Raw genomic sequence first — 72,089 nt, 5'->3', positions numbered from 1 at the left:
AGTGGTATTTCCGAAAATTAAAAATACACGTTTCTTTAGGTTTAATAGAGATAAAAATACCATTTTTCACTTCTGTAACATGTTAAGTTTTTTTAGATATACTGTAAAAATTCTCATTTTAAAATTTCACCCTTTTTGGGTTCCCCTTAAATGGAGTTTCCAAAAACAAATCACCTATGTTTCTTTACATTTACAGGAGATTCCAAACACCCACTTTTTACGTCTGTAACATTTTACGTTTCCATGATAATCTTTCAAAAAATTCACCCCAATTTGTCACTTATGTTTAACCGCCATTAATAGGATATTCCAAAAAAAAAAAAAATACGTGTTTCTTTATTTTTAAAGGAGATCCCATATACAAATTTTCAGTTCTGTAATATCTTCCGTTTCTGAGATATATGTATCCTCATTAAAGGCATTCAACCCATTTTTCACCCTTTTACACCCCTCCTATTGGGATTTGCAGGAAACAAAAAAATACGTGTTCCTTTATTTTTAGAGGAGATTCTAACTACCAATTTTTACATCTGTAAATTTTAAAGTTTTAAGATGTAGACACATTCATTTTAAAAAATTCACCCCCCTTTTCACCCCTCAATATTTGGATTTTCCAAAAACAAAAAAATACGTGTTTCTTTATATTTAAAGTAGATCCCAAATACTAATTTTTAGGTCTGTAATATCTTCAGGTTCTGAAATATAAGTAGCCTCATTAAAGGCATTCAACCCATTATTCACCCTTTTAAACCCTTCCTATTGGGATTTTCCGAAAACAAAAGAATACGTGTTTCTTTATTTTTAAAGGAGATTCTAAATACCAATTTTTACATCTATAAATTGTAACAGTTTTGAGATATAGATACACTCATTTTAAAAAGTCACCCCCTTTTCACCCCCCATTAACAGGATTTTCCAAAAACAAAAAAAAAACGTGTTTATTTTTAAAGGAGATCCTAAACACCAATTTTCAGGTTTGTAATATCTTCAGTTTCTGAAATATAAGTAGCCTCATCAAAGGCATACAACCCCTTCTTCACCCCTTTTCACCCCTCCTATTGCGATTTTCCGAAAACAAAAAAATACTTGTTCCTTTATGTTTAATGAAGATTCTAAATACCAATTTTTACATCTGCAAACTTTAAAATTTTGGAGATATAGATTCACTAATTTTAAAAATTCACCCCCTTTTCACCCTCCCATTAATTGAATTTTGCAAAAACAAAAAAATACGTGTTTCCTTATTTTTAAAAGAGATCAAAAGTACCAATGTTCAGGTCTGTAATATCTTCAGTTTCTGAGATATAAGTACTGGTATCCTGATTAAAGGCATACAACCCATTTTCCCCATTTTCACCCCTTTTCACCCCTCCTATTGGGATTTTCTGAAAACACAAAAATACGTGTTTCCTTATTTTTAAAGAAGATTCTAAATACCAGTTTTTACATCTGTAAACTTTTAAACTTTTGAGATATAGACACACTCATTTTAAAATTTCACCCCTCTTTTCACCCCCTTAGCGAAGGAATATCCAAAAATCCTCTCCTAGCGAGCACCTACATCTTAATATGAATATATCCCCAAAATTTCATTTCTTTACGTCCAGTAGTTTTGGCTCTGCGATGATGAATCAGTCAGTCAGTCAGTCAGTCAGTCAGGACAAGTTATTTTATATATATAGATAAACTAGCAAGATACCCGTGCTTCGCTACGGTATTATACTGAAATTTAGAATTGAATGCTTATTTTTTTTATATATAATCCGCCGAAATTTGCGATCTGATTTGTTTTCTAATAGATTACGGCAAGTTTCCTCCCATGTTTCAATCTTTCTTTCCAGCAATCGATTTCGTACTTCCCGGGCTAGGTCCAAGTATTCCACCCGGTCAGTTGGGTCCCTAAATCTTTGCCATCTTTTCCTATAACCATTTTTAATATGGAACAAATCCTGAAGGAGATCCAGCGTGGTGTAGTCTTGGCGATACTGAACCCGCGGCCGGACTGCATTCTTAGTCATTACCCGTCCAGGAACCGTTTCCAGCGCGGTCCGCACATTTGACGACGGTCCAGGACATTATTATTATTATTATTATTATTATTATTATTATTATTATTATTATTATTATTATTATTATTATTATTATTATTATTATTATATTATTATTATTATTATTATTATTATTATTATTATTATTATTATTATTATTATTATTATTATTATTATTATATATATGTTCTGGCCCCCACAGCAAGATGCAAGACCGCTACTTGGCGGTAAATAACATCTGCTGCCATTGTCATTGTTGAGAATGTGACCAGCACCATTGTGGCGCGTAGGGAAGTGTGCGGGATTTCTGGCGATACGAATGACATGCTTCCGTGTATTATTGACCTTATTATAGAGGTGAACAATTGGACGGTCAATCTCATTCCTATCGTTTATTTCAAATGTGTTTAAATTTTTATTTATATGCCAGGAGAATCTACTGTAATCTAAGAACTTTCTCCGAAGGTAAAGATGGCTCTTGAAAACGAACCCAGGAAAGATTAAAAATGATCGGTTTATGATTAGAATAAGTACATCGAAGATCTACAGGCTGTTTCCAGTCATTCGACAGGGCCAGGAATCGAATGAATAAAGCCCCCATCTAGCGGCGACAATAGGAGTTGTGCCGGCTGCCGAAACCTGTCGCACTCCTCTGGGGCAATGATTAATGAATGACAAATGAAATGAAATTATACTGGACAGTGTTGCTGGAATGAATGATGACAGGGAAAACCGGAGTTTCCGGAGAAAAACCTGTCCCGCCTCCGTTTTGTTAAGCACGAATGTCACATGGAGAGACCGGGATTTGAACCACGGAACCCAGCTGTGAGAGGCCGGCACGCTGCCGCCTGAGCAACGGAGGCTCCTTATAAATACATTATGAAGAGTTAAATCAATTGGTCTCACTTACACCCCACCGCCGTTAAGTTCATTTACCCCACCCCCCCCCTCCAAAAAAAACTAAAAGAAGGCGTGTTTCTTTATGTTTAAAGGAGATTCCAAACACCAATGTTCACGTCTATTACCTTCAGTTTTGAAAGAAAGATAATTCACTTTTTTTCACTTTCACACTCCCCCCCCCCCAAGTGAATTTTCCGGCAAAAAATACTTGTTTCTTTAATAGTAAAGGATCTTCTAAATACCAATTATCACGACTCTAACTTCTTCAGTTTTTGATTTATATGTCCTCATGAAAGTAATTCAATTCCTTTTTCACTCCCGCCCCCCAAGATGATCCCCTCAAAACGGGTTTTTCTTTGTTTTTAAAGGAGAACCAAATATCAACTTTCACGTCTGTAGGCCCTAACAACTTTAGTTTTTATTAGATGTAAGTATTCTCATACAATTAAGTCAATTAATTTCAAATTATTTCACCTCCTCCCCTCCCATTCATTGAATTTTCCGAGAACAGGTGTTTCATAAATTTTAAAGCAGATTCCAAATATCAAATTTCATGTCTGTAACATCTTCATTTTTGAGGTAACAGTAGCCTAATTAAAAGAATTACACAACATTTTCAGTCAATTCCCCCCCTTCCCCCACGTCCACCCAAGTGGTATTTCCGAAAACTAAAAATACACGTTTCTTTATTTCTAATAGAGATAAAAATACCATTTTTCACTTCTGTCACATATTAAGTTTCTTGAGATATACTATATAAATTCTCATTGTAAAATTTCACTCCTTTTTATTTCCCCTTAAGTGGAGTTTCCAAAAACAAATCACCTATGTTTCTTTACATTTACAGGACATTCCACCTACCCACATTTTACGTCTGTAACATTTTACGTTTCTCAGATATTCTGTAGATATAGTCTTTCAACAAATTCACCCCATTTGTCACTCCTGTTTAACCGCCATTAATTGGATTTTCCAACAACAACAAAATACGTGTTTCTTAATATTTAAAGGAGATCCCATATACAAATTTTCAGTTCCGTAATATCTTCAGTTTCTGGGATATAAAGGCATTCAACCCATTATTCACTCTTTTACACCCCTCCTGTTGGAATTTAGAGAATACAAAAAAATACGTGTTCCTTTATTTTCAAAGGAGATTCTAAATACCAATTTTTACATCTGTAACTTATAAAGTTTTAAGATGTAGACACACATTTTAAAAATTCACCTCATTTTCACCCCCCCCCCATTATTTGGATTTTCCACAAATGGAAAAACACCTGTTTCTTTACTTTTAAAGTAGATCCCAAATACCAATTTTCAGGTCTGTAATATCTTCAGGTTCTGAAATATAAGTAGCCTCATTAAAGGCATTCAACCTCTTTTTCACCCTTTTCCACCCTTCCTATCGGGATTTTCCGAAAACCAAAAAAATACGTGTTTCTTTATATTTAAAGGAGATTCTAAATACCAATTTTTACATCTATCAACTTTAAAAGTTTTGAAATATAGATACACTCATTTTAAAAATTCGCCCCCTTTTCACCCCCCCCCATTAATTGGATTTTCCAAAAACAAAAAATACGTGTTTCTTTATTTTGAAAGGAGATCCCAAACACCAACTTTTAGGTCTGCAATATATTCAGTTTCTGAGATATAAGTCTCCTCATTAAATGCATTCAACCCATTTTTCACTCCTTTCCACCTTTCCTATTGGGATTTTCCGAAAACAAAAAAATACGTGTTTCTTTATTTTTAATGAAGATTCTAAATACCAATTTTTACATCTGTAAACTTTGAAAGTTTTGAGATATTGATACACTGATTTCAAAAATTCACCCCCCTTTTCAAACTCCCATTAATTGGATTTTCCAAAAACAAAAAAAATACGTGTTTCTTTATTTTTAAGAGAGATCAAAAGTACCAATTTTCAGGTCTGTAAACCTTCAGTTTCTGAGATATAAGTACCGGTATCCTGATTAAAGGCATTCAACCCGGTTTTCACCCTTTTTCACCCCTCCTATTGGGATTTTCTGAAAACAAAAAAATACGTATTTCCTTATTTTTAAAGAAGATTCTAAATACCAATTTTTACATTTGTTACCTTTTAATGTTTTGAGATAGAGATTCACTCATTTTAAAATTCCACCCCCCTTTTCACCCCCTTAGCGACGGAATATCCAAAAATCCTCTCTTAGCGAGCACCTACATCTTAATATGAATGTATCCCCAAAATTTCATTTCATTATGTCCAGTAGTTTTTGCTCGGCGATGATGAATCAGTCAGTCAGTCAGTCAGTCAGTCAGGACAAGCTATTTTATATATATAGATGACTAGCAAGATACCCGTGCTTCGCTACGGTATTATACTGAAATTTATAATTGAATGCTTATTGTTTTAGATATATAATCAGCCGAAATTCGCGGTCTGACTCGTTTTCTGCGAGAACCCACCAAAATTCCCGATCTGACTCGTTTTCTATTAGATTACGGCATGTTTCCTCCCATTTTTCAATCTTCTTTTCCAGCATTCGATTTCGTTCTTCCCGGGCTAGGCTCAGGTATTCCTCCCGGTCAGTTGGGTCCGTAAATCTTTGCCATCTTTCCCTATAATCATTTTTAATATGGATAAAATCCTTCAGGAGATCCGGCGTGGTGTCATATTGGGTGCCTACAAGGCACTTAACCCGCGGCCGGACTGCATTCTTAGTCATTACCCGTCCAGGAGCCGTTTCCAGCGCGGTCCGCACATTTGACGACGGCCCGGAACATCATCATCATTATTATTATTATTATTATTATTATTATTATTATTATTATTATTATTATTATTATTATTATTATTATTATTATTATTATTATTAATATGTGTTGCTGGAATGGATGATGACAGGAAAACCGGAGTATCCGGAGAAAAACCTGTCCCGCCTCCGTTTTGTCCAGCACGAATGTCACATGGAGTGAACGGGATTTGAACCACGGAACCCAGCTGTGAGAGGCCGGCGCGCTGCCGAGGATCCTCATAAGTACATTAAGAACAGTAAAATCAATTGGTCTCACCTCCTTCTACACCCCACCGCCGTTAAGTTTATTTACCGGCACCCCCCCCCCCCCCAAAAGAAATTAAAAGAAGGCTTGTTTCTTATGTTTAAAGAAGATTTCAAACACCAATGTTCACGTCTATTACCTTCAGTTTTGAGATATAAGTATCCCCATAAAAATAATTTACTTTTTTCACTTCATTTCACACTACTCCCCTCCCCCCTAAGTGAATTTTCCCGCAAAAAATACTTGTTTCTTTAAGAGTAAAGGATCTTCTAAATACCAATTATCACGACTCTAACTTCTTCAGTTTTTGATTTATGTGTCCTCATGAAAGGAATTCAACTCCTTTGCACTCCCGCCCTCCAAGATGGTTTCCCCCCAAAACGCGTTTTTCTTTGTTTATAAAGGAGATCCAAATACGAATTTTCACGTCTGTAACAACTTTAGTTTTTATTAGATGTATGTATTCTCATTCAATTAATTTAATTAATTTTTCAATTCTTTAACCCCCCCCCTCATTGGATTTTCCGAGAATACGTGTTTCTTTATTTTTAAAGCAGATTGCAAATATCAAATTTCACGTCTGTAACATCTTCATTTTTGAGATATCAGTAGCCTAATTAAAAGAATTCAACACCATTTTCAGTCACTTTTACCCCTCCCCTCCACCCAAGTGGTATTTCCGAAAACTAAAAGTACACGTTTCTTTATGTTTAATAGAGATAAAGAATACCATTTTTCACTTCTGTAACATATTAGGTTTTTTTAGATATACTGTAAACATTCTCATTTTAAAATTTCACCCCTTTTGAGTTCCCCTTAAGTGGAGTTTCCAAAAACAAATCACCTATATTTCTTTACATTTACAGGAGATTTACACCCACTCTTTACGTCTGTAACATTTTACGTTTCCAAGATATTCTGTAGATATAGTCTTTCAAAAAATTCACCCCAATTTGTCACTCCTGTTTAACCGCCATTAATTGGCTTTTCCAAAAACTAAAAAATACGTGTTTCTTTATTTTTAAAGGAGATCCCATATGCAAATTATCAGTTCGGTATTATCTTTCGTTCCTGAGATATGTGTATCCTCAATTAAGGCATTCAACCCATTTTTCACCCTTTTACACCTCTCCTATTAGGATTTACAGAAAACCAAAAAATACGTGTTCCTTTATTTTTAGATGAGATTCTAACTACCAATTTTTACATCTGTAAATTTTAAAGTTTTAAGATGTAGACACACTCATTTTAAAAAATTCACCCCCCCTTTTCACCCCCCAATATTTGGATTTTCCAAAAACGAAAAAATACGTGTTTCTTTACTTTTAAAGTAGATCCAAAATACCAATTTTCAGGTCTGTAATATCTTCAGGTTCTGAAATATAAGTAGCCTCATGAAAGGCATTCAACCCATTATTCACCCTTTTACACCCTTCCTATTGGGATTTTCCGAAAACAAAAGAATACGTGTTTCTTTATTTTTAAAGGAGAATCTAAATACCAATTTTACATCTATAAACTTTAAAAGTTTTGAGATATAGATACACTCATTTTAAAAAGTCACCCCCTTTTCACCCCCCCCCATTAATTGGATTTTCCACAAAAAGAAAAATACGTGTTTCTTTATTTTTAAAGGAGATCCCAAACACCAATTTTCAGGTCTGTAATATCTTCAGGTTCTGAAATATACGTAGACTCATGAAATGCATTAGACCCCTTTTTCAACCTTTACCACCCTTCCTATTATGATTTTCCGATTCAAAATATACGTGTTTCTTTATTTTTAATGGAGATTCTAAATACCAATTTTTACATCTATAACCTTTAAAAGTTTTGAGATATAGATACAGTCATTTTAAAATATTACCCCCTTTTCACCCCCCTTAATTGGGTTTTCCAGAAAAACAAAAAATACGTGTTTCTTTATTTTTAAAAGAGATCCCAAACACCAATTTTCAGGTCTATAATATCTTCAGTTTCTGAGATATAAGTAGTCTCATTAAAGGCATTCAACCCATTTTTAACCCCTTTTCACTCCTCCTATTGCGATTTTCCGAAAACAAAGGAATACATTTTTCTTTATTTTTAATGAAGATTCTAAATACCAATTTTTACATCTGCAAACTTAAAAATTTTGGTGATATAGATTCACTCATTTTAAAAATTCACCCCCTATTCACCCTCGTATTAATTAGATTTTCCAAAAACAAAAAAATACGTGTTTATTTATTTTTAAAAAAGATCAAAAGCACCAATTTTCAGGTCTGTAATATCTTCAGTTTCTGAGATATAAGTACTGGTGTCCTGATTAAAGGCATTCAACCCATTTCCCCCCATTTTTCACCCTTTTTCACCCCTCCTATTGGTATATTCTGAAAACAAAAAAATACGTGTTTCCTTATTTTTAAAGAAGATTCTAAATACCAATTTTTGCATCTGTAAACTTTTAAAGTTTTGAGATATAGATACACTCATTTTAAAATTTCACCCCCTTTTTCACCCCCTTAGCGAAGGAATATCCAAAAATCCTCTCTTAGCGAGCACCTACATCATAAAATGAATATATACCCAAAATTTCATTTCTTTATGTCAAGTAGTTTTGGCTCGGCGATGATGAATCAGTCAGTCAGTCAGGACAAGTTACTTTATATATATATAGATAAGAGCAAAGGATTGGAATCGGAGGTAAGGCTTTTTGCGGATGATGTTATTCTCCATAGAGTGATAAATAAGTTACAAGATTGTGAGCATTGCAGCGTGACCTCGAAAATGTTGTGAGATGGACAGCAGGCAATGGTATGTTGATAAACGGGGTTAAAAGTCAGGTTGTGAGTTTCACAAATAAGAAAAGTCCTCTCAGTTTTAATTACTGCGTTGTTGGGGAGAAAGTTCCTTTTGGGGATCATTGTAAGTATCTAGGTGTTAATATAAGGATAGATATTCATTGGGGTAATCACATAAATGGGATTGTAAATAGGGTACAGATCTCTGCACATGGTTATGAGGGTGTTTGTGGTTGGTAGTAAGGATGTATATGAGAGGGCACATAAGGCTCTTGTAAGACCCCAACTAGTGTATGGTTCCAGTGTATGGGACCCTCACCAGGATTGTCTGATTCACGAACTGAAAAAAAAAAAACAAATAAAAGCAGCTCGATTTGTTCTGGGTGATTTCCGACAAAAGAGTATCGTTACAAAAATGTTGCAAAGTTTGGGTTGGAAAGAATTGAGGGAAAGAAGAAGAGCTGCTCGACTAAGTGGTATGTTCCGAGCTGTCAGCGGAGAGATGGCGTGGAATGACATTAGTAGACGAATACTTTTGAGTGGCATCCTTAAATGTAGGAAAGATCACAATACGAATATAAAGTTGGAATTCAAGAGGACAAACTGGGGCAAATATTCATTTATAGGAAGGGGAGTTAGGGATTGGGATAACTTACCAAGGGAGACGTTCAATATATTTCCAATTTCTTTGAAATCCTTTAAGAAAATGCTAGTAAAACAACAGATAGGGAATCTGCCACCTGGGCGACTGCCCTAAATGCAGATCAGGGTTGATTGATTGATTGATTGATTGATTGATTGATTGATTGATTGATTGATTGATTGATTGATTGATTGATTGATTGATTGATTGATTGATTGATTGATTGATTGATTGATTGATTGATTGATTGATTGATTGATTGATTGATTGATTGATTGACATTCTTCCACGCTGTCTTTAGTTGAGACATGCCCTTTCTCTGAGTGATCTAATTTCATTACAAATATTCTCGCAGAAACATCAATTCTATTATGTTGTATAATTTACTGGTATTCTCCTGAGGAATTCTTGCGATCTCTTGATGATAATCTCCTAAATACCCCTCATAACAGAGATCTGTACCCTTTATTTACAATCCCTTTTAAGTGATTACCCCAATGAAGACCTCTCCTTATATTAACACCTAGGAACTTATAATGATCCCCAAGATTAAATATATTTTCAAGAAAGCATCTCAAGCTATGACGATTTTCTGTATAATATGAAATTCTTTTTATTCTGTACTTTTTAGATACGCGCGTTTCAAATCATTCACAAAATCTCGACCTAACTATTTTCTGAATACTAGGAGTGCTTCCAATGTTACTTTTCACAAGAGTTACTTTACGACCAAACACTGATCTGCAAACTACCTACACATAACTGTCAATGTATGAAAGGTACATTTTACACAGTATGTCTTGTTTGTGTCAGAATTTCTCATTTTTTGGTTATATACCTGGAGTAATAAAAGATGGTGACCAATTGAGCTGGCGAATCGATCAACTCTTCACTTACAGACAGGCAGAGAATTTTGGTCGTCATCATTATCATCATCCTCACCTTCATTATTAATAAATAAAAAAGTGAATAAGAATTCGAAGGGATTGAATGTAATAATGTCAGAATGACAGCGGTACATCAAGTATACATGTATGAATGAAAACAAAGTTCTTATTGTCAGCCATTCCTTACTTGACTCGAGCAAATATATTGCTACAACAATGTTTCTCTTCTCAATGCAACGTGTGCTTGAGCTTCATTTTCTTCCAATGCCCCATCTGAGGGCAATTTTTGCACTGGGAATGAAAATTAATTGCATTTAGCATACCTACTGTAAAGTGAAACCTTGCTAACGCAGAAGTAATCAATGTTATTCTGTAAGAATGAAGTGAGCTCACAGAGTGAAGGCTGCATGACCTCAGGATATATTTTTCAAATGCAGTAAATCACACGTGTGTAAGTGAAAAGAATCAATCTCTATTATTCTGCATTACCATGCTTACACTGCAATGTGAAGAATGATTTTCTTCTGAATTCAGCCGTCTTCCCATATTCGGTACACATAAACATGACTACATTTTCATAACTGATTTTCCACTCTTGTATTGTACATAGCATTGAATGAGGTATCGAACAAAAACATCTACCAGGTCACACTGCTTCCTCTCACTATTTCTTTTACAATTCGCTTTAGGCCTTATGGTGACGATGGGATAGGAGTGGAAAGGCAGCAACCCTGACCTTAATTAAGGTTCAGTTCCAGCATTTGCCTCGTGTGAAAACGGGTAACAATGGAGAACCATCTTCAGGGCTGCCGACAGTAGACTTCGAACACACTATTTCCTGAATGCAAGCTCACAGCTGCGCGACCCTAACCGCACGGTCAACTCACTCGGTACCTCTTCTCGTACCATATAAGCAGAACCCATTATTGTCCTAAGGGGCCTACACCGTTAACTTTACTCCACTATCACGACCGACTCATATGCACGTGCACTCCGAAATATTCATTGGACAACAATATTTTATCAATTCATAAAAAAGCACCCTTCGGCCTTTTGACGTCACCTCTTTGAACAAGCAATCACCCTTTCTACATTGATATTTGAAACTTGCAGTAATTTGGGAACATCTACGATGCATTCTACAGCTTTATAAAAGATAAAAATGTAACCTAAGATATTCGTGACATGCACCCACTTTTACTCAGAGAGAACTCGTGCCTTCCCATCAACTATCAGAATTTCATGCTGAGCTCTACAAAGGCATGAGTGCGCATGCTCAGATATTCATTTTGCATTTATGTTCCTAGAAAAGGAACTCAAATGTTATAAAGATTCATTTTTTGCTGTTCGTTTCACATAACTACGACTCAGAGAGCTCTTACGGCGACTATAGAATAGAATAGGGCTAGGATTGGAGAGGAAGCGATCGTGTCCTTAATTAAGGTACAGCCCCAGCGTTCGACTGGTGTGAAAATGGAAAACCATGGAAAAACATATTCAGGGATGCCGACAGTGGGGTTCGATTCTCCTGTTTCCCGAATATAAACTAACAGATACACGCCTGGAACCGAACAGCCAATTTCCTTGGTGTTATAGAAATTGAAAGATACCGTTCATTATTTATCTCAATAAATTGCCATGTATCATATTTTAATAATAAGTGACCAAATATCTCAGTTTAACTATCTTCTTCCTCTTCTGTAGGAATGATATCAAATACGATAAAAAGTATTTGATTTACTGTTAAAATATATGGAACACAATCGCTTACAAATATGCTTCTCTTTGACGATCGGTAAATTGCCTAGAAGTGCGACACGGCGGGAGCTCACAGGAAATAATTTATTATTATTATTATTATTATTATTATTATTATTATTATTATTATTATTAGTATTAGTATTATCTTTCATTAGGGAGCGGATTTATAAGCAATGATAAATTAGATTTGAACGAGCAGAAAGCACCTTCGAGGCCGCACAAACCGAATCTGATTAACGATCACATGTCCTTCTTGATACTACAACAGCTTCTTTTATCCCCTGATATCTCGAGGAAAGTAACTGTTGTGGACGTACTGTGTTAGTGCCACGTTAATGGCATGCAAGACTAAATTACAAATTCTGACGTAACAAAAATTTTCAGATTAGTATTTACTCACATCCGTTAAATTAACTGCTCCTTAGGATGTCTGAGGCCATATTAATCAAAAACGTTGATTATTAGTCCTCGCTCGAGTACTGATGGTCACTTTAATATCGTGTGGCTATTTCTAGCCGAGTGCAGCCCTTGTAAGGCAGACCCTCCGATGAGGGTGAGCAGCATCTGCCACGTGTAGGTAACTGCGTGTTATTGTGGTGGAGGATAGTGTTATGTGTGGTGTGTGAGTTGCAGGGATGTTGGGGACAGCACAAACACCCAGCCCCCGAGCCATTGGAATTAACCAATGAAGGTTAAAATCCCCGACCCGGCCGGGAATTGAACCCGGAACCCTCTGAACCATTCAGCCTATGAGCCGGACTAATGGTCACTACAGGGTAGTAACTGCCTAATAAAAGACATGTGAAAGATAACTTGCTACAGTGTATTTGTTTTTCAAGAAATGTGCTTCTTGCTTGACGAGAGCTTCTTTCTCGACTGTAATCCTCCTCCAATAATCCTATCTTTATATAATCCTGCGAAAGTTATTTATACCACTCTACAAACTTCTCCATTATTTCAATCTCTCCGTCTTTTCTTCAAGTATTTATTCAATCTCCCCTTTTCAGTTCAAATCATCAATATTTGCTCTCGCTTCCTTAACAACGATCTAATTCCGACTGTTCTTAAGGGATTCTGCAATATTTATCCGTACAAACCGGCTTTAGTTGATCCTCTCAGTTCGTAGTTACAAGGATTCTCTTTTTATCAATTTGAAATGGAGTGAACTGCGATATTGCTCCAATATGTGTCTGACAGAAGAAAGTTAACGAAGTTCCGAGAATATCTAAATAAATTGTAGTTCATACCTATCCTTCACTAAAGCCCGTCTGGCGGTAGTGATCATTGAGGCTTGAAGTCTATATGGTCTGATACCGCGGTTAGAGTCCTGTCAGTCGAAATATTTTCACCATCAGAATGATGGCTGGCAGGGTAGGAGAGGTCGTAGTGTCAAATTTATAATCGCTAGGTAGCGTACCGATAGTCTGGATTCGATTCCAGACCTCTGTGCAGTGTTCAGATGGTGTGAGGTGAGGAACGTAGTGCTGTTGATGGTGATTCGTCCGTCGGATGGGTCCGTTAAGCCTTGAACAGACCCCTTGGTGCTATTCGACAGGAGTAGCCACCATATGCTGGGACCGGGTTTCACTCTCTCCCTTCCTACTATCGTATGTTATGCCATTATTCCATCTCATTAACTCCTCTGATGAGGATATCAGGAAGGGTACCCCGACGTACAATATCACTTCAAAGGTTCATCTCACTTCATAGCCGACTCGGTAGAAAAACGGGACATGGGTTGAAAACACACTTAGGTTGCACTAAATACTGTAAGTCCCTACCATTCCTTTCATTACTGAGATTACACGGTTTCTCTTCTATTACATCTTCGTACCTTCCTTAGGTGCCGATATCACCAGTTGGATTTATAGGTATTTTAAATGTCATCGAATTACTTCCTTGATCCTATCACACTTGACCATCTTTGTACTTGAGCGGTTAAGTCAGCTCTATGACTACGCTAGGACACCGAGTGAGTTGACAAGTTGTGAGTTTGCTTTCAAAAATAGTGAGAACGAACCCCACACCTAGTAGCTGTCGAAAGTTTTCTCCATGGTCTCTGGTATGGACCCGAGGAAAATTGCGGAAGTGTGTCTAAATAAAGTCCACGGCTGCTACCTTCCCAGTCGTAGCCTATCCTCATCCCACAGTTTCTGGAAACATGTAGGTCTATGTGTTAGTGCCACGTAAACCACATGCAAGACGAAACTAAAAAATCTGACGTAACAAAAACTTTCAGATTAGTACCGTAAAATTAACTGTTCCTTAGGATCGCTGAGGCCATATTAGTTAAAACAATTCAGTGTACAGTTCATTTCAATTTTACGTGGATTTGGATACAAATGCAATCACAGACGAAAAGTCTAAATAAATTTATTTTAAAGCAAAATAAATTCTGGTAGTCAAGATGGAACATATCAATGTCGAGTGAATTACACATGAGCATGAAATAATTTGTTTCAGGAATTAACGTAAAATCTGCACGATTGATTGATTGATTGATTGATTGATTGATTGATTGATTGATTGATTAATTGATTAATTGATTGATTGATTGATTGATTGATTGATTGAAAATCAGCCCTAATATTGAACACTGAAGAAAGAAACGTTACTTTGGGATTTTACAATTACGCTCTCCATTCTGTTGTGTGTAGATTAGTGGTTCATCATCACACAGACTAGGTCATCTGTTGGACCTCCTTCCAGCGACCTTCTGCGTGAAGCTTATATCCGGAATTTTATCAACGTCTAATCGCTGCACATGTCGAAACCACTTTAGTTCTTTTTCGTGCATTTTCTCCTCGGTCGGTGCAATGCCAGCTTGTTTTCTTATCCTTACTTTGGAAATACAATCCCGTCCTGTGACGGTAACTGACTAGCTGCCTTTGTCTCCGCGATGTGTAGTGGACGTTCATCCTCTTTCGTAGTAAGTCAATATTCGGTACCATGCAGTTTAACATTACGGATGACGATGCGATGGGTAGTGATTGAGCTTGTCATTCATCTGGAGATAGCAGGTGTCGCTTGCAGTTGTTCATCTGTTCCTCCAGGATACTTTAGTCATTACGATCCATTAATCGAAAGCTTGCCCACTGTCAGCAATCACAGACCAAAAATATTTTAACTTTATCACTCGCGGCAGGTCCTCCCCGATTGCTTTGAGAGCATATATTCACACATTCGGATTCTTTATGGTGAGTAGCAGCCCATATTTCATCAAACGGTTTGATTTTGAAGACTAAGCTTGTGTTAGGCAGCTAGCATCAGAAAGGCTCCACGGGATCGGCAGTCACAGCGTCACAAATGTAATCCCCAACAGTAATCTCCAGCTCCTGTAACGTCTTGGCACCGTATATGGTAGGTGCACCCAGCTGATACGGCACTCAAAGACACCGTGCTGTCAAAATGTAAGCCAAATCAGGCCAAGTGATTCGCAAATGAAGAGTTTCTCAAAGGCCTAGGAAGTGAAACTGTGTGGCTTATTCTGTTCGCTGTATTCTTCAACTAGAAGATGTGTGGCATGGATTGTATGGCTCAGTTGTGGTGTAGTTGTTCACTAATCTAGCTTAATTCTCAGCTATTTTTACGTAATTAGAATCCGCGTATCCGGACTGCGCTCGAAGATCGTCTCGTTTGACTGAGAAGCCATTTCGTGTTGATAATACGTACATTCGATTGGCCATATAATTCCTTTGAAGATAAATACATTGATGCTCCGTATTCACTAATTCCCTCTTTAATAATTTGGTTGAACAGTTATGTTAACTAACCTGCTGAATTCCATCCACGAGAGCACTCCAGCTTTTCCGCAAAGTTGTCTGTGCCAGTAGTACCTAAATGGCCTGGGATTCGTTGTTCGCAACGTACGTCTTTTGGTGGTAACTGTCAGATTCTTTGCAGTTACTGCAAGAAACTCTGTATTAAGGCCTACTATATGGGCTGTAACACAAGCTATGAATAATTACAGTATATATACGTATATGGGACGATTTATCGGACATCGAAGAACGTAACGAAAAAGTTACCTCGACAAACATTACTGTATGGTTGTGAACACAGGATTTCGTCTCTAGAAGCTCAATCCAGAATTCTTCCAGCTATAACGGGATTCTAATAAAAAGTTAGAAGTTGCTGTAAAATAAGCAAGTGATGAAAGGAAGTGAAGAAGAAGAAGAAGAAGAAGATTTCAAAAGTTAGTACCAGCTTTCATGTCCCATACTCTGGAAAAACACTATAACATCTAAGGGTATCAAATTTACACCAATTTATGTTATTATACAGCATTCACAACCCGCTCTTCCTCATATTAAACCTATTTTGACATAACTGTGTCGGTGCGACGTAAAGCAAATAGCAAAAAAAGAAGCATATTTTAATATGAAGTGTGTGGTATTCGTGCTTATAGGGTTTAGGCTGGGAAGAAGAAATCAAACACGCCCTTTAAATTTCTTTGGAGCTATGAGGAGTAACAGTCGATCTTAATACTCGCTGTAAAACAGAAGTTGCTCTCATTTTAGCACAAAGCATTCAAACAGTATGTTGTCGCTCTCCTGAATGCAACTGGAAATTTCGAGAGGAGTATTTACATCATATTAACACATTTATGGCCTACTTATCACCTAATTTGTCATCAGTTTAGCACTGTTCGGACCATAGAAAACGCCCGCTAAAAATGACCTTACTTCGTACCGTAGATGGTGAGAACATTAACCAGATTCAAATATATAATAATGACTCGCTTTCGCTCGTTGGGGGCTGCGCCCCCAAACCCCCCATTCCTCTACATTACAAGTGGTCACATGGAAAATTACTGTGACGAACCGGTCCTATCAAAGTACGGATTGCGCCATCAGACGACCCCTTTAGTCGTCTACATTAGTGTCTTAGACATTTTCTGGTATCTTGCCGACGTATACCAAAGAAAGAGGTGAACATTTCGATTCATGTCAAATTTCGTACGCTTTAAACAAGTTGTAAAATGATTTTGCCAACTTAGCAGACAGCTATAGCTTTGAAACTTGGCACGTTGGACGACAATGCAAAGACTTACAATTTTGGTTATTTGAGGTTTTGCCGTATCTCCACCGTCTTCACAATAAATTGATTAAGTAACATACATTATGCTGAAATTAGGTTAGTGTTTCTACATATTCCTTCAGTTTCCCATGCATTCAAGGCAGTAGAATAATGAAAGTCGGTCTGCATATGGCCACTGGTCGTGCCAGGGAGCGTGCAGAACTTAGTGCATCTATCTGTCTTATGAGTGTGTTAATCAGTAAAATAATATATGGAAATTTAACAAAATTGACCAAAACCGGGGAAATGAAGCTCAATCTAAGGTAGAAAGGATCGAGATACGATAAAACGTCATAGGCCAAAGTTGAAGGACTCATCATTTTAAGCAAGAAAGTTCAATCCCTTTATTGATAGCAATTGCCCTTCACACACAAGATTGCTCGAAACGAAAGTCTGCAACGTCATTAAATTTGGCTTCATATTTCGATTTGTCAGTGGGTTAAATATTCAAAAATGAACTTGTTGCAATTTCTTCGTCGGTTACAGGCTTGGATCTAGAGCATTGCCAAATATTAATTTCGTAGGGCACTGCATCATGGCGTCCGCCATTTTGTTTGGGAGGGAAGGGGCAAAAATTAAAATTTGAATTTTAAGGAATTTTTCTGTAGGTTGCAGGCTAATAGCCATAATATTTCCAAATTTCAAGTGATTCGTTGGGGGGGGGCTAAATATGAAAAATGTGAACTTTTTGGAATTTTTCCTTGGGTTGCAGCCTAATAGCTGTCCGATTGCCGAATTTCAAGTTCCTAGCTCATCTGGAATGGTCTAACCTGAAATTTGAGTGATTCGTTGGGGGGGGGGCTAAATATGAAAAATTTGAACTTTTTGGAATTGTTCCTTTTGTTACAGCCAAATAGCTATCACATTGCCGAATCTCAAGTTCCTACATCATCTGGAAGGGTCTAAGACGAAATTTAAGTGTTTCGTGCGGGGGGGGGGGGCAAATGTGAAAAATTTGAACTTTTTGGAATTTCTCCTTGGGTTCCAGTGTAATAGGTATCAGTTTGCAGAATTTCAAGTTCGTATATCATCTGAAAGGTTCTAAAACGAATTTTGAGCCCGATATATTGATTGGGCGGGGGAGGGGGCTAAATATGAAAAATTTGAACTTTTTGGAATTTTTTCTTGGGTTGCAGCCTAATAGCTGTCCGATTGCCGAATTTCAAGTTCATAGCTCATCTGGAAGGGTCTAACCTGAAATTTGAGCGATTCGTGGGGGGGGGGCTAAATATGAAAAATTTGAACTTTTTGGAATTTTTCCTTGAGTTGCAGCCAAATAGCTATCACATTGCCGAATCTCAAGTTCCTAGATCATCTGGAAGGTTCTAACACCAAATTTGAGCCCGATATATTGAATGGGACGGGGGGGGGAGGGCTAAATATGAAAAAATTGAACTTTTTGGTATTTCTCCTTCGGTTGCAGCCTAATAGCCATCAGACTGCCGAATTTCAAGTTCCTAGCTCATCTGGAAGGGTCTAAAACGAAATTTAAGTATTTCGTGGGGGGGGGGCTAAATATTAAAAATTTGAACTTTTGGGAATTTTTCCTTTGGTTGCAGCCTAATAGCTATCAGACTGCCGAATTTCAAGTTCCTACCTCACTTGGAAGTGGGCAAACATTAATGTCAGTCAGTGAGTGAGTGAGTCAGTCAGTTAGCCTTGTGGCTTTATATATATAGGATATCTTTCATTTTTTTCTGTGCACCACAAAAAATATTTTAAATGTGGGTGTGGTATTAAGCTCACAGTAATGGTGTACATCTACTGGACATAAGTGTTAGTATGTAATTTTCTGTCCTTTAAGTCATCAGCCCGAAGATTGGTTTGATTCTCAAATAGCACCACCAAAAGTTATGCACGTATAGGGATACCTCAAAAGCCAATGGGGACACTAAAATGAGGCTTACTAGGCAGGATGGGGAGTTAGATAATTGTTTATTGGTCTCCTCATTCGCCTAGGCAGTTCTCCTCCAGCACGACTGGCCGTATGACTAGCACCTTTCATAACATCTAGATGCACAGGTCATCCTCCAAATGTCATTACTCAACACAACTCATACCTCAGCAGCTTCGAACTGTCACAGCCATAAATGTGACTGTGACTTCATTGGAAGTTGCATTTTGCTCTGACCTATGCCACAAGTGACGGGCAAAAAAATATTCTAGAGAGGAAATATCTGTAGAGAGTAGAGGGTGGTAAAGCTTCAGAATAACGAAATTAAACTTGAGTGCAAGGATATCATCAGTGACATATTACAACATGTGGACAATACGGAAAACCAAGCCAGTGAAAGGAACTCAATAGCATGCAGGGAGTGCTGAAATAGATACGTCAAAGGTACGTCTTGAAATAACAAAGTGTAAATATGTAAACACATGCAAACAGTCATGGGGGCTTTCGAATTTAGAATGAAAACCTACAACCATGTTTTCCAGCCAGTGACCGGGTGTGGATGTAATGAATGAATCTCATATAGAGGTTATTAGTGTAATGGGGTCGCCACTGCCAAAGTGTTGTATTAATGACTGATAGATGCTGTTATGGAATGATAATGTAGAATGTTGCAGGAATGAAAGGTGACAGGGAAAACCGGAGTACCCGGAGAAAAGCCTCTCCCGCCTCCGCTTTGTCTTCCACAAGTCGCACATGGAGGGACCGGGATTTGAACCCTGGTAACCAGTGGTGAGAGGCCGACGCGCTGCCATCTGAGCCACAGAGGCTCCTCAGATTTAGATTAAACGAGTATATTAATCGCAACGAAAGTATCCTATAAGACTGCAAACATACAGTAGAACATAACAGAAAAAATAGTGTCAAAGAAGTGAGTTCAGAATCCAAAGAAAAATCGTGTGAGAACTTGTAATAACCTGGAAAGGTCAGTTTACTGGGAAGCCTTTCTGGAATAAAGTAAATAATTTTAGAATCAGAAGAAAAGATGAAAAGAATAGTGTATTGGGCAACCAGATTATTACCCATTAAATACTTGGGAATAGCTAGGCGGGTGGAGTAATTTAGAAATGTGTGAGATAATAGGATATGAGCATGACGCCTCTTGTCATACGTAACGGCCAGGCTCACTCAGTTTTGTACCCAAAGTAGACTAGATCGTAAACAACTTGGTGAATGTTCTAGTACCCTCAAGTTGCTCACTTTAAGTGCTCTTATTAAAGTTATGTTTCCTTTCACTTTGGGAACTGTGTCACACTGTAATGGCAAGCGGCCAAGGTTGGAACGGAAAGCTAAATAAATAACAAGAAACAAAAAGTGCGTTGCAAAGTGGTAACCAGAATTGAAATGCATTGCGGTATTCAAAGCCAGCTTCACAATAACTAATAATTGTGTGTTTACTAGTAAGTAAATAGAAGTTCATTGCGTTCTTGGTAGTTCTAACCTCGTTAAATTACGAATTTGGAATTTCCAGCTAACAATATCTCTTGCATTAAAATAACAATTTCTACAACATTCTCACCTGAATTACTGTTTACGCTTCATATATGTTTCATATAAAACTGAGAAACCGACATATTCTCACATGTAAATATCTAGAATTGTATTATATAAATCCAGCCGTACGCCATCACAGGTGAAAGGCTGCATTGTCCCTAATATACCGGAGCGTGTCGTCTAACAGGGATATAATGGGATCAGTTACAGGATACATTACTTAACATTATTAATTTTCACTAACGAATCTCTCTGTTATTGATTCACAACAGAACTAGAGGCAGAAGAGTTGGTGTGTTGGAGTGAAATTTGTCTTGGGAACGAAGTATTGCACGTATCTACCAAACGAATTGAGAAATATGCTCTGAGACTTGTTCCACACATAAATATTCTACTACAATAAATGAGATGACAATCTCGTTCTTGCACTGGGTCACAAAGGTTAGATTAAACAGGTCCAGTACCAACTCATGAACGTGGATTAAATGGGTAAATTAGGGCTATGAACCTAAATTACGACTAAATATTTGGAAATAGCCGTTAATATTATCAAAATTTCCAAATGTGACTAATTTCGAAATGTTTCAAGCTGCCCGTTGCCAAGTACTGAGAATATTTAAAGTTCTAGATTTCGAGATATGAATGTTACAACGTTCAGCAATGACGGAAAAAGGAGTTCTACTACCCTTTACCTTTGTCAGTACATTGAGGCTTCACTTCTCTGGTACTCTAGAGAGCTACAATATTTAATAACACTTTCAGAAAACTTCCCGGGAGAAAGTGACACAGGCAAAGGAAATCGACATGATACTACCGCAAAGCAACAGTAGAAACTAATTAAGAAACGATGCTTGTCGTTTTAAGGGGCCTAACACCGAAGGTCATCGGCCCAATTAAGAAATAAAGAGAAACAAATAGTACAATGTAATGTCATACATTTGTCAAAACTCAGAAGATGAAGGCAGTGGAGTATTCAAAACTGATGAATACGACAGTGACAGCGTCAACACCGAGGTTGGCGAGACCTCCTTATCGTTCCACTGGAGTAAATTAGCACGTACAATAGCAAACTTGCCATTGTATACAAATGTTCTTGTATTCCCTCAAGAGCGACAATGATCTGCTGCTTGACACAACGGCAACGCAGAAGTGAGTATGTGGCTTTGTGAACCAATAGAGCAATTTGCTATTGGCTTTTACGTCGCACTGACACAGATAGGTCTTATGGTGACGATGGGACAGGAAAGGGCTAGGTCTGGGAAGGAAGCGGCCGTAGCCTTAAATAAGGTACAACCCCAGCATTTGCCTGGTGTGAAAATGGGAAACCACGGAAAACCATCTTCAGGGTTGCCGACAGTGGGGTTCAAACCACCTATCTCCCGAATACTGGATACTGGCCGCACTTAAGCGACTGCAGCTATCGAGCTCGGTAGAGCTATTTGCAGCTTATTGGTTGTGACCCAAATATGTTCTCGTTTGGAAAGTATGGAATATAACGTAATTGCTTGTGTAGCAGTATCTCTTAACACATTTGATTAATAACTTCGTAATTCTCAGTTTTAGTAACAAGGACTTTAATGTTGGTTTACTATGGGTGCTGAATATACACTAACAACTTAGGCATGTAACATGCTCGCAGTAAGTAGTGAACCTGTGGTATTGTGAAGGAAACCGTGAATTTAACGACTATCATGCTGTCCCAGCCACCGGTGACTCCACCTGTAAGTGGTAAATGAATTACAGAACCTCCCCTTAATGTTGTAATTTCAAACCCGCCTTGCATGATGCCTCGCGTCAATAATGCCTGATATTTACTGTACTTTATAACCTATCAGATGGAATGAAGGACAGGAAGACTCATAAATTCCAAATTGAGGATTCTAAGTTCATTATATGTTTGGCAGAAATAAAATATTTTCCTGTCCTAAAATGATTTGGTTTGTAGCACTAACATCACGGTTAACACTGCGGTTAACTACGAAGGTCGTCAGTGAGGAATAATTTGGTTTTAAGCAGTGATTATAATTCGGTCTGTTGTTGACAGTGTTAAGGGATGACACTAGAAATATTAGTGTCACCCTCATTAACATTTATTCTGAAAGTTCCTTCAAAACTAGGAATAATGAATTCTAAATTTCGAAATATTATGAAAATTAACGAACTGGTGTGTTACAAAAAGATAAAATGACTAAAAGTATTTCACAAAAATTATGACATACGGAAAGATGAACCAATGATTGAAACTGTATATATTTACAGTTGTAACATATGATTAAATATTTTGTTTTCTTTGAACTAGGTACGTTACACCTAGGGGGATGTCTTCAAGGAATACTTTCCACGGTGTTGAATTAACGTAACATAAAAGTGTGTTTGATATGGTTCACAAAGTTACTAAAATGAGAAGCTAAGGAGGATCACCATTTCAAAATAAGCAAAGAGGAGAACATTGTGTTCGGTAGTATAAGAAATGCAACTCTCCGCTGTTCAATAAGGTTACTTAATAAACAAGAAATGCTATGAATACAAATTGGCTAGAATTAATCCACTGTTTTTTAAACTTCTCCTAATATTTATCGGTGAATTAAGAAAAAACATTTTTCGAACAGTCCATGGAGGAGGCCATCTTCGGCACTAAGTGGTTAATTCCTACGGCCCACCTTATAATTATCGTGAAATTCATATCAGGTGTTGGCTGGGCGAACTTCAGGTCCATGTACTCCTCCAGAATTGACGAACTCCCGGCGAAAATTTTCGCTGTCTGTGACACTATAAGAATGGCACCATAGCTGTTCGACCGGACATGACAGGAGTTAGAAAACCATTTTGAAAAGCTGTTGTAAATATCTTCCCCAAGTGTTCATAGAGTGCAGCAGATAGTCAATGGAGTTGAAAAAGGACCGAAAAAGTGGTTGAAATCTTTTTATGAGGATACTTATATCTCATAAACTGAAGATGTTACATGCATGAACATTTTTATTTCGAATTCTCTTTAAAAATAAAGAAACACGTATTATTTTGTTTTCGGGAATTCCACTTAAGGGGTCGGGTGGGTGAAAAGAAATGAAGAAAGTGTTGAATTCTTTTTATGAGGATATTTAAGTTATGTATCAAATACTGAAGATGTTACAGACGTGAAAATTGGTATTTGGAATTTCCTGTAAAAGTAATGGAGCACGCATAATTTGTTCTCTGAAATTCCACTTAACGAGAGGTGTTAAAGAGGGTGGATTTTTAAAATGAGCATATCTACAGTATATATATATAAAAAATTACCGTATGTTATAGACGTGAAAATTGGTATTTTTAATCTTTTTTTCAAAAAATAAAGTAACACATACTTTTTGTTTCGAAGAAAGCACTTAATGGATGGGAGTTGTAAAAAGGACTGTAAAGGGGGTTGGATTCTTTTTATGAAGATACTTATATCTCAAAAACTGAAGATATTACAGACATGAACTCCCGTATTTGAAATTTCCTTTAAAATAAAGAAAGATATATTATTTGTTTTCGGAAAATTCTGTTAGGGGGGCGGGTAAATGAATTAAAAATGAGTTGAATTCTTTGTTTGACGATACTTATACATCGAAAGCGAAGGATGTTACGGTCGAGAAAATTGGTATTTAGAATCTCCTTAAAAAGGACACACGTAATTTGTGGCGGGGTAAGGGGGATGGAATCAACTTAAGGGGGTGTAAAAGAAGTTGAATTATTTTTATGAGGATACACGTTAGAAGTGGACTTAAAACAATACACATCTAAGGGGGTTTTGACTGGCGGGGGGGGGGGGGGAGGAATGATGACAAAAATGTGCATTTATATGAAACCGTTTGAATTATGAAGAATTTCAAATGATATCCTAGGTGTTAAACAGCAGAAAGTTTTAAACAAATGTAACCGCACAGAGAGTTCGTTGGGGGATTAAGATCCTAAAACAAATATGTTCATTCCTTCGTCCTAAAAGGTTTAATGTCCGAAGACAAAATTTCAATTCCAAATCCTAGGTGTGAAATTGGAAATATTTTTAACGTTCCTACCCTAAAGTGTTAAATGAAGTTAGCTCCTTAAACGAAATTGTTCATCCCTCCAAAACCCTTTGAGGTACAAAGTTGTAATTTTATGTGAAGGGTGTTATTTTATGTCCTAGGTGTATAATATCGCCTAAGGGGTTAAGATGGTGGTTAACTCCGAAAAGCATAATATCTATTCTTCCGAAACAATTTCAGGCGCTGATTTTTTTTATGAAGGTTGGTTTTCTATATCCTAGATGTTAATAGATATTTAGAAACGTTCACCCCTTAAGAAAGTGTCCATTCGTCCATTACTGTTCGACGTACAAAATCAAAATATCACATGTTGGTGCATTTACATCCCAGATTTTAAGTAAATAAATAATAAATGGCGTATGACCTCCGGAGAGGCCTGGTGCAGGTCTTTTCCTAGTAGGCGGCCTATTAGGTGACCTGCATGTCTGTGAAGATGAGGGCCCTACCTAGGATGATTTCTAATGTTGAATACGCCACACAAAGCCAGCCCCGAGCCATTGGAATTAACCAATTAAGGTTCAAATCCCCGACCAGGCCGGGAATCGAACCCGGGACCCTCTGAACCGAAGGCCAGTTCGCAGACCATTCAGCCAAAGAGTCGGTCAGATTTTAAGTAAGATTGGGTTTTAAACTTTCAAATTCTCCCGTATGGGGGTCAAATGAGTGTTAGATCAGAACATAAATAATCAATCCCCCCAACTGAAGGCATATTTCATAGGCTTAGCTGACAGTGGACTCTCCAAAAATATAAAACTTTGAATAATAACATTCAGTTTAAAACCGTAGCGAAGCACGGGTGTCTTGCTGGTGTAAATATAATTCTACTCACATTAGTTCTGTTCCCCACTGCTCTTGTCAAGTATGATGTGTGGTTTTATAATATCTGCTATCAACAGTGTAATCAATTATCTGACTAAATGTTTTATGTGCAGTTTATACAGTTGAGCATGAAATATACCAGGCCAGTAATACACTTCGTGAATGGACTGCATTTAGCGAAACTATTGCCAGAATTTTGAGGAATGCATTTGTTCACAAATGATCATTAATTGCACTTGGTAATTCCAATACTTTCCAGATATGCAGTTGCATTCATTTGAAACACAATCATAAAGTCACAGTTAACTGCAAATTTCCGCATAAATTCAGTGTGTTAATTTATCAAATGAAATACCGATTGTATCCACTTGTATGCATTCAATGAAATGAAGAAGGAACAGGCATCACGGTTCTTGTGTCTCTGTGAAAAGAATGTGTCCTGCATTTAGTCCTAGACGGATTAAAAGGCCTGGGAAATGTAATAATTAACCATAGGTATCTGCAGAGTGAGAAAAGTTTTAAGTGTTATTTGTCATGTTTCTAATAATACATGCAACTGTCTTTATCACCTACACAAGACTGAGAAAAACGACTAGGTGTATGCATTTTTTTCAAAAATTATCATTCGGTGATATACATAAGCAAGGAGAACAAAACAGTGAGTAGGATAGCTATGCCAAATTTGGACAAAGCGCTGATTGGGCATGTGAATGCACTGCATGGGAGGTGGGAGGTGCGAGGTTTGAAAATTGTCGGGTGTGATGTGAGTGTGACGTCACCTGGCGGGGATTTGAAAAGTGGGTGTGGCCTGGATTCAATTCAAGACTTAAACTCAAACGGATGTGAACCGTACAGACCCAAGTTCATTGCCAGAGCTAACCATATAAGAGTGTAAGCTTAACGTTACACGCTTGGACCCGATTCTAGGCTAAGCTTAACTGTCATAAGTCAATTCCGGTTTCACTAAGAGATGGCGCCAGCGAACAGCACGCAGCGTATAAATTTGAATCATAAGTCAGTTTGTTCGTCTGACATTAACCTACTAACATACACAAGCTGAGTCTGCCAAATACTAGGGTGTGTGTTGTATCGTTCAGTTATTATGTCGACGTTTGTGCCTGAAAAAGAACATTTGCAGCCCGCATTGTTTCTCTCATTTAATCAAAAGGAAAAGTCTGTGTATAGTCATCGTTTTTCTGGTAAAAACAAATGGTGAACACGCTCCATCGATTGGAATATGTGAAACATGGTTTCGACAATGTAAACGCGGTTATTTCAATGTGAAAGGCGTGCGCGCTCTGGTAGAACACAAAAGCGCGAAGACGAGCAATTACAGGCGTTACTGGAAGATGATTTTAACTCAAACTGAACAGCAATTGGCACAAGCATTAAATGTGTCGCAATAAACAATCATCAGACCTTTACAAGCAATGAGGAAGATCAATAAACTCGGTGAATGGGTCCCACGCGATTTGAATGAATGGCAAATGGAAGACCACAAAGTCACTTGTGAAATGTTGCTACAAGGCACGAAAGAAAACAACGTCTGTGCCGAGTTGTGACGGGTATCGAATAATTTACTTATTTTGAAAACCCGAAGCGGAGAAAATCATGGTTGTTACCTGGCGAGGCCGGCCCTTCAACACCAAGGGGCCAAATCGCTTCGACAACCAGATCATGCTTTGTGTCAGGTGGGAACAGAGCGGTATTGTATATTATGAACTCTTGAAGCCCGGCGAAACCGTTAATGAATAACGTTATCGCAAAAGATGATTAATTTGAATCACGCATTGATCGAAATACGACTGGAATGGACCAGTTGATACGGCAACGTGATTTTGTTACGCGACAACGCGCCGTCTCACACAGCAAAACCAAGGAGTTACACCTTGAAATCGCTTGGATGGGACATTCTTCCGCACCTGCCATACTTCCCCGGCCTATCGCCATCTGACGAACAACTCTTCGCATCAATGGGGCACGCGATCGCAGAACATAACTTCAGCAATTTCGAAGAAGGTGGAAATGGTTCGACGAATGATTTGTCGCAAAACACAAGCCGTTTCTCCGGCATGACGCTCATAACTTACCTGGAATATGGGCGAAGTGTGTAGAAGTCGATAGCCAATATTTCGAACAAACAAAAATAAGTTTCCCTTGAAATTTACGTGTTTCCTTTAGCACAAAACAGGCAAAAACTTATGCATACACCTGGCAGGCAAGATGGTTTCTATACATTACTTTTATGGAGGGCTACCTCGAAGTCTTAAAGCTAACGTGGGGCTACAGGCATACTTTAGGCGCTATGGGATTCATCTGCTGCGGGCTATGAGGCTCTTTTGGGTACTACAGAGCATCTTTTAGTTGCTTTGGGGCATATTTTATGTCTACAAGAGCATATTTTGAGCACAATGTAAACGCCGTTATTTCAATGTGAAAGGCGGTGCGCGCTCTGGTAGAACACAAAAGCGCGAAGACGAGCAATTAAAGGCGATATAGGGCATCTTTGGCGTGGTACGGTGTATCTTTCGGGCCCTATAGGGCATATTTTAGGCGCTACAGGAGCATCTCTTCAGTGTAATAAGGCATGTTTAGGTGCTATAGAACACCTCTTAGACGCTGTGGGGTTTCTTTTGGGTGCTACGAGAGCTCTTTTGGGCCCCATGAAGCTTCGCTTGAGTGCTATAGGGATTCGTTTGGACAACAGAGGACCTTTTTTCGGTTCTATGCAAACTCGTTTAGGTGCTATATAATTCTTCTCGGTACTATACAGCTTCTTCTGGGCACCTTGGGTTAAATTCAAACACCCAAACTCAGAACCGAGTGAGAATCGAACCCGGTATAGGTGGAGGTGGAGGTAGAGTTTACTTGCATCCCTGCTATAACATCGCACGCTGCTCCTGGTATATATTATTGGACGTGCTAAAAGTATTTCAAGAACAAGATGACTTCTGAGGTTTCCAACGTTAGGGACAGAAAAGAACAATCGTTCATCAATAAACGTCAGACAAGAAATTAAAGGGTCAGACACAGTTGCAAGAAAAGGAAATAACAGTCGATCAATGGAAGTCAGACGAGATGGTAGAGAATCAGATTCGGCTCCGGAGACTGTAGTAGCTAAACCACGCCTTAAGTAGAGATTCAAATGTAGTAATTTTAGGAAATGTCTGTTTAATCTGTTCGACAGTAAATAACTGGCAGATGTAAGAAATATGAATAAAGTTCCTCGATATATGATTAAATGTAGTAACGAAAAGGTAGGAACATTATTTCCTAGTAAACTTCTTAAATTATTATATAGCCACTTGGCTAACAATATTTTATAATTGACTGAACATGACCTCTACTGATTAACTGTTGTTCTCTTCCAACCCTAACATTAGAACTCTAAGAAGTCAACCTTGTTCCTGAAATACTTTTGTTGTATACCTCCACCTATACCGGGATCGATTCTCAGTCGGTTCGGGGTTTGGGTGTTTGTATTGAGCCCAAGGTGCCCAGAAGAATCTGTATAGCACCGGAAAGAAGCATGTAGCACCTAAAAGAGTTTGCATAGGACCGAAAAAAGGTCCTCTGTTGTCCAGTGTTTGCATATTATAGTATGGATGCCATTAACTGTACTGGCTGTTCTATAGCTGATCAAAGCCTCTTCAAACTAACGCTGCACTTTAATCTCAACTTGAGGGCAAAGGTCAATGGAGCTTTGATCCGTAACTTTGCGTTCACGCATGCGACAAATCTGCATTATTATTATTGCGTGCTCAAGCGACCGTCATTCTTGTCGCAGCCCTTTCGGTATTACCAGAAAGGGGATGACTAAGCCAGCTCGGGGAACTTCCCAGCCCGCCCGAGAACATGCCACGGCCCTACATTTATTGTTCCCTTTATCCAGTTTCTCCGCGCGATTTCTGGAAGATACGACAGGAAAGTTCGATCTCCAGCCGAACCCTGAATGTTCTAGTGACCCGACATTAAAGTATAAATACAACGCCCCCGAGAGCGAGCTGTTGTTGTGGTGTCGGAGAGACCAGTGAGTGCGTGGACTGGAGACGACGGAACGGAAGACTATACTGCGTGTTCGTGTATTTCTGCGTGAGTCAGCGATGAAGCAGCTGTCGCAAGTGTGGAGGTAAATGGACCTGTTTTAATGTTCGCTGTTGTGAGTACCATCCTGCTGTTGAACACTGTTGAGCTGTTTGGTTGTTAACTGTATGTGACTGTGTGGAAAACTGGACTGTCTGTGGAGTCGAACCATCGAACAGTCGTCGTGTGTCGAGTGGCTTGCAGCTCTGTGCTCAGATCCAGTGGCCTACACACAGCTGTTGCATGAGGTGACTGGACTTGGGAAAGTGAAAGTGAGGATTAAACGTCATCATGTAGAAGAACGGGCTGGACCACCCGCTGCGCCATAAGGAAGAGGATTTGTAAATGGACAGTAATTAGCAAGTGTGGCCATTCATACTTTTGTGTGTGTGCATTTAAAGGGTCATCCTGAAATAAATTAGAGTAATGAAACAGATGGACTCTTATTCGTAACATTATTATTATTATTATTATTATTATTATTATTATTATTATTATTATTATTATTATTATTATTATTTCCGGCTCCATGGCTAAATGGTTAGCGTGCCTGCCTTTGGTCACAGGGGCCCGGGTTCGATTCCAGGCAGGGTCGGGAAATTTAACCATCATTGGTTAATTTCCCTGGCACGGGGGCTGGGTGTACGTGTTGTCTTCATCATAATTTCATCCTCATCACGACGCGCAGGTCGCCTACGAACGTCAAATCGAAAGACCTGCACCTGGCGAGCCGAACCCGTCCTGGGATCTCCCGCCACTAAAAGCCATACGCCATTTCATTTTATTATTATTATTATTATTATTATTATTATTATTATTATTACACCCCTACAATCACCTGCAGCACAACCTCCATCTCTGCCTTCAACTCCACATCAGCCTCCACCTTAACCTCAACCTTAACCTGCGCCTCCAACTTTGCCTCCACCTCCAGCTCAACCTCCTCATTCTCCTCCTCCTCTGATTCGTCCTTACAAATAACTATGTCATCCTGCCCCTCCACCTCCTCCTCATAGGCCTAGTAGCGTATGACCCTCTCCACCTCCGCCTCCTTACAAGAGTCTCAATTCTCTTCCCCTTTTTCTGCCTACACCACCTTCTCACAAATATTTCTATCCTCTTCATAAACGTAGTGCCGACCCCGTGGTGTAGGGGTAGCGTGCCTGCCTCTTACCCGGAGGCCCCGGGTTCGATTCCCGGCCAGGTCAGGGATTTTTACCTGGACCTGAGGGCTGGTTCGAGGTCCACTCAGCCTACGTGATTAGAATTGAGGAGCTATCTGACGGTGAGATAGCGGCCCCGGTCTAGAAAGCCAAGAATAACGGCCGAGAGGATTCGTCGTGCTGACCACACGACACCTCGTAAACTGCAGGCCTTCGGGCTGAGCAGCGGTCGCTTGGTGGGCCAAGGCCCTTCAAGGGCTGTAGTGCCGTGCGGTTTGGTTTGGTTCGGTTTAGTTCATAAACGTAGTATCGTATGACTTATTCCATCACATTCTCTTTCGCTTCCTATTTCTCCGCCTTCCTCACTTCTAACTGTAACTTCGTCTCCACCTTCGCCTCTTATTTCACCTCCATCTTTATCGGGTTCGATTATTAGTCAGGTCGGGGTTTGAGTGTTTGTCTGAATTGAACCAGAAGTGCTAAAAATAGGCCCCGTAATACTTAAAATGAACTCAGAGCGCCTATTCACGCGAATAATAACCACATATGTTTTTAAAAAATTGAGGCACGAAATTGGAGTGCGAGTTTTATTTGCGTCAAGATTGGCAACACGCTCCCAGCTCACCTAGTTTTCAACCTTGTGTGTACAGTTATGCTTTGTGTAACCTCAATGTAAGAAAACTCTCTCCATGTGTCATATTTGAACGGAAAACAATTCAGACTACCTTTAAGTTTTTAAAATAATAGTATTAAAGAGTAACTTAAATTCTATATTTCTCCACGTCAGGACATAAAGCGTCTTGCATGAAGTGCAGAGGTAGCTTTCCGCGCTTTCACTCAATTCATTGTGTCTATAATTTGTTTCATAGTTGAAGTTTGGGTGAAATCGTAATTCTTTTGTATTCAGCGTTTAAGGGAACGCCACAGTAGCACGTAGCCGGCTGTGTGCGGAGAAGCAGAATCCGCGAAAATTGGCGATTCCGACAGTTGGCGAGAAAGCATGGCTCATAATGTTTTAATCAATTCGTACCCACCGAACATTACTGTCAATACCGATGAAACTACATTTTTTTTAAATTCAGAGCCAAACGGACTTGTGGTACTGCACTGTGTTGCAGTTCAGACGAAAGCGAAAGACTTCCTCCCCTCGTCATAAGAAGGTTAGATAAGCTATGAATTTTAAGGGCGTCGGACACTTTCCTTTCAAGTACAAGGCATCTAAAAATGCAAAATCTACAGTAAACAAAGAAAAAAAATGCATTTGCTCAGGGCAGCCAGCATAATTTGTCCGCGTCTTTGAATCGTGTTATTTTTCTCTAATTGTGTGAGGTCATCTTTGCCACTGATTTATCGAAGCGCATTATTTGAATAATATAAATGCACCTTGTAGGATACATTTCGAAAATGTTGTTTTTTCCATGGAATTTGTAAGGTTTAAACTGTGAATCAAACTGACTGCATGCATTATGGGTCTTATAATACTTTTTTACGCGGCAACGGTTGGCATTTCTGAATTAGTACGAGAGAGGTGCCATGGCGGGAAATCGTACAAGGAGAGTCACTGTACTGTAGTGCAATGCAAATAGAAGCGACAGAGAGATGTCCTGCAGACCTAATCCACTTGTAAATTTGTCCCAACCAACTTTATTCAAGAAACGCCCCTCTTACCATATTTAAGACTGGTGGCTGGACGTAACGCGCGAGTGAAGTTCATCAAATAAAAAGGAGAATATAAAGAAGAAGAAGAAGTGAGAGACATCCTACTTCCTCCTCTCGTCATAGGAAAGTTTGTTAAACCACGATGTTTTAAGAACATCGGATACTTTCCGTACCAGTACAAGCCATCTAAAACTCACACAATAGAGAAAAATGAAACAGCGCATGTCTTTTAGTGCCGGGAGTGTCCGAGGACATGTTCGGCTCACCAGGTGCAGGTCAGAACTTTATGCCAATTGCAGGGTAGACTGACGTCACTGAGGTATGCTCATGATGTGAAATGCGCCGCTGTGCTGCGCACGTAGCGAACGATAAATGGGACACGGCGTTGGCGAATGGCCCACTCCGTACCGTGATTTCTCAGCCGACAGTCATTGTAGAACGTGTTGTCGTGTGCCACAGGACACGTGTATAGCTAAGAATGCCAGGCCGCCGTCAACGGAGGCATTTTCAGCAGACAGACGACTTTACGAGGGGTATGGTGATCGGGCTGAGAAGGGCAGGTTGGTCGCTTCGTCAAATCGCAGCCGATACCCATAGGGATGTGTCCACGGTGCAGCGCCTGTGGCGAAGATGGTTGGCGCAGGGACATGTGGCACGTGCGAGGGGTCCAGGCGCAGCCCGAGTGACGTCAGCACGCGAGGATCGGCGCATCCGCCGCCAAGCGGTGGCCGCCCTGCACGCCACGTCAACCGCCATTCTTCAGCATGTGCAAGACACCCTGGCTGTTCCAATATCGACCAGAACAATTTCCCGTCGATTGGTTGAAGGAGGCCTGCACTCCCGGCGTCCGCTCAGAAGACTACCATTGACTCCACAGCATAGACGTGCACGCCTGGCATGGTGCCGGGCTAGAGCGACTTGGATGAGGGAATGGCGGAACGTCGTGTTCTCCGATGAGTCACGCTTCTGTTCTGTCAGTCATAGTCACCGCAGACGAGTGTGGCGTCGGCGTTGAGAAAGGTCAAATCCGGCAGTAACTGTGGAGCGCCCTACCGCTAGACAACGCGGCATCATGGTTTGGGGCGCTATTGCGTATGATTCCACGTCACCTCTAGTGCGTATTCAAGGCACGTTAAATGCCCACCGCTACGTGCAGCATGTGCTGCGGCCGGTGGCACTCCCGTACCTTCAGGGGCTGCCCAATGCTCTGTTTCAGCAGGATAATGCCCGCCCACACACTGCTCGCATCTCCCAACAGGCTCTACGAGGTGTACAGATGCTTCCGTGGCCAACGTACTCTCCGTACACGTGTGGGATCTCATTGGACGCCGTTTGCAAACTCTGCCCCAGCCTCGTACGGACGACCAACTGTGGCAAATGGTTGACAGAGAATGGAGAACCATCCCTCAGGACACCATCCGCACTCTTATTGACTCTGTACCTCGACGTGTTTCTGCGTGCATCGCCGCTCGCGGTGGTCCTACATCCTACTGAGTCGATGCCGTGCGCATTGTGTAACCTGCACATCGGTTTGAAATAAACATCAATTATTCATCCGTGCCGTCTCTGTTTTTCCCCAACTTTCATCCCTTTCGAACCACTCCTCCTTGGTGTTGCATTGTCACTGTCAGTCAGTGTACATATGTGGAGTGATTAGCCCTACAATGCCGAAAGTGAAGGAAAGTGTTCGTTCTCGTCTGCTGAAATATTTGGCCGAATTTATAGTAATTTTTACAAGTGAGGGAAAAATTATATTCCGTCCAATATGTTCCGAAATCTGTATAACGGTATTAGCGATATTATATGTAGCAGCATTTACCAGGTCGTAAACATAACACTTTACGTGAAACATCTAGAGAAGTAATTTTAGACGTAGTAACATTGAATTCTCATTCCCTATTTTCAAAATATCTGAATAATATGCAGATTTATACAAACAATTTCTTACGTCTGATGTTCCTTTATTCTATTTAAAAGTCAAGATCGGCTTAGGAAATTTCTTAAAAAGTACACGTATTTTGAAACAACAGAAAGATTTATGATACGAAACTAGTATTTCCCTTCCTGTTAAGAAATACTAGGAGAAATCAGGCTCTAATATAAAAATTAAAAAATAATAAGTATAACCATGTACGAATAGACGAACTCTAGCGGTAGAAAAGTGGGAAACTTTATTGTAGGTGTGCTAGAAAATAATAAAATAATTTCCAAGCGGATTTTCTGTTACGATGAAGACTAATATAAGCATCGATTTATGTAACAATGGCTCGCTTATTCAAATAATCTTTGCAGTTTTATGGCCGAATGGAATCAAGTTTGATAATGTTTTACTCATACTTACGTATGCTGTTCCGAATATCATGAAGGCTTTCCTGTGCGCTTCACAAGCAAGATACGCGTAACTTGAATAGGACATTGTTTACACCGAATATGTAATCAGATTCGTACCTTATATCCTGAGGTGGACAAATATATTTCAAATGACAAAATCGATTTCGTTAAAGACAACAAGAATCGAGTTGTCCAGAGTAAAACATCCACACGTTGTACTTCCATGTAGACCTATAGTTACTCATTGGGGGATTTGGTTAGAAGCAGTAGTCTATTATGTGGACAGCTGTGAAAATTTAAAAATCAGTGATAGATGAACTGTTCGACTCCTTGGTTGAGTGGCAAATGTTGATGCCATCGGTTCAGAGGGCCTCGGGTTCAATTCCAGGACGGGTCGTGGATTTAAATCATGGATTAATTCCTCTGGCTCGGGGACCAGGTGTTTACGTTTTCCTAACACTCTCCTCCTCGTATTCAGATAAAACACCACACTACCAATCAAAAAACAAACCACACAATATTGATTACATTCCTTCAAATGGGGTTCACGTTAGGAAGGGCACCCGGCCGTAAAACAGGACCAAACCCACATGTGCGACTAAGTTCTCACCCTTTACCTGACAGGCGTGGGAAAATCGTCAAAAGGAAAGTGATAGATGAACAAAGTAAGTACGACGCTTAATTAAATGAAACTTTCAGAACTTTTGCAGGGCTGTTAATTAAAAGTTGAATTATCTTATATATGTGTAAATTTGAGCTTTTTATCACTGTACAGAGTATCAACCACCTCATTGACTGAGACAATGACTGTAGTGCATGGAACCGAGAGAGGAACTCATTCATTCAAGGGCCCAAAATTTGAAGCTATTAAATAGGAATTATTTAAGCGCGTTTCAAAAGAAAAAGGAAAGGAAAGGATTTCATACTATGCGTAAGGTTGCGAAAGTTTTGGAAGGGCGAAATTAGGAAACTGTATGTCAGTAGCATTCCTTGAGGAAATATGGAAGGCGTTGTGACGTTTTTTCTTGCTTTGTTCCGAAGGAAGACCTATTCACTGCAACAGCGAGCGAGCTACTTAACCCACTACGGTCTTTATAATATTATGACCGGTTAATGATGTTTTATAAGCTATAGGTACAATTTTGTAATACTGAAATCAAATGCATTACTTTTTTCATACATATTAAATCATCAATTATTTTACCACATATGAAAGTAAATATATGCAAGTTTTAGTCCATAAGAAACCGTTTCCTTGCCGCCTATATATTTTTTATATTTTCATAGCAAAGCATTCCAAAAAAACTATTAACGTCGATTATAAACAAGTAGTCCTGTGGAAGAATAAAACAAATGACATTGAGTGACAACAGTTCTGAAAGCGTTAAAAATCTGTCTGGAAATATATACATCCACAGCCCTACAAATATTCAACTTGTACCAACAAATCAGAAGAAGCCATCATATTCCAAAATTAATAATATTGGACGCATTTTGATACGGTTTCCAGAGTTCGTCAGTTCTATAATAGCCATAGATGAATTTTTGCGCATGCGAAGCTACGGGTTAGAACTACGAAAGAACTTCAAAAATTACGCTGCATATTATTATGGCAGACGATGCAACTTTGATTGAATGCTGCACTGCAGTACAAAGTGACACAGGTAGTCTACTTGACATCATTTTTCAACATAGTCACCAAGTCTCTGTAAACACGTTCTAATGGTTCTACCAATCGTTCTATTCCTCGACGGTAGAAATCCGGTTTACCATCACGGAGCCATTTGAGAACCACTTTGTGAACTTCCTTATCTTTAGAAATCTCTTTCCTACAGATCTTCTTTCAGTTTGCTGAAAAGATGGATATCGCATGGTGCAAGATCTGGACTGTATGGCGGATGCTTCATACCTCCCATCGAAAAGATTTTGTTGTGTGCGCCGTGTGGGGTGTTGCGTTGTCGTGCATGAGAACAATGCCTTTCCTTAATTTCACACGCCGCTTGTTCTTTATGGCGTTGCTTAGAGACGTCAGGGTTGCTCAGTAAGAATCGGCATTAATGGTTGTGCCCATTGCGAAAAAGTCTGTGTACACAACTCCTTCACAGTCGAAGAAAACGGAGGCCATGGCCTTCCCTGCTGATGGCGCAACTTTGCATACCTTGCGGGCAAGCGAGGAGGTGTCTCTCCGTTTCACAGAGTCTCTCATTGTATGAGGTGTGAAATGTTGCACCATATCCCGTCGCCCGTAATGATTCGTCTTTGGAAATCTCTGCCGTCCACGGAGTAACGCTGAAGGAGGTCCAGAGATGCCATCAATCTTGCGTCTTTGTGTGCAGGAATCAGAGATCGTGGAACCCAGTGTGAGCACAATTTCCGATATTGGGATGAGCACTGCCTATTGAGATGCTTATCTGTTGAGAAATGTCCGCTTTAGTCACTCTGCGATTGCTGTGAATCATTTCCTCGATTGATTGGACATGGCGTCTGTCGTCGATGTTAACGGCTTTCCTTCCTGATCAGTGTCACCCACGTCTGATCAAATTGTTGGCACCATTTCACTATGCCTGGACGCGACATTGCATTTGGTCCATCTACCGCCAGAATTTCACTGTGAATCTCTGTGCAATTTAGACGTTTTGCTCACATGAACCGTACTGTCCCACGTACTTCAACTTTCGAGTACGTTTTTAGTTGACGCGCGATTTCACTCGCACACTGTGATGCTATCGTAATCAGTACCGCAGCAGAACTGTATCTTCTGAAAGCCCGGAATATGTGCTCTGTTTTGATATTGGGCCCCTTTTGTTGCACAATTCTCTTAATCTGCGATGACATGTGTAATCCCTGTGTAATATATGTAATGTGTCGTCTACTGTGACACAGCACGCTGATGATACCAGAGCCATTCGCAATGAGAACGACGTAAACTGGTTACAGTCAGATCCTGATAATGTGGCTATGTGGTGCAAAATAAATAGAATGTCTATAAAGGTACAGAAGTGTAAATATATCGGCTAACTAGAGCAAGATCACCGTTACAACATCAAATTTCACTGTGTAGTAAAATGTTGATGCCTTTCACCCGAATAAAATTGCTTAGAATTCATATTTGCAGCAATTTAAAATGAAACAAACATGTTGGAAAAATAATGTGCAAATCATACAGAGTCTTGGGATTTATCCGCAGATATCTACAGGGAGCTAGAAGGAAAGCCGTTCAGATGGCCTTTCTGACATTGGTACAGCCAATACTGTTGTACGGGCTTCTTTCCTGGCACCCCTCTGCAGTAGAGAACATGACGAAACTAGAGAGAGTTCAACGCCGAGCAGAACGACTAATTGCTCAACACGGTCATTTAATACAGCCATAACAGCTCTCTGTAAACGAGATTTTCTCAGAAAATCCCTCGCAGGTAACATTTACATCAACCCTTCCAACGGCTTACAGCTGAACTACCGTTCCACTCAAGGAGGTCTAGGCGTGTTCCTTTTCCCTCCACTTGCTAAAACAGCGTCTTATCAAAGTGGCTTCCTTATTCGTTCCGCTCCGCTACGGAATGAACTCACACCACAAAGTAACTTCCTACTGACTTTTTAAAGAGGTAACTAGAATGTATATATAAAGAAACATAATGTTCTACTGTGTGAATGTTCAGTATGCGTGGAAGGATGGATGAAAGTGTATGTGATTCCGAGTGAGTGTGAGTGTATGTGAGTATGATTGAGACGGCCTATAACTCTAATTATTTAACATTGTATTTTTAACGGGGATGAAGGCACATTCGTGTATGTGGGGCTATATCCTTTCTCAATTAAAAATCCCTGAATAGTATATGCAAAGTGTGGAAAATTAATAATAATAATAATAATAATAATAATAATAATAATAATAATAATAATAATAATAATAATAATAATAATAATAATAATAATAATAATAAAATGACCGCAAAACATAACAGTAACGAGTACCTGCTAATAAGGGCAGTTTTATTATTAGAAGATGTTCCCTATCATCTTATGTTACGAAGGGAACGTTTAGCACCATGCAGGAAAAGTTAGATTGCAGTGTATTTCCTCTAATATGGGGTTAAGTACCAGATGGTTCTGCTGCTACTGGTGATATTGGTAATGATGATGACAATTCTTGTTTTAAAGGGCCTAACCTCTATGCTGTATTACAGCTGCTGTGTTAAGTTTCTTCTTCATTTCCCGCAAAATATTATGTCCATCAGTTTAGTTACCTAAATGATCCGCATAATCGTAATTGTTAAACTTAAAATTGATCACCTGCTCAGTACTAATCAGAAAATTTGTCCCGCGTTGTCTGACCGAATAACCCGTATTTTAATATTAACTAGAACGGTTTATTTACATCAGAGAAGATATATACGTCCAAGTACTGAAAAATAACATGTTGAATCGAGTATAATACTACAAAAACTGAACACAGCAGATGAAAGATGATCACCGGAGTTCTCGATCTCCCGCATTAACTTAATAATTTCGCACTTGGGAGAATTTTCTTCATGTCTCATTTCGACATCAGACTTAACTGGGATCCATGTAAATGTTGAAGGACATTTTTAAATCCCCAAATATTTTGTGGCTCGAATTTTTGTCCTTCCAGTTGGTGAACTCATCTGCTGAAATATTTTGTCTATAATATAACCTGAACTATCGGACTTGCATGAAGGAGGAAGTTAAAATTCATGCAAGGAGTTTTATTCGTAATTTATCTTAAGGGGGAAATGTGTTCAAACTTGTGCATTACGTTTACCGACTTCTGATGTGGGTCCGCTGGTCGTTGAGCATGTCAGTGCTGCCTGCCTAGCTAATGCCGCTGTCTTTCTCAGCCTCTTTGAGTGGTCGTTGCAGAATATTAAGCCTCGTAATATGCAGGATGCTGGTTGGTGAATTGTTGATGAAGACATAGACCTCAAAACACGGTCCTGGTGTCTTTCTCGTCAGTTAAACGTAATTACTGTAATACGTCATCTGCATGGCAAATACCACGGTGTTAACATTATATCGTGCACGATCTAATCAAGTTGAATTAACATTCACAGAAAATCTGCCAAGTTACGCAGACAGCTGCTAGCGAGTCAGGGAGTGTGGACGGAGAGCTGTAATGCGTGGTTATACATTCAGCACTCCTACCACCAGAGCTAATACGAATTTACGGCATGATATAACATTGCCCAACGTAACGTCTAGACGTGTGGAGTGACGTTGAATGCATACGTATTGGTCAATTGTTTTGTTCTTAATCCTTTTCCCCTCACAAGTTTTAAGATTACATATTTTGACAATGAACAAGAGGAAAATATTACGGCGTGCATTATATACGATCAAAATTGGTAATTTCTATTTACATATCACTCATTAAATACAACGATGTCCTATCTCAAAACTCACCGCTGTTTTTACTTATGCATACGGTTCAACGAGTTTTTCTGCGTCTTGTTAACCGTAAGATCGGCTTACGGTACTTGGCCGTTAAAGATCAGTACTAGCATTGTTGCATCTTGGTAATTACGTTTCTTCCTTCACCCCTACACTGAATCATCCCAGTTGAACGAGTGACTCTTTGCGGGAAAGCTGTCATTGTTAAATTAAAATGTGCCGTAGTGTGTGATGTTACGCTAGTTTAAAGAACTAAGTGTAGTTATTTATACATTCAGAAATAATGTTTAGATATAAGACATTGTCCTTTCCCTGTGGTTCTCTGAAAGCATTTCATATGCTTCCCCGCTTTTCCATGCTATTCTTGCTCTGAAACAGTTCTTTGGGTGCAGTATTTCAACGTATGACGTTTTAGAGAGTATTGTAGTAAGCTGAATTTTTCATTCTTGCTACAAGTGTCTATTCTATTACTTTTTTTGCTATTTGCTTTACGTCGCGCCGACACAGATAGGTCTTAAGGCCTAGGAGTGGGAAGGAAGCAGACATGACCTCAATTAAGGTACAGCCCCAGCATTTGCCTGGTGTGAAAATGGGAAACAACGGACAACCATCTTCAGGGCTGCCGACAGTTAGATTCGAACCCACTATCACCCGGATGCAAGCTAAGAGCTGCGCGACTCTAACCACACGGCCAACTCTCCCGGTCATTCATTACTAGGACCATACATGATTCATTCGGAGTTACGTCACTCTTGCCCGAAACTGTGTAGTAGGTACCTGACTTCGATTTTGTTTCGGCATTAAGATCTTTAGGTGATAGTAATAACAGTTAAGTCACATTACGTCACTAGTTCTTTTCTCTATTATCCTAACCCATTAGTGCCCACTGCACACAATCGTAGGCGCTAATTTAATATGGATGTGTGAGCTTACAAGAACAATATGCTACTGGTTATTTGACCTGGATGTTACGGTCGGTCATAATGTGAGAGACAAGTGAGTTGCGACATTGTTAGCTGCACACCGTTGCTCATTAGAAGTCTATGAATATCGTGCTTCAGCAGCAGTTATGCCGCCTCAATGAATGTGAGTTATATATCTTATTAGTAATATATATTTGCGTGCATCTATATTCATTTCAAATAATTGTAAGTCTTATAGATCATATGATTATCAATAAACCAATTAGTTCTAAATTCTCTCTCTCAAATGTGGAGCATTGTGCACAGTGGGCATGGCCGGAGGGTAAAGTTTAATTTCACTGAAATATGATTACTTTTTCTTTTTTAGTTCCAAATCGCTTACTGCAGAGGAAATCATGACACTTATCGCAGAAGATCATAGCCTGATAGACGGTTATCTCTTCACCCTGTCGCCGGAGAACCACCTGTTAAGCGATGGGGATAGTGATAATGATGACCCGAGAGGAGATACCAATCATTTGTATGGCAATCAGCTGCGTGCTAAAGCAGAACTCATTGGGAGAAGAATGACAGCTAGGGGTTTGGTGATTGAATATGCTGCCAGAGTGTTAGATCTAGATGCTGCTGAAATTAAGAGGCGGCCGGAGTCAGTTCTAGATTCACATTTTATTTCAAAATATCGCCACTAGTCTCGTTGATGTCGACAACTAACTCCACTGATAGTTACATCGCGGGTGCATAGATGGCAGTACGAAAGGCCAAGGCCGAACGAGCGATTCCCCTCTCACCCTCCAGCGTCACATAGTCTGTCACCAGGAAGTTGTGATACAGTACTTGCACGGAGCTGATGGTGTTGACATTTGTACGGAATGCGAAACATTCCAGGAAATTATTGAGCATGGGTTAGTGCTGAACAAAACAGTCAAAATAAGGTACTGTTTCCGACAAATATAAATGAAATGGCGTATGGCTTTTAGTGCCGGGAGTGTCCGAAGACAAGTTCGGCTCGCCAGATGCAGGTCTTTTAATTTGACACCCGTAGGCGACCTGCGCGTAGTGATGAGGTTGAAATGATGATGGAGACGACACATACACCCAGCCCCCATGCCAGATAAATTAACCAATTATGGTTAAAATTACCAACCCTGCCGGGAATCGAACTCGGGACCCCTGTGACCAAAGGCCAGCACGCCGGACACTGTTTCCGATGATGAAATGAAGTAGAGCATCAATCCCGTCCCCGCCTCACGTCTTTCCCTGTACCGGCCAGTCAGTGAAACATAATATAATTCTATCCAATGAAAATACAAACTGATGTAACAGAAGTTAATTCATTTACGAATTTTTTAGTCACACAGTGATACTTTGGACATACGATAAATATTGTAACGCGACCAAGAACGGAATTTTCCAACAACCGTGAGTAAAAAAAAGAGCCTTACAAATTTATAACAGTTTTTTTCCTCTTGGAAACGAACAGTTCTGAAATATATAAACAATGTATAAAACATCCCATTGCATATTGTGTTAAAATTTGAATTCGATCAAATAACTTGTTTTTGGAGACACAGAGGTGCCGGAATGTTGTCCCGCAAGAGTTCTTTAACGTCTCGACCTTCCAATACCACCGCCCTGAGCCAGGATCGAACCTGCCAAGGGGCAGAAGGCCTGCGTTCCCGAGCCGTTGTGAGAGTCTCTTTGTCTTTACAAAGACGGATTTGAAGTCGTATGTTTTCGTGTAAGTTTTAAATAATAAATGTTACAGCATCTAAATATCCATTAGTTCTGTATTTCATGACTTGAGTGGAGTGTAATTAGAGTAACTACTAAGCTCAAAAATATACCACTTCATTCTCGCTCTCGGTGACGTCAAGCGCTTTAGCCAATAGCAACGCTGCTCACCGGAATGACCTATCCGACCTGTGAGTAATTCCAGTTACGTAGGATAACCCAATTTCCAAGAAATACAAGGACTGTAAACGACGGTTTTGTATACCTACCCGTTATGAAACTCGGAAACGGTGCTGGTAAAGAACGCAACAGCTGAGGGGCACTGCAACTTCCCTCTGTAGGTGGGGGTAGTAGAATAACACCCACGGTATCCCCTGCCTGTCGTAAGAGGCGACTAAAGCGGGCCCCATAGGCTCTGAACTTGGGAGTCTGGGTTGGCGACCACGGAGCCCTTAGCTGAGTCCTAGCTTTATTTCCACTTACTTGTGCCGGGCTCCTCACTTCCATATATCCTTCTTCTTCAAGTGACATCTCTTTTTTTTTTTTTGCCAGTTGCTTTACGTCGCACAGACACAGATAGGTCTTATGACGACGATGGGGCAGGAAAGGGCTAGGAGTGGGAAGGAAGCGGCCGTGGCCTTAATTGAATCGATTATTTCAGAAAGCAGTCGTGCCAAAAAATGGAAAAATGAGTTATACGCACATTTTGGTGCTGAAACCAGTCAAGAAACGTCGTCCTATAATAGTCACGCATTACGGTGAATTTCGTATTTAGTTCAGAAACCAGTTAAGTGACACCGCTTGGTTGGTTTCTGCGATAAACTGCTGGTACCTTTCCAGTTGGCGCTGCTGTTCTGAATCCAGAATAACCAGCTGTTCATCTGTTTTTGTTGTCATTGTTGTGTTTCTGGAATCGCATGTTCCTAGTTTTGTGAACAACTGATTCAAAAAGTGTTTCTTTTGTTCAGTGCAGTGTTTTTTATATTCTTAGTAATATGTCTCGCCTCTGTGGTGTAGTAGTTAGTGTGATTAGCTGCCACCCCCAGAGGTCCGGGTTCGATTCCCGGCTCTGCCACGAAATTTGAAAAAGTGGTACGAGGGCTGGAACGGAGTCCACTCAGCCTCGAGAGGTCAACTGAGTAGAGGTGGGTTCGATTCCCACCTCAGTCATCCTAGAAGTGGTTTTCCATGGTTTCCCACTTCTCCTCCAGGCAAATGCCGGGATGGTACCTAACTTAAGGCCACGGCCGCTTCCTTCCCTCTTCCTTGCCTGACCCATCCAATCTTCCCATCCCCCCACAAGGCCCCTGTTGAGCATAGCAGGTGAGGCCGCCTAGGCGAGGTACTGGTCATTCTCCCCAATTGTATCCCCGACCCAAAGTCTGAAACTCCAGAACACTGCCCTTGAGGCGGTAGACGTTGGATCCCTCGCTGAGTCCGAGGGAAAAACCGACCCTGGAGGGTAAACAGATTAAGAAGAAGAAGTGATATGTCTGAAAATTCAGAAACGGGTTCGAATCCCACTGTCGGCAGCCCTGAAGATGGTTTTCCGTGGTTTCCCATTTTCACACCAAGAAATGCTGGGGCTGTAACTTAATTAAGGCCACGGACGCTTCCTTCCAACTCCTAGGCCTTTCCTATCCCGTCGTCGCCATAAGACCTATCTGTGTCGGTGCGACGTAAAGCCACTACTGTAGCAAAAATAAATCAGAAGACGAACTTGTATCTAAAAAGGAAACGAGGAGTGGTAGACAAACAAACTCACACGCGTAATATTATTCGGAATGCAAGGGTAAAAGGAGAAGGTTATATTTCTTACTTAGACAAGGAAGTACCTGGTCTGAGCCCTACATTATTCTTTGTTATTGTTTGTTTTAGGTGCCCATCAATATCAAGAAGATACGTGAACTAAATGCCTTAAACCTTACCTGATGGAATATGAATACTTTTATGACAGCATTTTACAATGGCCTACTACAGAGACAGAATGTGCTGTGGAGTTGTTTATGCGGATTGATTAACTCCTGTCATGATGAGCAGGCATTGCTGATTTCATCCTTTTGTATCAGCAATACAGTCTAAACCTATTAAAATATGTTTTTTTAACAAATGTGGGGTTTATGACAAAATCCCTTCAAAATTCAAGAACCATCCCATAAAAATATGTTTGCAACACTCGTTTATTTCAGAAACCAGTTAAGTGGAAATTTGTTCCGGTTTTTTTACGGCAAAGTTAATAAGCACAACATATTTTTCCTTAGATAGAAATTATTAAGAGATATAATACTTTCAAGCCAAAATATTAAAACCCCCTACCGTCAGGCCCCGATTTCAAGTAGTTAGCGCCCTGGGCAAACAATATTTAGCCGCCCGCCCCTCTGCTCGTTCTAAAAAATAATTAAATATTACAATTTTCCAGATTATGAGTTTTTAAACAGCACATTATGCAAATACAGTTAATTCTCATAATTAATGTTATCAAGCCAAATAAAGATAACAGCCAAATAAGAATGAGGCTGTTTTATTGTTATTTAAAAAGCCGTTGGTTCAGTTTGATAATTTGCATGTAAGTAAATAATTTTAGAAATAAGACACGTTTTCTTCATAAAATTTAAATATATAGATTAAATTCAGGTTTTAAAGTTAGAATAGTTTAAAGTGTTTTATATAGTCTAATAAAATAATTGGAATAATTTGTGGAATGTAAAAGTAATTTGAGTGTAATGAATTTAAGACGTAATTCACGCAGGCCATAATTACTCGATCCGCCAGCCGCCGACCCTCAAAAATTGGCGCCCTGGGCAAATGCCCAGTCCGCCCATTTGTAAATCGGGGCCTGCTTACCGTAACATATTGTCTGATGCTAGACAGTTTCTTTCATTTTCCCAAAAGTGACAGATTTGGCGCTTGACTTGTTTCTGAAATAATCGATTCAATTAAGGTACAGCCCCAGCATTTGGCTTGGTGTAAAAATGGGAAACCACGGAAAACCATCTTCAGGGTTGCCGACAGTGGGGTTCGAACCTGTTATCTCCCGAATACTGGATACTGGCCGCACTTTAGCGACTGCAACTATTGAGCTCGGGTTTTAAGTATCTAGAACCGTCACTGCCCATATTGTAATAGGCTACAACTGAAAGAGGAACAACGTATATTTATAGCAATTTATTCTTATTCTACTAAACCTTAAAATAGTTTTATAAATGTATACACACAGAGATAATACAGAAACATTAGTACCAACTACTATTCAGTATGCGGATTCTCAACCATTACTACATCTCTTTCTGTAACGTTACGCCATTTAGCCATTCTTTTAGTGAGATATGTTGTAGCTTATTCGAACTGACGATTCACCTCCGACCTACAATTACCAATAAAAATAAGTTAATTGTCTTAGTTTGAATAGTAAACATCATTGCGTCACTAATATAACAAAGACAATTCAATAGTCGGATAACACCTACCTCAGATAAGGCAGCTGTTCTAAGTTCATTCGCAATTTCATGGTGTTCTTCACCAACATATTTGTCATATTCTTCGGCGTGTTTTAAAGAATAATGTCGATGAATGTTATTTTTGTTTGCTAGTGGTTTTACGTCACACCGACACAGATATGTCTTATGGCGACGATGGGATAGGAAAGGCCTATGAATTGGAAGGAAGCGGCCGCGGCCTTAATTAAGGTACAGCCCCAGCATTTGCCTGGTGTGAAAAGGGGAAACCACGTAAAACCATCTTCAGGGCTGACGACAGTGGGATTCGAACCCACTATCTCCGGGATGCAAGTTCACAGCCGCGCGCCTCTAACCGCACGGCCAGCTCGCCCAGTGTTAACATTTTTAATAAAGTTTAATGTCTTATTACAAATCAAGCATTTTGCCATTCCATTGCACTCGGTAAAAAGATACGGCATAATAAAACACGACAAAATATAACGTGCTATTGAAAGGTCATACCACAACTAGCGAGTAACAAAGTATTGTCAGCGTGTCCACTGCCGCTTGTTATGAAGCAAGGGTGAGGAAGCGACTGATAGCAGCTGAAGATCTCACTCACCACATCCCTGCGTGGGTAAGAGCTAATCTGTCATCATCCCTCTTCAAGGACAAGGCGCTGCGGCATCTGACGGAAACTGGCTGAACTACCAGCACTAGAATTCGGCCGACACTCGGAAGTCAATAAGCAGAGCTTTATTAAAATCACGATTAAATATATAAAGAGACCCTAATTTTGAAGTATGTTAAAGTAGCCCCTTAGAGACAAATATAAACTTCGCTACGGTATAGTTTGCTTCCAATTTGAACACCATCTTGACTTAAAACAAGTTTAGGAAAACCACGGTTCAGAGCTCAATTTCATATGGAGATTCGTTATTTTAATTACCATTTTATAACTATATTTGCATTTCTTTTTGAAATGATTTTGCACTAATGAAAAGTGTATCACAGACTACCGTGCGCTATAAAAACAAAATAATTTTACCTTGTTCCGTTTCCTTATAAAAACTCTTACAAACTTTTGACCCATGTTACAACTACTACTGAGCTGGTGGCCGGCCGTTCCAGCTCCGGCCGCCTCTTAATTCTCAACATGCAGCCGATATTTCACTTGTTACACCACTACAGGCTAAGAAGCAGCATTGTGCCTATAGCAGCTCAACTCCATATCGTAGAAGCAGCGCTGGAAGTTTCAAGGAGCCAAGTGACAAAAGCACGTCCCACATGGTTAGTAACAGCATTCCCGCAGTAGCCGGATGTTCGCCTGAAGCTCTTGGAGCACTCAACCTGGAGGTTGCAGGTAATCCTACGGGGACATCACAAGGAGTACGCGTGTTTCCAGTTTCGAAGAAACAAACAAAGAAGGTTTTTAAAGAATGCGTCTGTGAGGAAGTTGGTAGAATGTGACATAGTAAATAAAGTACAGCGTACATGGGAGCTACCTCAGTGGACTTTAGAGGACAAGGAGCCGGTAGATATGTTTGAATTATTCTTTGATGACGAAGTCATCACCATTCTCCTTGATAGTACTCTAATTTACGCCTTAGAATGTGAAGACTCTGATTTCCGACTGTCTGCAGATCAAATGAAAACTTTTGTTGCGATTCTTTTGCTAAGTGAATATTGTACCGTGGCACATAGACGCATGTACTGGGGGAATTCAGATGATGTTTACCATAAAGGTGTAGCCCAAGCAATGGCACGAAACCTATTTGAAGAGATATTACGGTATTTTCATGTATGTGACAACACCGCCATAGATCGCAAGTACACGTTTGCGAAAATTCGGCCACTCTGGTCTCAGCTTAACTAGAGTTGGTTAATGTAGGCCTGTTTCTCTTGTGATACTAACCTGAGCATTGACAAATCCATGTGCCCATATATTGGATGTTATGGGTGCAAGCAGCATATCCAGGGAAAACCAATCCGTTTCAGGTACAAGATTTTGTGTCTGTACACTCGACTGGGATATCTAATTCAGGGTGAGCCCTACCAAGGAATAGCGGCAGGGAACTCTATAGCAGAGCTTGGTGTGGATGGATCGGTTGTGATGAATCTAGATAGCGTCCTACCAAAGACACTTACATTTGGACACTTTTTTCACATCTATCCAGATGCTGGAACATCTACAAAATAAAGGTCACGATGCGTCGAACATTATTCGTGCCAACAGAGTTGAGAAAGAACCGTTGAAGGACTCGACTGTAGTGAAAAAGCTACCACGGGGTTCTCACCATCACGTAACAGATAGGAAATCGAACATCACCCTCGTACGGTTCAATGACAACAATTTTGTGACAATCGCATCAACATGCTGTGGAATTCAGCCAGTTCTGTTTCGTGTCCCGCTCGTTCACCTGATCTCATCCCACTTAATTTCTTCTTGAGGGCCCGTGGGAAAAGCCTTGTGTATGAGACACCTGTCGAGACTGAAGAGGATCTCTTGGCAAGAATTCTCGCTACCTGCGACGCTGTATAAAAGACACCGGGTATATTTGAACGGGAACGACAGAACAATTTGCGACGATGCCATGCTTGCATTGATGCAGGAGTACGCCATTTCGAACATTTGTTGTAAATGGAGCAGCTTGTGAAACCTGTGAAGGTAAATGGAGTTAAGTAAGTAGAATTTCACTTAAATTTGACTTGATCGTTTCCGGAATATGTTTCCTTATCTCAGATTTATCCCTTTGCCGCCCTCCATTAATCCCTCAAAGTTTGTAACATCACCACGGATACATCATGCATTTTCAATCACTGAGTCAACAGATCATGCCTAGACTGCTTCGATTTGCGAGTGACGAAATAAAATATTGCCACATATTACATTGTTGTGTTCTTTCAAACATTTGAAAGGGAATATTAAACAGAATAACAAATATACTTATTACCTGTTTAAAACAGATTGAAGACTTTGATATTCTTAGCAATGCATATTTTTTCAAATTTATATCTACCATATTAAAACTGTAATGAATACTGAAAAGAAAAGATTAACAGTAGAACAGAAATAATACGTTAAATCGAACAATAATGAATATCGCAATATTAACGGTCACAAACGTATTATGGTTGAAAACATTTAAGCACTTCAAGTCTTTAGGCTCACTCAATCGTGAAATTAACAGTATTTCGCCCCAGTGTAGCATTGGTGTTATGTTATTTGGTATTATGATTGGTTTCTTGAAATCAGAAGTAATCGTCAACTTCCGTTGTTCAGAATGATTCCCAGAGTCATGTTTTAAGGAAAAAATACACAGTCCCCCAATGCAGCAAAGTCGATCGTAAACCTATAGTGTAGCAGAAGTACAGTAATACTGTAGTGTTGCGTCAGATATTAACATGTTCCTCAGATAATCAAGAAGAAAGTCCATATTTTATGCCTCGAAAACTGAATGCAACGTTTGATTCTTTAGTCATTTTTTCAATTTTTCAATAAGAATCGTTTCTGTACCCCCTGGAAAACGTGTGTGTACCCCGGGGTGTACGCGTGCCACAGATTGTGAATCTATATAACGCCAAGTTTTTTACATCCAACATGTAAAGTCTCCGGCATATAAGTCTAGTTCTTCGTCGCCCATGAGTTCATCTTACAATTCATCATTCTCTAGTTATACATGTAGCAAACGTTCAGCCCGTGTAGGAAGTGATGGCTTATATGATGACACTACTACAACCCCAAAAAGGATGGCGAACAGAGGAGTGACTGTAGCGAGCGTATCCCTCACGCTAAAATGTCGGACAGAACTGCAGGAGGTCCTCGTATTTCCACATAGTAGCCTGAACAGTTGGACAGTAACTTGGACTCGAAATCTAACACAAAGGTTTTCTATAGAATATGTAGGGAAAAATAATCTTCTGGAGAAATCATGCAATAGTGGAGAAGCACATGAAATACATTCAACGAAAAAAGTACAAGACGACAAAAGTACAATGAAACTATCGTGTTGACAGCCCTGGAAACTCGAGTGCAATTTCTTCAAGAAGAGGCCGTACTGACGTATAGGTGTATGAACTCACTATAAACAGATGTTCTAGAATGCATCAGACGGCAGTAAGCATCTTAAGTATCTGGTCCACTTAGTCACGCTGATGACAATGACGTATCACACATCGAGTCTTGTCCAAGTTCCGGTACCACTTTTTGTACCGTTCCTTCTATCACTCTAGTTCATTTCAGGATGTCCCAATAAATGCTCACACACATTTATACACACACAATTATAATCACCGACGTATGTCCACACTCACTAATTGATGGATATTTGCAACTCTCTGTCCTCTTCAGAATAGGAGCTCAGGCTCTTTGGCATTGAACCCATTATCCCTAATCGCCAAGGATTACGCCGCACAGAAATAGCGCGTCCACGAACGACACAAATTTTCAAACACTCTATTGCCAGCCGATCGATAAAAATAAAATTCTTTTTCTCACCGAGCTCGATAGCTGCAGTCGCTTAAGTGCGGCCAGTATCCAGTAATCGGGAGATAGTGGGTTCGAGCCCCACTATCGGCAGCCCTGAAGATGGTTTTCTGTGGTTTCCCATTTTCACACCAGGCAAATGCTGGGGCTATACCTTAATGAAGGCCACGGCCACTTCCTTCCCATTCCTAAGCCTTTCCTATCCCATCGTCGCCATAAGACATATCTGTGTCGGTGCGACGTAAAGCAAATAGCAAAAAAAAATCTTTTTCGTTTTGACATCCAGTAGGTTAGGGATAAGGCAATTTATAAGTATAATCTCCTTGGGTAGAAACTGGCTCCAAATCAGTGAGATCTTAGGATATTTTTTCTGAAAGCTTCGAGCATGACAGGAAAGGTTTCTGAAATTTATCTGACATATTACACATTTATTAGAAGAGAATTGAGAAAAATGTGTTGCCAAATAATTCGTAAATTATTGTCATGACATCAAGTTACTTTAGTTGCAAGTGGACGAAGTTTAAACAGAACAGTGGGTACTACCGGTATGCAGAGAATATTGCCACAATCACTGCAGCAGAAAAGACTGGGAGAACATTTATACAAGCGACGCTTAGCCATTTACGACTTTAACAGTCGTGAAAAAATCATGAGACCATGAAAGTCGTTATCTCCGAGTTTTCTGAACAGTGTGGACCAGAAAATTATTTGCATATCCAGTCAGGTGGCAATGTTAGCATACATGGCGCGATTTCTCGCTTGAGTGTTCGCGTGAAAGCCTGAGGTTTATAAAATTGAGGTGGCAGGGAATGATTAGTCTTTCATACCCGAGATGCGAGTCTGAACCTCTTTTACACGTGGACCAGATATGGTCGGGGCTGTAGTTACCTGGCCCATGAAGAAACTACAAGAAACGAATGCGAGTTAATGTCTCAATTATTCTTGAAATCCAATTTTTTTTCGTATTTAAATGTAAGAATGGCCTACCATAAATGTCTAGGTAGATAACGTGTCTACAATAAGATTTCAGTCAACGAACAGAACTTATGTTGTCTGTTCTAATCCCTGATATTTTCTTTCAGACGGGGGCCACGGTTTTACGGGTGGAAGCTGTAAAACGTAGATGTTCGTGAAGCCTCATCACCACCGACAAAAGTGGTATTGGACGCGAGAGCTACACTGACTGAGCAAATGTCATGGTAAAGCGGAGCACTGATGCGCAGGTGTGTTGTCTGCACACCATACGCCCCCTGTGCCAGCGGCAGTTGTATAGAAGACCTTGTGAGCAGTGGCAGTGCATGTGACATGTGTAACATGGAACGTCGTCGTGAGCTGACACCGTTCGAACGGGGTATGGAGGTCGGTGTCCGACGGATGGGAAATGCGATTTCGGAAGTGGTGCGGGAATTCGGCTTCACACAATCAACCGTGTCCAGGGTGTATCGTGAATGGTTGGAAGCGGGTGTCACCGTCCACAACAGACGAACGACCGGCCGTCCAGCCACCCTCGATGACCGTGACCGGCGACATCTGAGACGGATTTTCAATAGTGACATACGGGCAACCGTGCAACAAATCACGGCTCAGTTCAACACAGGCCGTGCTAGACGCGTCTCCCAGTGGACAAGCCGTAGGAACATGGGTTCTATGGGGTATGGAAGACGGCGCCGCACACGGGTGCCACTGTTAACCCAACGTCATCGGGCACAACGACGCGCATTTGTCGCCAGTCACCAGGGATGGATACTGGAACAATGGCGTAACGCTATATGGTCGGACGAATCACTATTTCAACTGCACCATGCCGATTGGAGGCACCATGTATGGCGCAGACCACATGAAACGATAGATCCCTCCTGCCTCGAAGGTGTGGTCCAGGGCGCTGGAGTCTCTGTTATGGTCTGAGGTGCATTTTTCTGGTATGGAATGGGCCCCCTAATTGTTCTGGAAGAAACTTTGAATTGTACGCGGTATGTTGAGCTGCTCGGAGACCATCTCCACCCATTTTTGGCCTTCCAGCGCCCAGACGGTTCTGCGGTATTTCAAGATGATAACGCGCCGCCACATCGCTCCCACGTCGCCCGGGAATGGTTCCAGGAACATGAAACGGAGGTCCAACGACTACCATGGCCACCCAGGAGCCCCGATATGAACCCTATCGAGCATATCTGCGATGTCCTGGAACGCAGGCTCCGTGCCATGGGTCATGCACCCACGAACAGACTAGCATTGGCGGGCGTTCTGCAAACGATTTGGTGTCAGCTGCGTCCAGAGGTCTACCTGGGACTTGCCGACCCACTTCCACGGCGTCTCACTGCAATTCGCAGGGCCAGAGGAAGCCCCACACGCTATTAGGTGACTATCCCATGTAATTTTCTAAGTCAGTGTAAATTGCAAGAAGTTAACACAACACCAATATATATATATATATATATATGGTTTGTAAATGCACTGTTGAAAGAAAGGAAGTGTTTGATGATAATTTTTTAACCAGTGAATTTATATTGTCAGAATGCAAGTAATTATCAAAGGAGGATTTCTATGATTAATCATACTGGATGTTATATAAATTGACTAACTGAACTATGTGATTGTCGGCGATCTGCGATGACGAAGAATTCATTACCATAACAACTGGAACAACGTCTGTCTATGAATTTAATCATTATTTGGTGGTATATCACGTTGTCGTGTTAAACTGTGCCTAATGGCTAAACTGAGGCCATGATATTTTTATTGCATAAATATGAAAATGTTTCCTTCGCAAATCAGGACGTCGCGTGTGGATGTAAATGGGAATATCGTGTGTAAACTTATATTTCTGCTAATAATGGCATATACTATGAATATCATAAACTGTTGTTCGGGTATCGGATGAAGACGCTCAGATCCCAGATTAAGTTATTAGAAATGTCGTGGAAAATATCCCGTGTCTAATAATAATAAAGAAAATGAGTGTCATAAAAGTATGTGCGGAGATCGGATACATTTCCGTTATGCCCACATTTAAGTCGAGATTAGAATGGGGTTAAAATTGTTCAGTCAGTTTGAATGATGATATTTTTGTAATTCTAACTTTTGTAGTTTACACCTTAAAATACGGAAAATTTGAGATGATAAATCAAATCATGACATTCAGATGAAAGTTTCTATAAAATATTATGAGATAAAATGGTGAGTGTTCTGCGGTCAATAGACCTGAATTATAATGAGAGAGAGAGAACCATGAAAACAGGAAATCAGGCAGAGATATATTGAATTAATTACCCTGCATATGTGGTAAGAGGTCCCATAGGATAATATTATTTGTTGAATGTTTGTCCGAGAGAAATTGGAATGCTATGTAGAAAAATCGCTGTGGTTCGGATTCCGCACGAAATCGAATTGGGATTGTGGAGCACAAGATAAGTTCAATTAAAGTTCTCAATGTCTAGAATTCTAAGTGATCTAAAAGAATTGGAAGTTGTGAAGCATATATGAATAAATTTATTGCGATAGTCAATGCAGACTTCACACTGTAACGGTTCAAATCCCGTTACAAGATGATATCTGTATTTTTATTATTGTATGATTTTATCTGGATTTTATTATTATTATTATTATTATTATTATTATTATTATTATGTCAGTATTATTATTATTTTATCTGTGATATTGTACTATTATTGTAATTATCCGTTTTATTCAATTTTGCAATTGCCTGTTGCTTGCAAGATTGCACTTAGATGTATGCATATATACGTATGTGTAGTATAACACTCAATACCTGTACAGTGAGAATTGTTGTATATGTCAGAGATTGGAAGTGACGTTGTTATATTGCTATACCAGTGGCGATTCTGCCAAGTCATCGCCGCGCCTTGGCTATGTCATTGTTTTTATTTAGAATATGCGCGCACGGACTCGTCGCCGCGGGGCTATTTCACCACTGGATGTAATATCTGTCGCGTAGGTGGGAGTATGTCATTGTTATTTTTGGAGATTACGTAGCTGTGTCAACCAAAGTCTATATAAGGTGGGTGCACATTGTAGCGTCAGTCATTAGTTATACGGATGCAGTACAGTGAACAAGTCTACTAGATCAAGAGGCCTTAGTTGGCCAGTGAACGAGAGATGGTGAAGACTCAGTGAGCCATTATTGGTCATTGAGAGAGTGAGACCAAATGGTTGGTCCGTCACTTAGTGGAAGACGCGGACGCAAGGCTTACCAAGAAGTCAGAGAGGGCAACCCTGGACCTACCAAGAGGTCATACCATATTGACTTACAAAGAAGTCAGATGATATGGAGAAGAAGCAGTCTCAAGGATGTATCACCACGTTAGGCGTGACACATCTACAGTAAACACCAGAGCAATGGATTACGTCGTAATTACACTAAAAGTGTTGAAGGTACAGTCAAGTGAATCAGTGAGGGAAATATTTCGTATAAATTGTTAAATGTCCGGTCAAGAAGAATTCAAATTCATGCCTAGTTTCTGTCAGTTGCAATGTCATAATTTCATATTCTCATCTGTTTTATCGCAACAAGACTCACTATTTTTTTGATATATTATTTAAAGAATATATATTGTTCTATCAAAACGAATTCAGAGTTTCATTTCATTGACAGTAAAATATCTTAACCTCAAAATTAATGGGGAAACCGAACGCCAATCTCCTTTTCCCAGAACTTATATGGTATGTTGTCAAAAGTAAGCTTATTACCCCACACCCTAGAGATAGTCAAGAATCTCATTCTATTATTGCTGTACTGAGTGACAGCTGGCGCCCTTCAAATAACGTATGTGTAAGTAAGCAGGTAACAAGTAAGTGTGAGTACAAGGTTCGACAAGTGTGTAATTTATTTAATGAATGTTAATTTTCAGATTTTCCATTTTAAATGAAGATATTCAGATTTTTCAAGTTAAATGCAGTTTTATATGTTTCAAAATTCAGTCAGACAGTTAGGAACATGTTACAATGTGTCGACGCAACGTGGGACTCGAATAAATTCAGAACTTGGTCTGAATGACAGCATATCATAGGTTCATTCTGGGAAGAGTATGCACAATTAAAGCCAACGGAAGTATTACCGATAAATGTCAGGAGTATAATTTTGTGGTATATATTTGTATTTTGGGGATATGTCAAGGGATTTGAAGAGGGAAATTAATTTGAGATCGCGTACTATCACTAGTGAACCAATGATGGACAAGGAAGACAATAACAAGTCATGTGACGACGAGGTCATTGCTTCTGCGGACATCCAAGGTGAAATTCAGAGTAGGGAACAGGTGAATACGATGGAAGCTTCTGAGATAATTCAGGAAAGTGCAGAAATTGAGAAGCATACTGAAACTCAAAAGGAAATCGCGGGGGGAATGAACCAAGATTCTATAAATTTGATGATGGCCAGATTTACCGAGATCATTAGTGAAAATAATAAGAAAGAGATGAAAGAGATGAAAGAATTATTTTGTAATAGTAGTGAAAATAATAAGAAAGAGATGAAAGAGATGAAAGAATTAATTAGTAATAGTAATGAAAATAGTAATAAACGAATGGAAAAGATGAGTGAAAATAATAAGAAAGAGATGAAAGAATTAATTGATAGTAGTAATGAAAATTGTAATAAACAGATTAACTCTCTAAGTACTAAAATCGAAGAATTGATTAATGGTAACAGTGCGATTAATGATAAAATAGATGGGCTAAGTGAATCACTAAATTCTAAAATAGATACTAAGATAGTAGAGGTAACTAGTCAAATATCTAAGTTAGAAGATAAGGTAAATAAAGAGTGTGTTGACCTTAGAGAAGAAATGGAGTCGAGTCGGAGCGATCTTCATACGCAAATTGAGCATGTCAAAGGAACTTGTACAGAGAATATCAAAGAGTTAAGTAATAAGATTTCTAGTAATCAGGAAGAAATTCACGAGATCATAGACAAAAGACTAGACAAGATCCATAATGCAGTGGGGCAAGATATGAGGGAATGTGTCAGTAAGGTAGAAACGTTTGAAAAAGAGCTTGGGCAGGTCAGAGAACTAAAGAATAAACAAGAAACTTTGTCGCAGAAGGTTACAGAGAAAGAGGAAAAATTACAGGAAGAATTGAGAATAATGAAAGAGAATGCGGAGAAGGTGGCGGAAGAAAAAGTTTTGAATTGCCAGAGGGTACTACGGCAAGAAATGAGAGAAGGTCAGATTACAAGAGAGATAGTAGTAACGAGTGGTTTATACAATAGGGACCAAGATTTGCCTAAGTTTACTGGAAAACAATTTAATCCTATGGAATTTGTAACATTAGTTGAGAAAAGATTTGCAAATAAGTTGAGGGATAATATTATCGAATGGGAATACGTGTTAGAGACCTTGTCTAATTCCTTTGTCGGTGAAAGTAAAACCTGGTTTCAAGTGTACCGTAATAATATGTCTAATTTGGAGGAATTTAAAGAGAAGTTTATTAATAAGTTTTGGGATGAGAATGTCCAGGGTCGTGAAAGAGAACGGATTATGTTTGGTAAATATAGACAACAGGAGGGGGTGTCTATGACAGAATACTTTCTGGCACACGTGCTTATCTGGAAAAATCTCAATAGTATTGGTTCAGAAGTCGATATCGTAAGGATTATGTTAAAACATTATTCTGATAGGATTAGGGAAGCTGCGTGTATGCAGAAAGTCAGTACCATCAAAGAAATGGAGGTATTGCTAGATAGTTTTGAGGCTCTGAATAGTAGCATAGGTGGCAATCGACCACAAAGTAGAAATGTAGAGGGAGCGGGAAACAGGTCAGATAATTATCAGAGGAGAGTAAACAATTATGATCAGACGAGGGCTAATAGGAATTTTAATAGTGATAGAGGTCAGCAGAGTTACCCGAGACAATCCGACAATGGGAGGCGTGGGGATTTGAGTCATAGAGATAGTCAAGAGTCTCATTGTATTATTGCTGTACTGAGTGACAGCTGGCGCCCTTCAAATAACGTATGTGTAAGTAAGCAGGTAACAAGTAAGTGTGAGTACAAGGTTCAACAAGTGTGTATTTTATTTAATGAATGTAGATTTTCAGATTTTCCATTTTAAATGCAGATATACAGATTTTTCAAGTTAAATTCCAGATTTATATGTTTGTAAAGTTAGTCAGCAAGTCAGGAACTTAATTACAATGTATCATATTGCAAGTATGCTAGGCTTAAACTTGGGAGAGGGAAAATCTAAGGATTATTATATCCAGCTGGCTAGGGAAAATTTAATCAAAGCAGGCAATAAACGCATTCGCCAGCAGAAAAGGGCAAAATTGGACGAATTCAGTTTGGGTGACAAGGTGCTACTTAGAGTTCCATTCCCATCATCTGCAGAGGCGGGAAATATGTCTAAATTCTTTCTTTTGTATCAGGGGTATTTCACTATTGTGAGCCGTATCGGGAAGTGTGCATATTCCTTAAAAGATCAGGAAGGGAAGATTGTCGGTACTTACAACATTAAGAACTTAAAGAAGTACGTCACGTGAGATTTGTTGAGATAAGAATAAGATAATTAATTTTGTGAGAAACTGGCAAAATAAAACTAACATCTGCGATATGCGTGTGAACCAAGTGTCGTATTGGTGTATTGGAAGAATAAGTGCTACATTGTCATGTACTGTGTGACAAATAAACGGAGAACAGGACATTGGACAGTTATCTGCGATAACGATATGCAAGAAAAGTTCTCGTATAAGTGATATTTCACAAAATATTTTGATATGTTAAAAAAAAAAAAGAGAAGAATGTTGTATATTGATTGAAAATTATTTGTGTGTGTTAAATTAAGGGCTATGCTCTTGTGAATTGTATGAGAATGGGACACTGAACAGTTATCTACGATGACAATGTGCGAGAAGAATTCTCATATATGTGATGTATTATAAAATGTATGGATGCTGAAAAAGAAAATTATTGTTGTATACTCATTTATAGTGTTTATCTGTGTCAGTGTTATATATATAATTTTGTTCATAAATCAATCGATTCTTTGTTCTTCGATTTATTTATGAGGGAGGCGAATTGTAACGGTTCAAATCCCGTTACAAGATGATATCTGTATTTTTATTATTGTATGATTTTATCTGGATTTTATTATTATTATTATTATTATTATTATTATTATTATTATTATTATGTCAGTATTATTATTATTTTATCTGTGATATTGTACTATTATTGTAATTATCCGTTTTATTCAATTTTGCAATTGCCTGTTGCTTGCAAGATTGCACTTAGATGTATGCATATATACGTATGTGTAGTATAACACTCAATACCTGTACAGTGAGAATTGTTGTATATGTCAGAGATTGGAAGTGACGTTGTTATATTGCTATACCAGTGGCGATTCTGCCAAGTCATCGCCGCGCCTTGGCTATGTCATTGTTTTTATTTAGAATATGCGCGCACGGACTCGTCGCCGCGGGGCTATTTCACCACTGGATGTAATATCTGTCGCGTAGGTGGGAGTATGTCATTGTTATTTTTGGAGATTACGTAGCTGTGTCAACCAAAGTCTATATAAGGTGGGTGCACATTGTAGCGTCAGTCATTAGTTATACGGATGCAGTACAGTGAACAAGTCTACTAGATCAAGAGGCCTTAGTTGGCCAGTGAACGAGAGATGGTGAAGACTCAGTGAGCCATTATTGGTCATTGAGAGAGTGAGACCAAATGGTTGGTCCGTCACTTAGTGGAAGACGCGGACGCAAGGCTTACCAAGAAGTCAGAGAGGGCAACCCTGGACCTACCAAGAGGTCATACCATATTGACTTACAAAGAAGTCAGATGATATGGAGAAGAAGCAGTCTCAAGGATGTATCACCACGTTAGGCGTGACACATCTACAGTAAACACCAGAGCAATGGATTACGTCGTAATTACACTAAAAGTGTTGAAGGTACAGTCAAGTGAATCAGTGAGGGAAATATTTCGTATAAATTGTTAAATGTCCGGTCAAGAAGAATTCAAATTCATGCCTAGTTTCTGTCAGTTGCAATGTCATAATTTCATATTCTCATCTGTTTTATCGCAACAAGACTCACTATTTTTTTGATATATTATTTAAAGAATATATATTGTTCTATCAAAACGAATTCAGAGTTTCATTTCATTGACAGTAAAATATCTTAACCTCAAAATTAATGGGGAAACCGAACGCCAATCTCCTTTTCCCAGAACTTATATGGTATGTTGTCAAAAGTAAGCTTATTACCCCACACCCTAGAGATAGTCAAGAATCTCATTCTATTATTGCTGTACTGAGTGACAGCTGGCGCCCTTCAAATAACGTATGTGTAAGTAAGCAGGTAACAAGTAAGTGTGAGTACAAGGTTCGACAAGTGTGTAATTTATTTAATGAATGTTAATTTTCAGATTTTCCATTTTAAATGAAGATATTCAGATTTTTCAAGTTAAATGCAGTTTTATATGTTTCAAAATTCAGTCAGACAGTTAGGAACATGTTACAATGTGTCGACGCAACGTGGGACTCGAATAAATTCAGAACTTGGTCTGAATGACAGCATATCATAGGTTCATTCTGGGAAGAGTATGCACAATTAAAGCCAACGGAAGTATTACCGATAAATGTCAGGAGTATAATTTTGTGGTATATATTTGTATTTTGGGGATATGTCAAGGGATTTGAAGAGGGAAATTAATTTGAGATCGCGTACTATCACTAGTGAACCAATGATGGACAAGGAAGACAATAACAAGTCATGTGACGACGAGGTCATTGCTTCTGCGGACATCCAAGGTGAAATTCAGAGTAGGGAACAGGTGAATACGATGGAAGCTTCTGAGATAATTCAGGAAAGTGCAGAAATTGAGAAGCATACTGAAACTCAAAAGGAAATCGCGGGGGGAATGAACCAAGATTCTATAAATTTGATGATGGCCAGATTTACCGAGATCATTAGTGAAAATAATAAGAAAGAGATGAAAGAGATGAAAGAATTATTTTGTAATAGTAGTGAAAATAATAAGAAAGAGATGAAAGAGATGAAAGAATTAATTAGTAATAGTAATGAAAATAGTAATAAACGAATGGAAAAGATGAGTGAAAATAATAAGAAAGAGATGAAAGAATTAATTGATAGTAGTAATGAAAATTGTAATAAACAGATTAACTCTCTAAGTACTAAAATCGAAGAATTGATTAATGGTAACAGTGCGATTAATGATAAAATAGATGGGCTAAGTGAATCACTAAATTCTAAAATAGATACTAAGATAGTAGAGGTAACTAGTCAAATATCTAAGTTAGAAGATAAGGTAAATAAAGAGTGTGTTGACCTTAGAGAAGAAATGGAGTCGAGTCGGAGCGATCTTCATACGCAAATTGAGCATGTCAAAGGAACTTGTACAGAGAATATCAAAGAGTTAAGTAATAAGATTTCTAGTAATCAGGAAGAAATTCACGAGATCATAGACAAAAGACTAGACAAGATCCATAATGCAGTGGGGCAAGATATGAGGGAATGTGTCAGTAAGGTAGAAACGTTTGAAAAAGAGCTTGGGCAGGTCAGAGAACTAAAGAATAAACAAGAAACTTTGTCGCAGAAGGTTACAGAGAAAGAGGAAAAATTACAGGAAGAATTGAGAATAATGAAAGAGAATGCGGAGAAGGTGGCGGAAGAAAAAGTTTTGAATTGCCAGAGGGTACTACGGCAAGAAATGAGAGAAGGTCAGATTACAAGAGAGATAGTAGTAACGAGTGGTTTATACAATAGGGACCAAGATTTGCCTAAGTTTACTGGAAAACAATTTAATCCTATGGAATTTGTAACATTAGTTGAGAAAAGATTTGCAAATAAGTTGAGGGATAATATTATCGAATGGGAATACGTGTTAGAGACCTTGTCTAATTCCTTTGTCGGTGAAAGTAAAACCTGGTTTCAAGTGTACCGTAATAATATGTCTAATTTGGAGGAATTTAAAGAGAAGTTTATTAATAAGTTTTGGGATGAGAATGTCCAGGGTCGTGAAAGAGAACGGATTATGTTTGGTAAATATAGACAACAGGAGGGGGTGTCTATGACAGAATACTTTCTGGCACACGTGCTTATCTGGAAAAATCTCAATAGTATTGGTTCAGAAGTCGATATCGTAAGGATTATGTTAAAACATTATTCTGATAGGATTAGGGAAGCTGCGTGTATGCAGAAAGTCAGTACCATCAAAGAAATGGAGGTATTGCTAGATAGTTTTGAGGCTCTGAATAGTAGCATAGGTGGCAATCGACCACAAAGTAGAAATGTAGAGGGAGCGGGAAACAGGTCAGATAATTATCAGAGGAGAGTAAACAATTATGATCAGACGAGGGCTAATAGGAATTTTAATAGTGATAGAGGTCAGCAGAGTTACCCGAGACAATCCGACAATGGGAGGCGTGGGGATTTGAGTCATAGAGATAGTCAAGAGTCTCATTGTATTATTGCTGTACTGAGTGACAGCTGGCGCCCTTCAAATAACGTATGTGTAAGTAAGCAGGTAACAAGTAAGTGTGAGTACAAGGTTCAACAAGTGTGTATTTTATTTAATGAATGTAGATTTTCAGATTTTCCATTTTAAATGCAGATATACAGATTTTTCAAGTTAAATTCCAGATTTATATGTTTGTAAAGTTAGTCAGCAAGTCAGGAACTTAATTACAATGTATCATATTGCAAGTATGCTAGGCTTAAACTTGGGAGAGGGAAAATCTAAGGATTATTATATCCAGCTGGCTAGGGAAAATTTAATCAAAGCAGGCAATAAACGCATTCGCCAGCAGAAAAGGGCAAAATTGGACGAATTCAGTTTGGGTGACAAGGTGCTACTTAGAGTTCCATTCCCATCATCTGCAGAGGCGGGAAATATGTCTAAATTCTTTCTTTTGTATCAGGGGTATTTCACTATTGTGAGCCGTATCGGGAAGTGTGCATATTCCTTAAAAGATCAGGAAGGGAAGATTGTCGGTACTTACAACATTAAGAACTTAAAGAAGTACGTCACGTGAGATTTGTTGAGATAAGAATAAGATAATTAATTTTGTGAGAAACTGGCAAAATAAAACTAACATCTGCGATATGCGTGTGAACCAAGTGTCGTATTGGTGTATTGGAAGAATAAGTGCTACATTGTCATGTACTGTGTGACAAATAAACGGAGAACAGGACATTGGACAGTTATCTGCGATAACGATATGCAAGAAAAGTTCTCGTATAAGTGATATTTCACAAAATATTTTGATATGTTAAAAAAAAAAAAAGAGAAGAATGTTGTATATTGATTGAAAATTATTTGTGTGTGTTAAATTAAGGGCTATGCTCTTGTGAATTGTATGAGAATGGGACACTGAACAGTTATCTACGATGACAATGTGCGAGAAGAATTCTCATATATGTGATGTATTATAAAATGTATGGATGCTGAAAAAGAAAATTATTGTTGTATACTCATTTATAGTGTTTATCTGTGTCAGTGTTATATATATAATTTTGTTCATAAATCAATCGATTCTTTGTTCTTCGATTTATTTATGAGGGAGGCGAATTGTAACGGTTCAAATCCCGTTACAAGATGATATCTGTATTTTTATTATTGTATGATTTTATCTGGATTTTATTATTATTATTATTATTATTATTATTATTATTATTATTATTATGTCAGTATTATTATTATTTTATCTGTGATATTGTACTATTATTGTAATTATCCGTTTTATTCAATTTTGCAATTGCCTGTTGCTTGCAAGATTGCACTTAGATGTATGCATATATACGTATGTGTAGTATAACACTCAATACCTGTACAGTGAGAATTGTTGTATATGTCAGAGATTGGAAGTGACGTTGTTATATTGCTATACCAGTGGCGATTCTGCCAAGTCATCGCCGCGCCTTGGCTATGTCATTGTTTTTATTTAGAATATGCGCGCACGGACTCGTCGCCGCGGGGCTATTTCACCACTGGATGTAATATCTGTCGCGTAGGTGGGAGTATGTCATTGTTATTTTTGGAGATTACGTAGCTGTGTCAACCAAAGTCTATATAAGGTGGGTGCACATTGTAGCGTCAGTCATTAGTTATACGGATGCAGTACAGTGAACAAGTCTACTAGATCAAGAGGCCTTAGTTGGCCAGTGAACGAGAGATGGTGAAGACTCAGTGAGCCATTATTGGTCATTGAGAGAGTGAGACCAAATGGTTGGTCCGTCACTTAGTGGAAGACGCGGACGCAAGGCTTACCAAGAAGTCAGAGAGGGCAACCCTGGACCTACCAAGAGGTCATACCATATTGACTTACAAAGAAGTCAGATGATATGGAAAAGAAGCAGTCTCAAGGATGTATCACCACGTTAGGCGTGACACATCTACAGTAAACACCAGAGCAATGGATTACGTCGTAATTACACTAAAAGTGTTGAAGGTACAGTCAAGTGAATCAGTGAGGGAAATATTTCGTATAAATTGTTAAATGTCCGGTCAAGAAGAATTCAAATTCATGCCTAGTTTCTGTCAGTTGCAATGTCATAATTTCATATTCTCATCTGTTTTATCGCAACAAGACTCACTATTTTTTTGATATATTATTTAAAGAATATATATTGTTCTATCAAAACGAATTCAGAGTTTCATTTCATTGACAGTAAAATATCTTAACCTCAAAATTAATGGGGAAACCGAACGCCAATCTCCTTTTCCCAGAACTTATATGGTATGTTGTCAAAAGTAAGCTTATTACCCCACACCCTAGAGATAGTCAAGAATCTCATTCTATTATTGCTGTACTGAGTGACAGCTGGCGCCCTTCAAATAACGTATGTGTAAGTAAGCAGGTAACAAGTAAGTGTGAGTACAAGGTTCGACAAGTGTGTAATTTATTTAATGAATGTTAATTTTCAGATTTTCCATTTTAAATGAAGATATTCAGATTTTTCAAGTTAAATGCAGTTTTATATGTTTCAAAATTCAGTCAGACAGTTAGGAACATGTTACAACACTTATTTTAAAATAATCTTCACGTATAACTTACTACGTCAGACAAGGATTCCAAGCCAGGTGTGTCATATCGCAAGACGGTACCTCGTGTTTTGTAAATAATTGGAGATTGATATTTATGTGGAAGGTATCATTAAGCGGTTCACATTTCATTTACATTATTAGGATCCACAAGGACAAGGATGTTTTTATTGTCTATAAATGATATGGATTTAACAAACCGATTTCTCTGGAATGTTAAGAGTAGTGTGTTAATAATGACAGTGAATGAGTCAGTGGTGTTGACGGTAGGTCATTGCGGTAAGCTTTATAGTGTAGAGATTCAGTACCACATTATCTAGTCCGATCTAAACGATAACGCATGAAGGCCCAGCCAACGGTGTATAGTTCAAAATCTATTCCCTAACTTCAGAGTTGATACTTTTCATTTCTTGTAGTTAAAGTGTTTTACTTTATGATGGTTGTTTACCGTGCGTTATCCGAGTTCGGATGGACTCTTGGTCAATGGTGTTTATTATTAAAATTAGGAAACCACACGTTATTGTTTACTTAATTTTGCCTTGCGTTATTTTGGGTTAATTAAAATTTCGTGCGGGTATTTCTAGGCGGATGCAACCCTTGTAAGGCAAACCCTCCGATGAGGGTGGGTGGCATCTGCCATGTGTAGGTAACTGGGTGTTATTGTGGTGGATGGTAGTGTTATGTGTGGTGTGTGAGTTGCAGGGATGTTGGGTACATCACAAGCATCAAATCCCCGAGCCAAGGGAATGAACTATTTAAGGTTAAAATTTTGATCCGGACAGGAATCGAACCCTGGACCCTCTGGACCAAAAACCAGCACGCTGACCATTTAGTTATGGTGCCGGGTATTTTAGGGTTTATTAACATAAACATGTATATATTTTAATATGCCTTGTTTAGTTCAGACCATGCGCACAACTGATATTTAATATCAATGTGAACGGAGAGATCATTAGTTCGATCTACTTTAACAGTTCTATTTTACTTTGCCATAGTGATGGTAATGATTATTATAGCCAGTTCTATTTTGCAATACCATAGTGATGGTAATGATTATTATAGCCAGTTCTATTTTGCAATACCATAGTGATGGTAATGATAATTATAGCCAGTTCTATTTTGCAATACCATAGTGATGGTAATGATTATTATAGCCAGTTCTATTTTGCAATACCATAGTGATGGTAATGATTATTGTAGCCAGTTCTATTTTGCAATACCATAGTGATGGTAGTGATCATTGAAGTCAGTTTCATTTCAGATTCCTCTTACGTACGGTTATGTGCTTAAAGTGACTTCTACGTTATTTTTTATTGGTGGCTATAATGATTACTTCATTCGTTTTCATTCCATGATAACATCCATAGAGGATTGCGTTTATGTAATGCATTTCTTTTATCTTCTCCGATTATAAATAGTTGTGTGGAATGAATTCAGTTACCATTCATGGATATGCCAAGGATTGAATCAAAGGCAAGTGCTTATTGGATTTTCCGTTCAATATGTAATTTAAAACATAGCCTGAAACTTAGCTGTTTATTAAATTAAATGTCAGCTATATATTTCTTTTTTGAGTTTGTGGTTCAATGGAACATTTCAGTGAAATGCCTATTTTAATCGTTGTAAAAATAACTTATTTTCATAATGCCATGTAGTGGCACAACATGGTGTGATAATACTACTTTCTTGAATAGGACTATAATTATTTCTATTTAACTTTAGAACACCATACCTTGCAGATTAGCAATTTATTAAATCAGTTCTTTTAACTGAGTAATGATCAATTCAAGTACAACTAGAGGCTACTTCGATTCGAACTAAGGTTTATTAGATGGCTGTTTGTATCCTAAAAGTGGTTATAATCGGTGGATAACCTTAGTTAAATAAAACCTGAGAGTCCGGTCACAGAAATTAACATTTCACAAGTGAAGTTTACCAACGAACAGTGTTACTTGAAATCTGATATAACAATTTTAATATGTTCCTATTCTTTTCTTCCCCTTTCTTTTCTAGTAATGGAAATTCAGGTTCAAATAATTTAAGGAACGTGATAGAGATTTATTATAAGGAAATCCTAGATTTAGTTCTCAATTCATGTTACGTTTCTGTCTTCTCTGCTGTACGTTTTCATTTTTTTCGTTGATGCTTCACATCTTTCTTAATATTCACTAGTTTCATTCTCACGGTTATAAATTTATTTTAGCCCTCTTCATGTATTTTGTTTCACGTAATATAAATTTCATTTCGTAACCCCTCGGTCTATTTCAACAACTGACAAAAATTCCCGTAAAGCTCTGAGACCATAAGTAGCTACAACGGCATGCTGTCGATGATATCAGTTGCCGATCGATGCGCAAGGGTTCAGCATTGCCTGGGAGATGGTATTCCTGATTGACAGCCTTTTCAGTTTTGCTCTCGCAAGCGCAGTCCTTTCACACACACAGCTGCACACAGAGGATTCAACACATGGCTGCTGACCCCTTCAATACACGATGACAATTCCTTGGTTCGACACCAAAGACACTCGAGTAATTCACACAGTCAAATACAGTGAACTACATAATACTAACAACTAAACAGCAAGTACACAACAATGCTAAACAGCAGAAAAATACTCCTGGCAACAAAGAAAACTAACAATGTTCCATTTGCGCACATGACAGCTGCTCCACACGGTCACTCCACGGTAGCATGTGCAGTACTCCGCTCTGCACGTAACTATGCTCTGGCTCCGGCGAGGCAAAGACGACAAGAGCATTTCTGCCGTCACACTCCAATCGTTCAATACACGTCGGTACACTTACAGTATTAGAAGGCAGTACAAAACCCGTACTCCACTCAGATAGCCTGATACCAATGGGACACTGGTAGCAGCAAAAAATGACGTCACCCCAATCCGGCTACTGAACTCCAACACTGATTGGTGGAACACGCACTATATTCTGGACCCACGAACGCTACCATCTGTCTCTTCTTTCGGGGCGGTCATATATATCTCGATGGTGGGATTATAGATTATTGAGGGCTCGGCTACAGATGGAGCATTTCCGTTTTGTGTACCAGGAGATGCAGGGTAAACGCGTTGTTGTTCGTAGTTCTTGGAACCTTCTTGGATAAGACGACGCAATATCATGCAGTTAGATGCTTTTGTTTCCCGGTTAGTGGTGCTGATGACGCAATTCCTCAAGTCTGACATTAGTACTTCCCTCAAACTTTTTGTTGTCCACCCCTGTGTCGACGGCCACCCTTCAGTTGAACGTACATAGCTGCTTTGGCTTATTGATACTGTTGCTTCTTGGAAACCGAGTTAGCATTGTTGTGCTATGCTATGCGTCCTTTCCTCTTCTTGCTTATGAGGCTTCTAATTCCTTGATCATTGTCATCAAACCAATCTTGAGGCTTTTCTATGTAACCAGCCGATTCTTCGCAGGATGACAGCACCGAATGCTTGAATTCTGACCAATGTACGTCGACAATTCCAGGGTATGTACTGGGAAGGTTTTCTCTTAGGAGTTGGTGGAATATGGTTTTAGTGTCGTTGTCGTTCAGAAGATCAGAGTTCTGCTTACGCATAGTTGCTTTTTCTCTTTCATGTCGTTCATAAACATGCAGAGCCATCACATATAGTATCAGTCGGTGGTCGGTCTAACAGTCATCAGCATTAGTAATGGCCCTGGTGATTAAGACTTCCCGTTGGTCTCGGGCACGCACAATGCCAATCTATTAGACGTCAGTGTTTTGAACCTCGGGTGCTGTGAAGATAGTTTATACTTATCTTTCTGTCGGAATAGGTTGTTGGAGATAAACAGATCGTGTTCCGAGCAATTGATGAGTACGATAGTTCCATTGGAGTTGCATTTTCCTACAACATCATTACCAATTACACCAGGCCATAGTGCTGATTCCTTACCAACTCTGTCGTTTAAGTCTCCGATTTTATCAGCCTAAGGTATGTTTCCTTGAAGTATGTCAAGCTTGGAATAAAAATGCTTCTTTCTCGTCTTCATCGAGGTGAAAGGTGGAGAATAAGCACTAATTACGGTGGTTCGCTTATTATTTTCGAGCTTTAGGCGCAGGGTCATTAGTCTTTCATTTACACCCGAAGGTAATTCATTAATTTTAGGAAGAAGGTCTTCATTCATTCTTGAAGACGAAACCGAATCCGTGAATGCGGGGATCCTTAACCTCTTTCTCTATTCGAAAGAAATTATAACCACCACCATGCTCTCTGATCTGTCCTTCATCTGCCCGCCTAGTTTAATTTATCGCGGCAATGTCTATGTTCAATATTCTCAGTTCAGGAGACAGAAATGCAGTTTGAATATCTGGTCGATTATTTTTGTCATTGTGCATTACAGTGCGGATTTTCTAAGTTCCAAAATTGATATGTAGCTTCTTTCGTCCACATAGGGTGTTCCCTCTGGGCGCGTCTTCCCAGTCGGGTTATCATTAAGCTGACTATGTTTAAGGCACCTTTTTCAGCCCCTCCCCTTTTGGTGTGAGCAGGGTGGATTCGGAATTGGCCTGCTCAGTCACGAATGCAGCACACAAATTGCCTTACAGCCTCCTCTCAAGCAAGATGGCGATCACACGCTCGTCGCCTACGTGCCGGTTTGTAACTAGGAGGTTCCAGGCTACACAGTCTACTCAGTCCTGCCGTCATCGCAACTCCCCGATTCCAGCAGGGCTTGTGACACTGGTACCGATATTCGGAAGACGCCTGTGCGTGATATTATTTAACGTGGGAATGCTACTTCACATCAACAATCACTCGATCCTTGACAGTCTAACATCCTTTACCTAATGACATAGATACTACGACTAGAGGATCCATGTCTGCTGCAGGCCTCATCCACTTTCCCAGCCATTAGAGTTATTATTGAGTGCTCATATGCCCGGTCCACCATTGATGACATTCTACGCCGTTGACCGCAAGTGGTTCATCCGGCTAAAGGATATTTTCCCAAACCTAGGGCAAGAGAGTGCCCTAACCCCTACTAGCTCCTTCACCTCTCTACAGAGCCGTTGGCATAACAGTGGGGGCCTCCGTACCCCGGGAGTCACTCGGTCACCAGGGTGCACCACATGCAGATGAGGTTGATATTTCAGTACGGCAGTTCCATCCCACCCCTACATCCTTATGCACAATAACACGCATTATGATTGTATATACTAGAGAACTACCAACTAGCTTTTTTATCCAGTGTACTGTAGTTCTTGATCGTAAGGAATCATATGCACTAGTTGTTTTTATTGCTCCAATAGCACCCGTTAGGCGGCAAGGTCTAGGGTTAACTAAGTGATGAGGGTGATTTGAATGTGTTACCATCATTTACTTTTCTAGAGTAGAGGGTGGCTACAATAGCAAAGATGAATCTTGGGCTCCATTTCAAAGCTCATAGCAGATTCATCGTTCACCTTGTAGTTGCTTAAACAACGATTACGTAACAGTAGTCAATATTATGGAGGATTACAGTCTAGACTAGTCTTCGTAGCACGTGCAGTGGTAAAATGCCTTTGTTTCTTTTCAATCAATCAATCAATCAATCAATCAATCAATCAATCAATCAATCAATCAATCAATCAATCAATCAATCAATCAATCAATCAATCAATACTGATCTGCATTTAGGGTAGTCGCCCAGGTGGCAGATTCCCTATTTGTTGTTTTCCTAGCCTTTTCCTAAATGATTTCAAAGAAATTGCAAATTTATTGAACATCTCCCGTGGTAAGTTATTCCAGTCCCTAACTCCCCTTCCTATAAATGAATATTTGCCCCAGTTTGTCCTCTTGAATTCCAACTTTATCTTCATATTGTGATCATTCCTACTTTTATAAACGCCATTAAAACTTATTCGTCTACTAATGTCATTCCACGCCATCTCTCCGCTGATAGCTCGGAACATACCACTTAGTCGAGCAGCTCTTCTTCTTTCTCTCAATTCTTCCCAACCCAAACATTACAACATTTTTGTAACGCTACTCTTTTGTCGGAAATCACCCAGAACCAATCGAGCTGTTTTTCTTTGGATTTTTTCCAGTTCTTGAATCAGGTAATCCTGGTGAGGGTCCCATCCACTGGAACCATACTCTAGTTGGGGTCTTACCAGAGACTTATATGCCCTCTCCTTTACACCCTTACTACAACCCCTAAACACCCTCATAACCATGTGCAGAGATCTGTACCCTTTATTTACAATCCCATTTATGTGATTACCCCAAAGAAGATCTTTCCATATATTAACACCTAGATACTTACAATGATCCCCAAAAGGAACTTTCACCCCATGAACGCAGTAATTAAAACTGAGAGGACTTTTCCTATTTGTGAAAATCACAACCAGACTTTTAACCCCGTTTATCAACATACCATTGCCTGCTGTCCATCTCACAACATTTTCGAGGTCATGTTGCAGTTGCTCACAATCTTGTAACTTATTTATCACTCTATAGAGAATAACATCATCCGCAAAAAGCCTTACCTCCGATTCCACTCCTTTAGATATATCATTTATATATATAAGAAAACATAAAGGTCCGATAATACTGCCTTGAGGAATTCCCCTCTTAATAATTACAGGGCTAGATAAAGCTTCACCTACTCTAATTCTCTGTGATCAATTTTCTAGAAATATAGCAACCCATTCAGTCACACTTTTGTCCAGTCCAATTTCACTCATTTTTGCCACTAGACTCCCATGTTCCACCCTATCAAATGCTTTAGACATGTCAATCGCGATACAGTCCATTTGACCTCCATAATCCAAGATATCTGCTATATCTTGCTGGAATCCTACAAGTTGAGCTTCAGTGGAATAACCTTTCCTAAAACCGAATTGCCTTCTATCGAACCAGTTATTAATTTCACAAACATGTCTAATATAATCAGAAAGAATGCCTTCCCAAAGCTTACATACAATGCATGTCAAACTTACTGGCCTGTAATTTTCAGCTTTATGTCTATCACCCTTACCTTTATACACAGGGGCAAATATAGTAACTCACCATTCATCTGGTATAGCTCGTCCGACCAAACAATAATCAAATAAGTACTTCAGATATGGTACTATATCCCAACCCATTGTCTTTAGTATATCCCCAGAAATCTGATCAATTCCAGTCGCTTTTCTAGTTTTCAACTTTTGTATCTTATTATAAAAGTCATTGTTATCATATGTAAATTTTATTACTTCTTTGGCTTTAGTCTCCTCCTCTATCTCGACATTATCCTTGTAACCAACAATCTTTACATACTGCTGACTGAATACTTCTGCCTTTTGAAGATCCTCACATACACACTCCCCTTGTTCATTAATTATTCTTGGAATGTCCTTCTTCGAACCTGTTTCTGCCTTAAAATACCTATACATACCCTTCCATTTTTCAC

The sequence above is a fragment of the Anabrus simplex genome, chromosome 2 (genome assembly GCF_040414725.1).
Source record: "Anabrus simplex isolate iqAnaSimp1 chromosome 2, ASM4041472v1, whole genome shotgun sequence".
NCBI lineage: Eukaryota > Metazoa > Arthropoda > Insecta > Orthoptera > Tettigoniidae > Anabrus > Anabrus simplex.
The sequence above is the reverse complement of the archived record's forward strand: the minus strand, read 5'-3'. Positions refer to the sequence as shown.